The sequence below is a fragment of the Talpa occidentalis genome, unplaced genomic scaffold, assembly GCF_014898055.3.
Source record: "Talpa occidentalis isolate TD23 unplaced genomic scaffold, MPIMG_talOcc4v2.1 talOcc4.2, whole genome shotgun sequence".
NCBI lineage: Eukaryota > Metazoa > Chordata > Mammalia > Eulipotyphla > Talpidae > Talpa > Talpa occidentalis.
Genome location: NW_023602073.1, coordinates 44,513,805 through 44,584,471, shown reverse-complemented (window position 1 = coordinate 44,584,471; position 70,667 = coordinate 44,513,805). Strand labels below are relative to the sequence as shown.

Here is a 70,667-nt window from a genome sequence, read left to right as displayed (position 1 = left end):
ATGTTTTTCTCCAATAAACCTCATGGTCTCTAGCAGCACAGAGGCTCAGAAGTCCTGAGATGAGCCAGGTCTGTCCTGGGTCTCAGGGTCTAAGGGGTCACTAGGAAGGACCTGCTCTTGCTATCGGGGTGTTTCCTGCATCTTGCTCCCCTCCGGGGCCCAAAGCTCCTGGCTGTCCTGCTCCTCTGTGTGGGCCTGGCTGCCTTCTGCCTTGTCTCTCCCCAACACTGAGGAGATGGCATCTGCTCCTGCCCCAACTCTATGTTCTGCCTTCTCCCCTCCCTGCTGTTCCACCTCCAGCTGCACCCCAGGGGGACCCCAGGTGAGTGTGTCCCTCCCTGTCCTGTGTCTCCCCCGGGTGGGTAGGGCAGGCAGGGAGCAGGTAGGGCAGCAGGGGAGGGAGGGTTGTGGGGGTAGCTGTGTCCATGAAGGGGGTCAGTGTGATGGTGGGATGGGAGCAAAGCCCTGGGGAGGGGGTGTTGTGGCTGAAGGACCCATGGAGGGAACAGCCTGTGGGGGGCTGGCTGGTGCCAGGTGAGCAAGGACAGAGGGGGTGGCCCTGCTCTGTGCTTACCAGAAGGACATGAGAGGTGAGCCTTCAACAGGTGACTTAATGGTCGTAAGTTATATCTCAATAAAATTGCTTTAAAAACATTTAAAAATGGGTCTACGAGTTACCCTGTGTCTGTCCTCCCCTGTATCCACATGAAGGGCTTGTGGGGCAGGAAACTGCCTCAGCCCACGAGGAGCTGAGCACAGACGGCTTCACTGCACAGATGCTCTCAAGGAGGCTCCTCTGCGTGGTCCTGAGTCACGTGATGAGATGCTGACATCACGCTGCATCTGTGATGGAAGAGACTTTTAGGGGCCTTGGGTGGGAGGGAGTTTATTTTTCATGTGAACAGAATGGAAATAATTAGTGTCCAGATGGTGATTTGTGTTGATTTTCAATTATCTACAAATTCTGTGATACACAGGAGGGGAGACAGTTCCCCCGTGAGTGTGTCTGACTTGCTGGCTCTTCCTCGTGAGGAGAATGAAGCAGAAGGGACGCGCCACGTCACAGAGTCAGGCTCACAGGGGCTGAGACTTCCCTCCCGGGCTACCCCCTGGTCCCTCTCTGGGGTGACTCCCTGCACACGGTGGACAGTCAGCTAAGGGGACGCCCACAGGACAAGGACCTGAGGGTTTTCTCCAGGAGCCACATGCATGAGCTCTGAGGCAGGTCTTTGCACACTGATCATGGCTATTCAGATGTGATTTGGCACAAACCATTAAAAAATGAAGGTGATAAAGTGATCAGTGGCTGTTTTCTCAGAAGAAACAGGGGCACCAGAGTTCCTCACATGACAGTCAAGGACCTGATAGCAATGTGCTGTCAGACAAGGATTCCATGTCCCCTGAAGTGTCCTTTAAAATATGTGATTTTAAAAAATTATTTCTATTGTTTTTAGATTCCCATTTAATTTTGCTGGTTTTTTTTTTGTTTGTTTGTTTTCTTCACACTATCCCCAAAGCGGTGTCTGCAGGGTCACGGCACAGAGGGGCTATCCAGCAGCTTAGAGCTGTGAGTGGGGCTGACTCTGACCTGCCTGCAGGGAGTGGGGCCCTGGAGCCCCAGAATCAGCCCCCAGGGTGGTCCTCCAGGGCGGCCCAGGCCTTGCTCTGCCCTCCTCTTGGCTCCCTGAACCTGCCTGATACCTCAGCACTGGGGAGTCGGGGAGGATGTTCTGGAACAGGAGGGGGCCTCCTCCTAACCATCTATTGTCTCTTTGTCTCTCTCCATCAACCTGACTGCGTGTTTGAGTCACACCAGCCATGCTCTGACAGGAAAGGCCCAAAACTTAAGTAGCTCCCTAGTCAGCTACAGCGCCAACCCCTGAGCAATCCCACCAGGTGAGAACAGAGACTCTCCCAGCCCCCAGCCAGAGCTTGTGTCACCCACACAGACCTTCCCCCTCACAGTGTCCCCCATGCTGCCCCTTCCCGGCCCATCCTCTCTGGTGACCCCACCACTCCTTTTGGGCCCCATCCCCTAGTCCCATTTCCATCTTCTGCTCCATTTCCATGAGCCTCCCCATCTTCCTAGCCATGCCCTGAGTACGCTCCTCAGCCCCTACCCTCATTCAAGGATGGAGAATTTTTAAAAGATATATTCATTTGTTTTATTATACAGGTCATTTTTTTATTATGTGGTTCCTTTTATTTGCAGCCTTTCCACCAATGATCCACTCCCCTTCCCCACTGCTGCAAGAAGTGGATGCATGGTCGGTCCACGGGTCTTGGTGTTTTCCTGGTCTTGTCCTTTTCCTGGGTGAGGACCTGGACTCCTGGGTAGAATTTAATGTTAATTCCCAGGAGGAGGGGCTTTTATACCCTTGGAAGCATAAGCAGAAACAAATTACAGAGACTCTGGAGTCCAAGGATCCATTCCAAGACTGAAGGAACCTCTATATTTGGGGGATCTGCCCATAATCTGGGAATCAGCTGTTTTGACTGGAAACCTGCTTTTGTCCTTTGTCCACAGGACTAAGAAAAATTGAGGACTTCTGACCTGACACTGGACTTGGGCGCCCCCTTGTGTGCAGATCCCTGTCCTGCCGCTGGGGGCCCAGGGAGCCTGGGGAGGGCCTGGCTGAGCAGGAGAAAGGGCAGCTCTGGGCTCCTGTGCTCAGCCCTGTGGCCACACGGGGGCGCTGCCGCGCTGCTCCGGATTCTGGTGGCGCCACCAGGACGGGGCGGGGCTGAGGTGGGCAGAGTTGGGGGGCCTGGAGGGCGGCGTCCTGGGGTGAGATGCTCTGTGAGGAGTCAGAGAAGCAGGGCTCAGAGGAGAGGAGACTCCGGAGCCTGCCCTGGGTGTGAGGTTTCCCGCTTTTCTCCCAGAACCCCTCTCTCCAGTCCCCGGATGGTGATACCTGGGAAAATGGGAAAAGAAAATTTTTTCCTTTTATAACCTATTAAATATTGAGAGCTTTTTAAAAAATAACGTTTAAAGAATACTGTTTGATTTACAGAAAAGTTGCAAAGCCAGTACAGGTCTTGTTTATCCCACACCATTTCCATTTTGTGAACATCCTACATGAGTACAGTTTTTTTTTTTTTTTAAACAACTAATGAAGCAGTGTTGACATAATTACTAAACGCCATACTTTCATTTCAGTTTTTGCTAATGTCCATTTTATGCTCCATAATCCCACCCAGTTTGCCTGGATGGCAGTTTCTCTGATTTTCCTTTTATTTTTAATAACATTGACATTGGTGAGGAGTGATGTTTGGGCGAGGTCTTGGGTCACCTCTGAGAATAGCTTCACCAGAGTCTTTCTTTCAGTGGCCGGAGCACACACACACACGCACACACACACACACAAAAGGAAAGAAGAAGATGCTTGCACAGACACAATTGGCAGGAATTGTGGCATCTGAAGAGGGCAGGTGTGTTAGGAGAAGCCTGCAGGCCCCAGGCGGCAGCCTTGGGATCAGAGCAGCGTCTTCCCAGGGCAGAAAGGGCACTGATGTGGTGTTCTTGTTGGGAGGTCATCATACCTTTGTGCAATTGTTATCTTTCATTAAATTAATTACTTCTATGGTGTGACTAGGCTGATTTGTCAGGAGCAGCGATTCTCTGCAATGGCCTTATCCCCATATCCCAGCTCTGGTCTGCACCTCCTCATATTTCCTGTAGCATCTGATACTTGCTATAGGAGCTGGCAGGAAGCATTTTTCTTTGCTATAGTTGGTTTAATAACTGTTCATCACTTCTACCCCCACCTCCAGTTTCTGGTCATGTGACCCCTCCACCCTAAATTCTGTTCTGTTAGCCTCCATCAAGGAGTCCTGCTCAGGAATAGTGTCCCTCAATTTAGGTTGTTTTGTTTTTGTTTTTGTTTTTTTAGTGGGACTGTGTGTTTGGGGAAGCAGACCCCAGGAGTGCAGGGCCATTGTCCACTCAACACGGCAGTGCTCATCATGTCCACCTGACTCATCACTGATGGTGTTAACCTGCAACACCAGGCTAAGGCAGAATTTCCCAGATTTCTTCCTGAAAATCTTCTCTTTTTTCCATTTCTTCAGATGCTGTTGTCTTTGGAAGGAAGTCACTATGGGCAGCGCACACTTACAGGTGTTGTGCTATAAGCATTTACATACATGCAGGGTTTTAGTACAAATATAAGTTTCAATTAGTGGGTAACTAGGGGGCAGTGATCACTGGGCTGTGTAGTCAGGTTTTTGGGTTTTCAAAGAAACTGTCAAGTATCTTCCACAGTGACCAGCCATTTTGCATTCCTGCCAGCAGCGATGAGACTCCTGTTGTCCACATCCTGGCAGCACCTGTGCAGGGTTTGCACTTTTCAGCCCCTACTAGGTGTGATGGCATCACTGTTGTTCTTTTTGTCTTTCCCTAATGCCCCGTGATGCTGAACATCTGTTCATGTTCTTCCTTGTCTTCTGTATCTCTTGTTGGTGAAGTATCTGCTAGTCTTTAGACATTTTTTCAAATGAGGCACCATTTACAACACTGTTTTTGTCCTTTCTTGCCATGGACCAGCACAGCAGTAGAGGATGAGGCCACCTCAGGGTTGAGAGAAGCGTGCAGGGTGGTCAGGGCTTCGGTGAAAGAAATGACAAACAGACACACTTCAAGAGTGAAAATCTGAGTGTAATTTTCTTTGAGTTTGTGACCAGTATATATATGTTTTCCAAAAGCACAGGAATGAATATCAATGAAATTAGCTTGCTCATGGGCTCTGTCTATCACCATCAGGGAGGTGATCTACATAACAAACAATGACCATTATAGAAGAAAGAAGGAAGTTTAGAAAGACATATAAGGGATTAAAGTTTGTAGTTCTCCAAAGACCAGATAAGATTTTTAGCATTCTTGTAGTGGTTCTTGGTGGTCGTTATCTTTTGATAAGCTTCTGCCTTTTCAGGGAACTTCCCCTGCACTTCCTCTGCTTCAGGGTGTTATGCTATTCTCCCCCTGCGCGATGGTTGCCCAGCTGGATCTAGGGACCGTGGCGAAAGCCATTCCTAAAGATCACTGCGGGGGGGGGGGGGGGGGGGGGGGGGGAGGGGGGGGAGTGCAGCAGGTAAGTAGGGTTTTGCTGTTCTTCCCCTGCGCGCCGGTTAACCCTAAAGGTCACTGCAGGGGGAGGTACAGCACTTTCTTGCTTTGGAGTTCTTTGTAGATCTTGAATCGTAACTCCTTGTTGGATTGATGATGTCCAAATATTTTCTCTGACTCAATATTGTCTTTTCATTTTAATGATAGTTTCCTTCACTTTGTAGAAGCTTTTTAGTCCGATGTGATTCCATTGGTTTCTTTTTGCTTTTGTTTCCTTGGAGCACAGAAGATATTAAGGGCAGTGAAAATACTCTGCATGATATTCTCATGATGGACACAGGTCATTGTACATTTGTTCAGCACTTGCAGAACGTACAACACCAGAGTGAACCTTCAGAGAATGTTCTGGGTTATTTCTTTCTGATCATTGAGTTTTAAGTGTTATTTTGTAAATTCTAGATACATTCCTTTATAAGATTCATGATTTGCAAATTTTTCCCCTATTCTGTGCCCTGAACTCCTGTACTGACAGGAAAACAAGGACTATTGGCCAGACAAATTGATAAATTGCTAACTGGTTTTCAGCGGGTATCCTGGCTAACTGGGGTGTTGAGGTGTAACAGGGTGGTCCCCAGGAAAGGGGGAGGTTCCAGGTTCCCTGCCCCACCCAAGAGAGGGTGGAGCTGAGCAGGAAGAGGAGAAGCTGCAGAAGAGACTGAGGAAGGAGCAGGATGGAGCCAGGAGACCTGGAGGAGGCGCGTGGAGCCTAGAGACACGTGAAGAAACTGCACTTGTCTTTTGGTCGTGGACGGGGTGACACAGATGTGGGTGAGACCCGTGGGGAGGTGACTGTTGTGCCCACGTCGACCAGTGCAGCCCCCAAGGACACAGACAACCGATGCAAGGGCACAAAGGAGTTTAATACGGGCTCGAGACCGGGCCCTCGACACGCACCGATGCAACGGCAGAGGTCGAGAGCCCCGAACAGAGGAAGCTGGGACATCTTATAGGGTCGCGAGTGGCGGGAACTTTGAAAGAAGTTGGCAATTATTCATTGGCTACTACAAAGGCACTTTGGGCGCGCGCGGTTACAGTTTCAAACTGATTGGACGGTTAGAGATGCTGTCCCATTTATGGACAGGACTGCCCTCATTGGCGGCTGGGGTGGTCTGCTTTTTCGTCACCAAGTGGAGTGAGGGTTGTGACTGCTGAAACTATCTCCGGAATGCGGCTGGACAAGGACTAACATATCAAGGTGGAGGATATACAAAATGGCGAAACCTCAGCTAAGCTTGGTTCCACAGTGACCATGGCAGCTTTTATCTTGATGTTGATTTTGCTCTTTTCCTTCCGGGCTTGTCTGGTTGTTTGTGACCCTTTTCTGGGGGTCCCCACTGGAAGATGCTTTAGACTTGTGGCAGGCTTTGGGGCCTTGTTCTGGGCCGATCCCATTTGGATGGACTTTTACCCACGAGGGGACGGGTAACTTTGGGTGCTTGATTTAGAAACTAAACTCTTTGCCTTACCTGTATTGTTTCCTAATTTTATTAAAGTTCCTTTTCATTAAAGTCTCCTATGTTTTGTGTTGATGCGGCGGATGGCAGAACCCATTTAGAATAGGCAGGTTTGCGGGGGTTTGGGCTGCCCCTCTCCCTGTCCTATAACAGAGGGGTGGGGGGAATGACTTACATCTTTCTATCCTTGAGTGTTATTTAAATGTTCTTGTATGTACATGAAATATGCTTTCAAAAGTAAATTGATTATGTTCAAATCATTTGTTAAGACCAGACTGGCACATGTGTTACCAGTGATGAACCCACACGTCATAGTCGCTAAAGTCATGGTTTCTGTGAAGATTCACTCTGGTGTTGTGCGTTCTGCCGGTGTTGGACAAATGGACAATGACCCATGTCCATCATGAGAATATCATGTAGAGTATTTTCCCGGCCCATAGTGTCTTCTGTGCTCCAAGGAAACAAAAGCAAAAAGAAACCAACGAAATCACATCAGACTAAAAAGCTTCTGCAAAGTGAAGGAAACTATCATTAAAATGAAAAGACAATATTGAGTCAGAGAAAATATTTGGACATCATCAATCCAACAAGGAGCTACTATTCAAGATCTACAAAGAACTCCAAAGCAAGAAAACAACCCAATCAAGATAGGGGCGGAGGGGCCTCCTTGGAGGCACAGTGGGTTGAGTGCAGCACTGTGAAGCTGTGCGCAGCCTCTGCAGCACAGGTTCAATTTCCGGCCAGCCAGGGAGATACCACATGGTGCGGTGGACCTCTCCTGTCTCTTTTGCTGCTCCCCTCAGCAGTGCTTTCCTCAGTCTGCCTGTTCTGCTCCCCACTCTCTCTGGTGAAACCTCTCACCCTCTTGCACCTCTGGCCTGTACCCCAGTTCTTGTATAAATAAATAAATCTTAAAAAAAAAAACAAAACAAAAATAGGGGCAGAGGAGCTAAATAGCTATTTTTCTCAAGAAGACATACAGATGGCCAATAGGTACACGGATAAATGTTTATCATCATGTGCTATCAGGAAAATGCCAATTAAGATCACAATAAATTACCACCTTACACCTGTGACAATGACCCATTGAAGGGTGTGGAGGAAAAGGAACTCTGGTATATGGTGGGTGGGAATGGAGACTGGTCCTGTTAGCAGGCAGAATGAGGGGTTCCTGGACCCTCAAACCTGCACACTCTACATCGGATCTGTCATCAGCTGCATAAAGACAAAACATACTCTAATGCATAAGACCTTCAATAGAAAAGAACTGTAATACAATTAGTGTGCAATAGAGAATTAGTGTGCAATAGAGAGAAGAGAAAGAATATAGTTAGAATAGTTCCCAAGTGAAGCACCAAAAGCTACCTGTCCCCTCATGGGTAAATGCCCAGCCAAACAGGCTTGGCCCAAAGCAGGCCCACTGAGGCCTGAAATCCTGCCACAAGGCTAAGGCACCTACTGGTAGAGACCCATGGGACAGGGGCAGGAGGGGCCAGGCAAGTCTGGAAGGAAAAGAGCAAAGTCAAAATCCACATCAAGATAACAGCTGCCATTGTCAGCCTCCCCTGGGTCCCTCACCCAAGTCTTTGTCTCTTTCACATGTCTCTTTCCATGTCCCCCAATGCCCTGGCACAAATCCAAGCCTGAGGAGTAAGCCTGGCTTCTTCTTCACATGTCTCTCTGCTCCATGTGCCTCCTCCAGTCTTCTTTCCCCATCTTGCTCCTCTTCCTCCTCTTCCTTAGCTTCTCATCCCTGCTCAGCTCCACCTTTCCTTGGGCGGGGCAGGACACCTGGAACCTCCCTTTTCTATGGATACCACACAGGTACAGTCCTGCCCCTATGGAAAACAAATGAAGTTTCCTCAAAATATTCAAAATAGACCTGTCCCATGGTAAAACACCCCATTCCTTGGTATTTATCCAAAGAAGGTAAAACAGTAATTCTGAGGAATATGCACTTCCTGTGGTCATTGCAGCACTGTCTACCATAACCAAGTGATGGAGACAACCTAAGAGCCCAACGGCAGATGAGGGGATATAGAACACAAATTATATACACAGTGGAATACTACTCGGCTGAGAAAAAGATGAAATATTGAATTTGCAACAACGTGGATAGATATGGAGGGGATTATGCTAAGTGAAAAAAAATTGAAGGAGAATGTTAAATATTGGATGATTTCATTCATATGTGGAATATAAAGAAACAAAACAGGGATCGATGAAACTAAACCAAAACAAACTCTAGAACTATGAGTGCAGATGTGTAGCTATGGGGTGAGGGTAAGAGCAGGAAACTGGTAGGAAGAGGGCACAATGGACTGTGGTGGAGGACTATGGGGGCCCTTAGGTGGGTGTGATGTGGTAACAAACATCTGAAGAGGGTGACCTGGTGCCTCTGAACACAGTGTGTAAACCAATGTTACCTTCATTGAATAATGCGATGAGGGAACAAAGAAAATGTTATAAGCAAAAGAAAAACAGTGAACTGTCTCCTCCATCCATCACTGACTAGTGGGAGCCTGCTGCCCTAAAGGGAGCTGGAGTATTTGGAGAGCACCTGTTTTCTCTACACACAGTGTTCCTGGACATTAGAAGTGCTGCAAACAGAATGTCTCCCCAGAACTGACTCCTGTTCTCTGAGGATGTGCTGACTTGTGTGCATGTCCCCCACTAACCAGGAAAACTTGTTCCAGCAGTACTAATCTGTATAAGCAAAAACACAGTTGTGTGCTATTTTCTTGTTCTTTCGTCCATATCTTCAATAAAAGCTTGGGCTGGGAGAGTGAAAGGCAGAGCTGCTCTCGATGACTCCCCCAGCCTCCCCTGCTGCAAATTCATTTATACTCTGAGTCTTCCTTAATAGCAGAGAACTTCATCAACTGTCCTGTCCGCAGCAACCGACCTCAGGACTTTGCCTTCGCCTCCTCGCATCATGTAGGCTGAGGGGCTGGTTTCCCACAAAGTCAGAGGCAGGAGGTGCAGGGACTCCTGGGGCTGCTCAGACACCTCTGAGTAGAGACACTGCAGAGAGGGCGGCTCTGAGGGGACCAGAGACAGAGGGTCAGAGTAACCCCAGTGCTGAGTGAGGATCTGGTTCCCAAGGAGAGGGGAGTGTGTGTGTGTGTGTGTGTGTGTGTGTGTGTGTGTGTGTGTAACAGGAATGACAAGATACACAACATAAGATGATGGAAAGACAATTAACATCAAGACCCAGAATAAATGAATTCAAGTTGCACACAGAGTAAAGAGTGTCAGAACAACACCTCAATAAATACAGTTCAACGGAGAAGCAGTTTTTAAGCAAGACTAAAAAGGCATTGGACCTGAAGAAGAGGAGGAGGTTTAGAAATATCTCATGGTTGGTTTGTGGTGTAAGGAGCTGGGCAGGACCCCCCTCCAGACCCCTGCTAGAATGTGGTGGCACCTTCACCCCTGATAGCTGCCTCCCCCAGTACCCAACATTCCTCTCCTTTAGAGTCACCAAAGAAAACCTACAGGCCTCAGAGTCAGGGAGCTCCATGGGCTGCAGCTGCTTTCTTTCTAGACCAGAGCTGGAGGGAGTCCCACTGGGGGAGGGGGGAGTGTGTGCCCTGCTGGCCTGGCCCAGGGACAGGATTAGCCCAGGTCACCCCAGTTCCTGAGCTGAACCTTTGTCTACAGTCCAGGAAGGGAGGAAGAGATGGGGCAGGGTCAGCCTCAGCTCCTGGATGAAGGTGTAATGTTAGGATGGGTGAACTTGTGTTTCTTTCTCATTCTGGGGTTCTCCCACCTCCTTAGGGTCACCCTCATGTGCAGCAGGGCAAGGATCTCAGATAAACCCAGGCTGGTTCCTCCACCTCCCTCCCCACGACAGTGTTCATGATGAATCTCCGTGTTTTCATGGCCACACTGAGAAGAGCACAGAAAGGTAAGTGTTATTACTGTATTTGTTATCGGGATTGGAGATAAGATTTTTTACTATGAAAGTTTTTTTATTTTTGTTGTTGCTGTAACAATGCTGTACAATCAGGAAAAAAACCTGGGAGAGAGAGAGAAAGTGTTTAATTGACTTTTCATAATGCAAACAAAAAAAAAAAAAAGAAGAAAAGACAACAATGAAAATAAAACAAACATTTGCATGACACCCTGTGAGTTGTCAGATCCCATGATCCCAGTGTAACTAATGACTGTGGGAGTGAGACTCAGCAGCACAGCCCAGGTCACACACTGGGTGACCCACGGTTCTGACCACCCAGGGCCCCCTGTTGTGGCAGCTGCAGTAAGGAAGGGTCTCGAAGCTGAGGAGGCTGAGGCCTCAGTGTGGTCAAATCCACTGGAAACATCCAGAATGGGTCCTCTTAGTGACGGGCCCCTACTACTGCACAAGCTGTCTTACTATTGAGAAGTCGAATTTAAAAAATTCCTCCTGATGTTGCTCTGGTGGTGGAGGCAGGTGGGGTGGGAGAGAAAGTGGAGGTGATGACAGGCCCTGTGATTCCTCCCTGCCTGGTGTGGGGAGCAGAGAAGGCAGGTGAGGATCCATGTTGAGAAAGGCCTGGGGTGCCGTGGGGAGCAGAGACTGGAGAGGGGGAGAGTGTGCAGGGCAGAGAGGAGGCTCCCCCTGGCTTGACCAGGGCAGGTGTGGTCACCTCCTCCCTGACTGTCTCCTCTTCTCTCCATTTATTCACCTTCCTCACCCACCTTGCGGGATAGTCATGACCTCGGGGTCACTCCTGGACCCCCCTAGAAGAAGTGACCTAGAGTGTCTGCTTGGAGATGGGCTTCCTGGGAGCACGTCTTGAATCCCCAGCTCCAGCCAGGCTTGTCACAGCCTAGTCACTCTCAGAGACACCAAAGGGGCCACGTGCTGTCCACGCTGCCAGGAGCCACCCAAGAGGGGACAGCAGCTCCAGTGGGTTCTTGCCAGTTTGTCATGTGGGGGCAGAATTGGCCAGTGGTCATTTTCCAGTAGCTACATTAAATGATGATCCCTACAACGTGGTGCAATCAGTGGGGTGTGACGGGCTTTGCTGAGGTCGCTTCAGCAGCAAGGTTTGACACAAGCCACGGGAAGAGAGGCCCATGGTGTGCCAGGCCCCAAGCTCAGTGTGCAGCCTGTGGGCATCTCTGAGCTCTGGCAGCGTTGACCTGGGCTGTGCTGCAGCAGGTGGGAGACCAGCCTGGTGGGCTGTGGTAGAGGGGTGCCTGGGTGCTCAGGTGAGTGTCTGGCCCTGCTGAAGCCCACCCCTACTGTGATCCCTGATGCCATGGGGAGAGGGGACCTTACTGTGGGCAGCCTGTGGGCCTGTCTGATGGGCTCTGAGTGACAGAGGCCTGCACTCCAGGGTGAGACCACCTGACCACAGGCATCTGGACACACTAGCAAGTGTTTCATTTTTTAATACAGTGCCAGAATTGTAAGTGGACCAATTATATTTGAGCTCTCACAGGTGCCATTCAAGGTTTATGAGACCATTCAGGGTTCTACATGGACCCATCTGATTGGAGCTCAGCTGGCACCAAGCAAAGAGCTGGGATTATAAAGGGGCCAATCAGGCTTGAAAGGCGGCACCCTGAAGAGGATACAAGCCAGAGCTGCAGCCAGCTTGAGCCATGTGATAGATGGCTGCAGGTCAGATTTCTAAATATTCCTAGAAAGATCTTTGCAAAGACCTCCACAGACTTCAAGACCTTTCCAGAGACCTGATCATCACACCTGCCTCTGGCCCTGCCTCTAACATTACCTGCAGAGAGCATCGTCAGGCTGTCCCTGGTGTTTCTAATGGAGCTGTTTGCTGGTGGCTTATGCCCAGCCTCTCTAAGGCTGTTTGCTGATGGTACAGTGGCATCTCTACGAGCTGTAACATTGGCATCTCTGGCACTATTGTATGCTGACCAGTGCTGACCAGCACTGCTGACCTCTGTTTTTCTTCTTTTAGCTGATTCTCTACTTGTTGTTTCTGTGCCTTCAAATACCATCTACCAGGACTCTTTGCAGGTTTTATGCCTCATCTTTAGTGAACTGACTTCTTTTTCACATAACCTCATCCTCCCAATATAATAGCATCATAATTTTGACTAGCTCAGTACACAGTGTGTTATTTTTTCAAACATCTTATGATATAATTTTGACAAAAATGTCCCATTATTTGAACAAAACTGGGAGTATATTTCAGGAGCCAGAGAAGGAAAACACTTTCAGACCGGTCCATTATCAGCTCTTGTTAATAATGAGAAACAGCAAAGTGTTGACTGAAATTTTAGCAGGAAGTTTCTAAGTCTGCTGCTTGCTGGAGCAGAAAGTTCTGGAGGTATGCTGCTTGCCGAAAGTAGTAGCTATGGCTACCTTGACCCCCTTGCCAAACAATAAACAAAGTTTATGATAAATGGGGTGACAAGCTTCCACATATAAACTGTATAAAACCTTACCATTCCTGCAATTCAGGGCTCAGACTTTTGGGAGCTATCCCACTGAAACTGCCAGTGTGACAAATAAATCTCTGTTTCTCCACCTCTCTGAGAGCTGCCTGATTTCTCTGAGAAATTGCCGTAATATTTTGGTTCCCTGACTGGGAAACCAGCTTTGTTGATCGCTTTGGCCACTGGTCTGGTGTTGGGGCTCTGCTGGCCAATTCTCCCTTGAGTGAATGAGGTGGCACACCACCAGCCCCTTGTCAGGTCCTCCTTCCTGAGGTGAGCAGAGCTCGGACACCACCTTCATACCTTACCCGGACTCTCAGAGAGAGGTGGACAGCCAGACCCCATCAGGACTTCTGGATAAGGTAAGGCCCCATGGCCTTGGTTCAAGCCCATGCCAACAGATATAAGGAGGGCCTGATCACCTCTCACACACCCTCACAAGGCCAGGTAGAGTTTCCCGATGTGTGTGTGTGTGTGTGTGTGTGTGTATGTGTAACGGCCCCACGACTTCAGTTAGGGGATCCGACTGGTCTTGTTCTGTGGCTCTGTGGTGACATCATAAGGCCTAACGGTGACCTTCTTCCAAGGCTCTGGCCCAGGAGATATGTGGGCTCGCCACAAGCCAAGACGCATCTTAAAGTTCTAAGAGCGACGTGGCCAACGTGGCCAGACAAAAACATGATTGTCCCCCTCCCCTTTTGTTGAGGCTTCAAACACAATGGGTGGAGCTCAGAGTAAACATGACTTGGGGACCATCAGATTGGTTGTGAGTGTACCTGCTGAATTGCCTGGTTTCCCTCTTGAAACAGCCTCATCCTATCAGTCATGCTCCCTAGAGAGATAAAATGACAGCTTTAGTGCAGGACTAGACTAAACCTGGAGTGGCTAAAGCTGCAGTTCCCTGGTGTTTGGGTTGAAAAATCTCCACCCATGGCCCTTAGCCATGCTCCGTTCACATCAACCTTAAGCCTGGTACAGTCCCTGTTTGGCTGCAACAGTAGCCTATCTCTTGGGAAGCGAGGCCCAGCATCCAGGAATATGTCAAAAGAGTGCCAGTCACCCTGAAATACTCCACTTCTATCAGTCAAAAAGCCAGGAGAAGCTGGAAACTGTCCTGCACTCTCTACCTCGCCCCAAACCGGTATAGGCCTCCTGCACCCTCTCTCCAGACTGGATGGTTTAACACTTTCTTTTGTCTCTGAGTCCCACTATGAGTCAGCCTCTTTTTGCCTCCTCCCTCTCCCCCAGATCAAGAGACTCAGTTAAACTTGACAAGGCTGCCTCAAGGCAGCCTCCTCCGTTCAGGAAACCCTTGCTGAGGAACTCTGGGCCCTCATTTGCACCTTTCAACTAGGAAAGGATCTATCAGTTAACATCTGTATACATTTGCCACCATCCTCATGTGTGGGGCATTTTAAACGTAGGGAGGAAAGAGCTGAAATCCTCCAGTTGCCAGAAGCAGTCTGGTGTCTGGCCGAAGTGAGAGTCTTTCATTGCTGGGGATCTCAAAAAAGGAAATCCTTCAACTGCTAGAGAAAGTCTGGAGTCTGGTTAAAGTGGTGGTTATTCATTAGCTGGCTGGCAACCTGAAAGCCAGGTTGGCAGCAGACCAGCAGGTCAGGACCCTCCAAAGCCAGCGGCCCCTGAGCTGGGGTGGCGTCCACATCTACAGGGCCACCACAATCCTGGCACATGGGGAGCAATTCGGGCAGGTGTCAGTGCAAAAAATACTGTGTCCTCAGTCCAGGTCGTGGGGCAAGATGACCTTGGGTGATGGCCTGGTGCCAGAGCCTCCTCCCATACCCCGCCACACACACACATGCCTCCAGGACTGCTGCAGTGGCCCCACTCTCTCATGCAATGCCAGACAGAGCTCCCCCTCCTGGTTCCCTCCAGCTCAGCAGCTTCTGCCAACAACCACCAAGGTCCTTGTGCATGGCCCAGGAATCTTGGGTCCGAAGAGGTGCTCCTGGCAATGCACCTGCTACATGAGACAGCCTTGCTACACCAGAACCGCCAGGCATGCTGCCTCTCCAGCTGCAAGCACCACACCTCCTTGACAAGCACCTCCATCTCCTTGTCCATCAGCTCTTCCAGGCCGATCAGCTCAGCCCCCAAGGCGGTTCAGAACTCTGAAACATCGCCTGTCTGCTGCTGTGGCCAGGAGTCCCCAGTAGAGCCCCAGCGCTGCTCTGGGTCCTGTTCCTAGGGCTGCTGGCTGCAGCCAAGCTAGCATAGGAAATGGGAGATGGCTTGGATTAAAAATAAAGGAGAAACCAAGACACTGGAGGAGTGATGGCTCCTGCCAGACGTGCTTTTGTTCCTTCCAGGTGCCAGACATGTGTGCAACATAACACTGTTCAGCAGCCTCGGCCCCCAGGGATACAGCACATTGCTCCTTCTCCTTTAAAGACCTGTAGGTGGACTTCACAAAAATCAAGCCTTGCAGAGGCTACAAATATTTACTTGTTCTGAGCTGCACCTTCTCTGGGTGTTACTCCATGGATTAACCACTCCCGAGTTAAGCCAGCCTGCCTCAAGACGCCACAGAAGTGGATGGCCTGCCTGGACCCTACAAACCAACTCAGGCTGACCCTGCAGAGAGACCCTGACCAGACACCTTGACCCTTCCACAGCCCTGCTCCAACCACAACCCAGAAGCTGGTTGGTCAGCGCATGGTGGAAGCTTGAGGAACATCAGATGGATGTTCATAAACTGTTGGACTGACCCCACCCAGTGTTGGTTGTTTTTCCTGTTTCTGTTTTGGTTTGACCGTTCTCATTGTATTAGCTTATTGCCCACCCTGCCCTAAAATGTGGAGTCAGGCCTCCTGTGTTTCGGGTCTCGGCCAACACCCCAATGTCTCTGTGTCTTGCACATGTTTCCAAGTTCCAGGTTCTTCTCTATGTGCTCCCAACGGAAACTGTTTGCTCTACTGGCATCTATCTATAGATGTCTAATTCTGCCTGATGTGAGTCTTTGTGCCCTCACCTTGCTCATCCCTGACTTTAAACTTCTGTCAGGTGAGCAAGCCATCCAACTCTCACATACTGGCCCGGGCCATCATTCAAAATGCATCCCCCAGGCCATCCCACTGCTTGTGGCCCTTGGCATTTCTTCAATGATAGACATGGGGGCAGCAGGCCTCGGGGTAGCACAAAACAAGTTCATAGTCTGCTCCCAACAACCTGGCTGCGACCTAAATAATGTGGCGCAGTCTTTAAATGACCTCCAGGATCAAATGGACTCTTCAGCGGCTATTGTTCTCCAGTACCAGGAGAGCTCCTACCCCCTCCTGGATCCACTGGTTTCCATTCTTTTGTTGCATGCCTTTGGACCTTGCTTTCTTAATTCTACCGCCCAGTTTATCCAGTCCCATTTAGAGGCTATTAAACTTCAAGTGTTGGTTGGCCAGTATGAGTCCTTAAACTCTTTTCCTAATAACACCTCCTGTGTGTCCTTATATTGATACTCTCTAGCACTTTAGAGGGGTATCAAAAGGGGGGAAGTAAAGCAGGAAGTTGCTGACTCTGATGCTTGGAGTCTGCTTCTTGCTGGAGCCGAAAGTTCCTGCAGTGTCCTGCTCGCCCACAGTAGTAGCTATGGCTACCCCACCCCCTTCCCAAACAATAAAGTCTATGATAAATGCAGTGACAAGCTTCCACATACAAACCGTATAAAGCCTTACCATGACTACAATTTGGGGCACAGACTTTTTGGGAACATCCCACTAGCCTGCCCATGTGACAAATAAATCTCTCTCTCCGCCTCTCGGAGTGCTGTCTGATTTTATCTGGGAAATTGCTGCAACAAAATGAGGTAACAAATTTGGTGATAACATGTCCTTGTCAACCTTCCACAAACAGGGCCAGCACCTGAGCCAGGAGGAAAAGGGCTGCACAGAAGGGAGCAGGAGGGGAGGGAGCAGGGACATAGACAGAGAGCACCCTGTCCAGTATGAATGCCTGTGGGGTTGTTGTAGAGACTCCCCCTAGACACAGACCCAGATCTGAATCAGATTTAGAAAAAGCCTTTATTAGCCAGGCAGCAACTGTCCCCCTCATAGGGAGCAGCCCTGAGCAGAGGGTGATAATTGTTTTTATTTTTATTTATTATTATTATTTTTTACATGATTTTTCATTTTAAACAATATTTGCTTCTCCCCATCCCCCTCAGGTGTAGTCCCCATAGAATTTCCTTTAACAGTGCACCCGTGCACCATCACCACAGTCCCCTGTGCTCCTCCCTCCCTCCCTCTGATCCCTCTTCCTCCTCCTTCCCTGCAGGATGGCTCTCATTTGTAATTGTCCTTTTTTGCTTTGTTGTGTTTTGAACTGTTATTATTTTTTTACACTGATGTCTTATTTGGTTCCCTTATATTCCGGTTTTTAAAGCTGAAAACTTCACAGGGAGTTTGCAGTTGCCATAGCAAGCGGGACCACAAAAGCTAAAACAGGCTGTTACAAGCAGTGGAGCATTTCACTGCATCCCAGGTCCCAGGTACAAAGGGTACATACATCTCATTTTTTGATGGGAACCTGGCCTCTATTGTTTTGGACTGGAATTTTCCCACAGTCCTAAATTGTCCTCCTGAGATGACTCAAGCTTAGGCCTTGCAGGGTCTACCTCATTTCTCATTGCCCCTATTTCACATTCCCCACTGGTTTTATGTAACTGAGTCCAATCATGGACTCATCAGTGTCAATGGGCTGATAATGAGCATTAAGGACCATTAGCTTGGCCTCTGGCAGTCGAGCCCTCACATACTTAGTCAAGTAGTTGATTAGGCAAGGAGCAAGTAGCAGCCCTAGCAATAGAAGGACCAGGGGTCATGCGATGGAGGTCAGGAGGGTGGTTTAGCAGGGCGTCTATGCAAACATAGACTCATACCAGTTTGTTTGACCTCTTCTAAGGTCCTCTCTTTCCTGTAGCAGTTTTCTGACTAATGATAGGCTATCCCTTATGACTCCGGAATGGTTTTTGCAGAAGCAGCAGGCTTCGCCCAGGGTCTTGCATAATTTGCCTTGCTTGAGGAACAGGAGATCTAATGCCAGCGTTGGAGCGCTACCCGGGCTAGGGGGTCAGGTGATATTTCTAGTCTATTAACTGATCTTTCTAATTTCCCTAGATCTCGATCTATTTGGTGGCTTAGGACCTGGAAATTTTGGTCACCCTTAATAAAGGCTGCCGTTCAACAGCGGAAGATCCAGCGATATCCAGTCCTACTAATAGGGGGACTAGGATGGGCACTGCCCGTGGGGAGCAGCCCGTCCAGGTTCCTGAGATGCCAAGGTGTTCTCTTCCAGCCTCCCCATCATAGAAGTAGACTCGGGGAAAGAGGTGCACGAGGATGCAAAATTCGTCCCAGTTAGTCCCATTGAAGTACTAGCTGGACACACAAGGGGTGATGCCTGACAAACAAGCGGACCATGTGTTGTCAGGGGTTACAAAGTACTGGAGCTCTGATGCACTCTGACCAGTAGTTATGGAGTTAACATCGGTGATATAGGTACAGGAAGAGTGATAAGGGGATCTAGCTACATTATAGGCTGACGTTTTGAGGCACACTCCCTGTCCCTGGACATCCCCCAGGGTCAGTTTAGGGTGACGTCCCTAAGGGCAGAGAGACTTTTGATTGACTTGGGTTAACACATAATCCTGATATTTTGCGGTTGGGAGCCCATGGAGCAATGTGCTCCCACTCCCACATAGTACAGCGACTCAGGGTTTAAACAGAGCCAGCAGTCGTTAGTGAGGTTGGGAGTGGTATGGTTAACATAATCAAAACTGCATCAAGAGTTTCCAGCAGGGGGACCCGCGCGCCTGGGGGAAGCCCCGCGCTGGCCTCCCGATGCCCGCCTCAGTTCCTCCGCCTCCCCGAGGCCCGGAGCTGCCTCCTCAGGCCGCGCCAGGGCCGCCCGCACTGTGCATGAGCGGGAGCCCGGCGAGCCCATGAGAGGAGCCGCCACCATCCATTCGCTGGGGAGCGGGAGGAGGAGGGGAGAGGCCTGGAGGACACCAGCATGAGCAAGTTGAGATCATCGCAGAAGGATAAAGTTCGTCAGTTTATGATCTTCACACAATCTAGTGAAAAAACAGCAGTAAGTTGTCTGTCCCAAAATGACTGGAAGTTAGATGTTGCAACAGACAATTTTTTCCAAAATCCTGAACTTTATATACGAGAGAGTGTAAAAGAATCACTGGACAGGAAGAAGTTAGAACAACTATACAATAGATACAAAGATCCTCAAGATGAAAATAAAATTGGACTAGATGGTATACAGCAATTCTGTGATGACTTGGCACTCGATCCAGCCAGCATTAGTGTGTTAATTATTGCATGGAAGTTCAGAGCAGCAACACAGTGTGAGTTCTCTAAACAGGAGTTCATGGATGGCATGACAGAATTAGGATGTGACAGCATAGAAAAACTAAAGGCCCAGATACCCAAGATGGAACAAGAATTGAAAGAACGAGGACGATTTAAGGATTTTTACCAGTTTACTTTTAATTTTGCAAAGAATCCAGGACAAAAAGGATTATATCTAGAAATGGCCATTGCCTACTGGAATTTAGTGCTTAATGGAAGATTTAAATTCTTAGACTTATGGAATAAATTTTTGTTGGAGCATCATAAATGATCAATACCAGAAGATACTTGGAATCTTCTTTTAGACTTCAGTACAATGATTGCAGATGACATGTCTAATTATGATGAAGAAGGAGCATGGCCTGTTCTTATTGATGACTTTGTGGAATTTGCACACCCTCAAATTGCTGGGACAAAAAGTACAACAGTGTAGCACTAAAGGAACCTTCTAGTATGTACATAGTCTGTACAATAAATACAACGGAAAATTGCACAGTCAATTTCTGCTGGCTGGACTGAACTGAAGATCAATCCTCAAAATTCAGACTGAGGGTTGAGACAAAACTTTAAGGATACATCTTGGACCATATCATATTTCATCCTTCTAATGGTGGTTTGGGCTTGTCTTCTAGTCTGGGCTGCTCTAAACATTTATAATTCCAACATTGTGGATTTCATCTTATATCTTTGGATCATCCTAGTTTATTCTCCCATAAGTCTTAAAACTTTATGGTGATTATTTTGAGGTTTTTCATTCTTGCATAAAGCACAATGCTGTCTTCATCAGAAAATAGTTTGGCATAACAATTAAACATGAACATCACAAACAATTATAAAAACTTCTAAACTATATGCTTTGGGCTAGTTGCAAAGACTGTGCTGATAGCACTTCCAATGAGAGTGATATATTTAAGTGTACTGGATATGGAATGGTGTTTTGGTTTGGGGGGATTTTTTTTTTCTGGCAAATCACATGTATTGTTGATGTGAGTAGAGTATCCAATGAAAAAATGTCAAAATAACCAACGTGAAAAATTTTTAGGATGACTTGGTGTGCCTACCTGAAAAAAAAAAAAAAAAAAGAGTTTCCAGCAAAAACGGGAACAGTTTTAATCTCTTGACTAATTGCAAAGCCTCCAAACTTTTCTCTCTGAGGTTGGCTGCTAGAGGCCTCCATCTTCAGAGGCCCACAATAGCCTTCTGGGAGATCAGTGTAGTGGGGGCTGGAAACTGCTGACCCCAATGCTGAAGATTTAAGAACTTTGAATTCCGAAGACTGAATCCATCTGTGCCTCCTTCAGCAGTCTTTTATATTCTAATCAGTAGCTCCACCCCAAAATTCGATACTTTTTAGCATTTTCCCTGGGGCTATTTGTCCTCACATAACAGTCTATGACTTCAGCCACCAGTTACAGTTCCTCTCAATAATATACTCTACCACTCAAGCTTACTATTGCACAAGAATCTGAAATGCTCAGATTTCATTTTGTATCTTTTGAAAATGTTTAGTGAAATAAAAGAAAATGTAACTTTTCAGCTCTAAGACTCAAATCCCAGCTTTGAGTCTAATATCTGATTCACCTTGGGCCATCATCTTTAATTTTGCTGAACTCTTTTATTCAACTCTGATAATAATGCCGATTTTAGGATTATTGTAAAGATGAAGTGAAATAATGTATGCAAAATATCTAGCCGAGTTGGGGACACATACAAGAGCTAAATAATTGTTCATTTCCTTTATTTTCCATTACCAGAGGAAATATGTAACTTTAATTAGATCATCAGTATGTATAAGCTCAAATATAGATTTATTTATATTAACCACTTTTCATAATTGCCATTGTACTTTTCTAAAAGTAATGGTAAAGTGTCTCATATAAATTGATGTCAACAACCACTGTTTTAATTCCTCATATAAATCCACCATTATTTCTCAGTGTTAACGACTTAGCTCTGAAAAGCTTCTATAGATTGATATTTGCTAGTCAAATTCAAAAGAAAGTTTGTACAACTTTTCAGTTGCCATGATTGGGCCCAGAGTACCTAGTAATTTTACAATGGAAGAATGAGAGCTGTGGTTATGTAGTTGGGTTAAAAAATTTCCCAACCTCCTTCTACCTATCCTCTGGCAAACTTTTCTATTTCATACTTCTCATATAAACTTTCTCTTTTCTTATTGATTTAATAACATATAATTATTTTCTAACTCAATGTTAAAATTGCTATCACTATTAAAATTTTATATACCCACAGGCCTCCCCTGGTAGCGCAGTGGTTGAGTGCTGGACTGCGACGCTTCCGCAGCCTCTGCAGCGCTGCCGCCGTTTCGAGGTTCGATCCCGGGCCACTGGGCGAGGGTCCCACATGGCGCGCAGACCTCTCCTGCCGCCCGCTGCTCCCCTCAGCAGTGTAGTTCCGTCCTTCTACCTGTTCTGTTCCCCGCTCTGGTGAGTTCTCTCACCCTCCCGCACTTCTGACTGCACCAGTACTTGTATAAGTAAATAAATAAATCTTAAAAAAAATATTTATATACCCATAAAAAAAAAAGTTTCTAACAATGGCTGGCACAGTACGGGGCCACCGGGAGGGGGCAGAGTCAGAGGGAGTTTTTGAATTGTGAACTCATCCCACGGGTCTTGACCCCCGACAGAACATACCTGATGCCCCAGGAACGTTGGGATTCCCAGGTCCCCAACTAAATAGGGGCTCCACAACATGACTACAATCTGGATGGGATTACAGCGAGGGCAAGAATTGTTCAACGTCTTGCGCTCAAGGATGAGGTGAGCTGGGAACTCGTCCAAGCGGCTAAGGGCTCAGCCCGCAGTGATACTGGCCAGTTCCCTGACAGAACAGACCCCATTAGCCGGGCAAATACAACAGTCAGTGGTCTGAAGGTGCCCTCAAGGAAGGAAGATCCACAGCTCTACAGGGTGGCTTGGTTACCCCAGGTTGATTCCCCGGTAACCAGATAACCGCGTCAGTGAGACCACAGAGGTCAACCGGGATGACCGCCTGCCCCGGTGTCTCGAAGGACTGAATGACCTGCCCCGTGGTGGTTTTTCTAAGTTCCCACCATAGGATTTTGGTACATGAGGGTTAGCCCCTGTATTAGCTGAGGAAAAGCTAAGCAGTAAGTAAATTACAACTAATATTTTGAAAGAGTCATTCTTATCTTTAACGAATCCGGTCTGGGCTCCCTGGAGATAGTCTAATGTTTCAGCTTTGGCGGCAAAGCTGACGGCGTCAGTTTGCTTTTTGACTTGCGTGTGGGGGATCTGTTACAGGGCAACCCAGATATAAAACGGGTTGCCTGACTGTGGGTCCTCACCCGTCTGCGTTAAAGGTACTTATTAATACTCAACTGCAGGCACACACAAAAGATTAATAAAAGGTTTATTTACAAGGGAAGGAAAATGAGGAAATGTACAACTCAGGGAGAAAAGGGGGAGATAAAGTTTTAAATGCATCCCACCCAGTCCACTGACCTGGAATCCCAAAAGCTCGCTGAGAGCTGGCAGTGAGCCAAGAGCCGTGACTCCGACAGAGCTCCAAGATCCACAGGTCTGGTTTTATACCAAACCTGGCTGCTTAACTCCACCCTCAGGTCCCAGCAACCCTTTTGGTGATGATGGGATTTGTCTTTCCCAATGTTTTGATGGCTTTGGTCTGGAGTGGGGGTGGAGTCCATAAAGCCTGTATGGAGCTTGCTCAGGACATCTTTTCCCCCTAATAGATTCAGTGGCTTCTTCCAGCCACTTTTACAGCCATGGGTGTCATCGGAATCATTGGGTAGGGGCCGGTCCAGCAGGGCTCCAGGGATGCTGGATGATGTCTCTTGACCCACACCAAGTCTCTGGGTTTATAGGGCTGTGGAGTCAGGTCAGTGGATTTACCCATCTTGGGAGGGTGATGCGTCTCTCTGAAAACAGGATGTGTGTGTCGGAGTACCTGTTGGAAAGCCTGGAGGGACTACATTGGTGTCAGGGTCCCAAAGGGGTCGTCGGGTGCTCTGGAAAGCTTGTTCCATCCATACATAGGCAGTCCATAGGGACCCACAATGGTCTTTTGTGCCTCCCGCCGGATGTGGTGAAAAGCATCTGGAGTAATTGCTGGCAGTCATCCCAAGTGGGCTGGTGTGTGAAGAAAATTGTCTCCAAAAGAGAGATTAGACCCTGGGGCTTTTCAGAGAAAGGTGGGTTTTGATGTTTCCAATTGTAAAGATCGTTGGTGGAAAAGGGCACAGAAACCATACGTGGTCCCTGATCCGGGGCCGCCCAGGCCAGCAGTGGGGCCTGCCTCAAGGGGAGAATTGATGCCGGGAGGGGTGAGGGTGGTGGGACTACCTGCTTCTGGTATGAGAAGGGCTGAGGGGATCCCCCACCCAGGGGGAAGGAGAAAAGGGAGGGGAAGAGGAAAAGAAAGAGGTGGAAGAATCTGGAGGGGATGCGGTCTGGTGGGGCCGAGAGACGCCCACCAGGGCGTCGGGTAGGGAGGGGGGTGGTCTGTGTCCCTGGAGTCGGGGTCTTCCTGGAGGTCCAGTGAGGCTGTTGGTCAGCGTCATAGGCCAGTGAGCGTGGGAGGGGGCCGGAACTAAAAGGATGGCAGGAGATTTTTGTTTGAAACTAGTCTTGAACCAGGGAGATCTCTCAGTGAGACTCTCAATCCAGACCTGAATATAAACAATTTGGTCAGGATGTCCCGGCTTTCTGAAGATTAATTGACAGACCCTATAGGCTATGGAGAGGTCAAGTGAGCCCGCCGAGGACCATCCAACATTGAAACTGGGCCAGTCAAGCTCACAGAATTTTTGAAGATCACCCCAGTTAACAGAGGCTCCATAGTCACTGGCCTTGTCCTGAAAGAACCTAAAATGAGTCAATAAACAATTGCGGGAGTAGTGGGAGTGGAGGATGACTGTCCCATGGTTTCCACCTATAAAGGATAGGGAGTTAGACAACTAAGAACAAGAACAAGGTAAAGGGTAAGAGAGGAAAGACTGAGACAAGAGGCCACACTGACGCAGGTAATTACCAACTGGTCAGCCAACAGAGCTGTTGAACCACAGAAGGCCCAGGAGGGTCTTCCACCCCAGGAGATAATGATGTCTCATTACCATCCCTGGACTCTGGAAGTAATGCTGCATCCAGCCTTCCCTTAAATCCTCAATACAAGAGAGCTCTCGAACACAAACTCACCTCCAGAGGACACTGACACTCAAGAGAGTCAGATCTGCAGATCGAAAGGCGCAGTTTTGGTCTCATTTCCCCTCGGAGGGGTGTCTAAAACCCCTCTGGGGGAAAGCTGACTCCGCCGTGTGCTAGGAAGCAATCTCGCTGGGCCTCCAAAATATGTTGTAGAGTCTCTCCCTAGACACAGACCAGAGTCTGAATCAGATTTAGAAAAAGGCTTTATTAGCCAGCAAGCAACTATCCCTCTCATAGGGAGCAGCCCCGAGCAGGGGGTGATAAGGGTGTTTTTTTTTTTTTTTTTAAAGATTTACTTATTTATGCATACAAGAACTGGGGTACAGGCCAGATGCACGGGAGGGTGAGAGGATTCACCAGAGACAGAGTGGGGAACAGAACAGGCAGACTGACGAAATACACTGCTGAGGGGAGCAGTGGGTGAGACAGGAGAGGTCTGCCGCGCCATGTGGGACCGTCGCCCGCCAGCTGGGATCGAACCCGTGCTGCAGAGGCTGCAGACAGCTTCACAGCATGATGCTCAACTGCCTGTACCACCAGGGGAGGCCCTGATAAGAGTTTTTAAAGCTGAAAACTGCACCGGGAGTTTGCAGTTGCTAGAGCAAGTGGGAGTACAGAAGCAAAAACAGGCAGTTACAAGCAGTAGAGAGTTTCACCACATCCCAGGTCCCAGGTACAAAGGGTACATACATCTTATTTTTCTGAGGTGAACCCAGCCTCTATTTGTCCGGAGCCGCATGGAGCATGCGCTGTGTTGCGCATGCTCGCAAGTTAGGTTTCGGTTTCTGTTTCGCCTTCAGAGAAACCACTGCGCTTCCGGAAAATCACGTGGGACTGGGAGGTACGAGGAGAGGAGCGAGGGGGGATAAGAAGGGAACCACGGGAGAGACTAGAGAGACTGCGTAGAGGATGAGGCGAGGAGACCTCGAGAGGGAGACTGTGGAAAGGATGCTGTGTAGAGACTTGGAGAGAGGATACTGAGAAACGTACTGAGAGAGGAGCATAGAGAAAGCCAGGGAAGGTAGTAGGACAGGGAAAGGAAAAAACATGTAAAAGTAGGAAAAGGAAAAAGGAAAAATAAAGAAGCAAACGCTAGCTCAGTTTGTCAAGCCCCCTCATTTCAGTCCTCAGCCCTTCTCTTTCCGTGCCTCCGAATCCCGCGGGTCGGGACATCTATTGTTTTGGACTGGAATTTTCCCACAGTCCTAAATTATCCTCCTGAAATGGCTCAAGCTTAGGACTTGCATGGTCCGCTATATTTCACATTGCCCCCATTTCACAAACCTAGTTAGAGCAGGCAGGTTTGGGGGTTCTGGGGTGCTCCTCTCCCTGCCCTGTAACATTAGTTATAAAGGAATATTTAAAAATTGAATTAATAATTGTTCTTAATGTTATCACAAATATTGGTAAAATAACTACTTCTATATGTTGTGCAAATGGTCAAAATTCTAAATGGAAGAGATGTCTGTGTATGTATCTTCGCCATTGTGTCTTTTCTCTCTGGAGGGTTGCTGTGTTAAAATTATTATGAATGCTGCCTATATGAATTCTAATAGAGAAAAACCCAAATTTTGAGATCTTGATCTAGAATTTTTGGTTGGTAAATTTAGTGCTAGGATGGCACAGAGCAGGTTTTCCATGATTCGACAGACTGGGTAAAGGAGAGTCCTGGAGCCCTCAGTGGCTTCCTCAGGTTTTTATTGAGCTTGTACATGTAGTGCAGCAACAAGGTTAATGGCAGGCCCCCTGCAAGTCTTCACTCTGGGCTTCTTCTCTCTCTCTCTTCTCGCTCTCCTACCTCTTCTTCTCTTGGTGACTATCTCAATATTCCTCCCATGGCCCACATAAGTAAATAAGATAGTTTGCAATAATGAAACAACTGCAGGGGCCCCATCAGGCCGGGCAATCCTAATGGTAGGTGTCCCGACCCACGGGATTCGAAGGCACGGAAAGAGAAGGGCTGAGGATTGAAATGAGGGGCTTGAGACGACTTGCCGCTAGCGGTTGCATCTTTATTTTTCCTTTTCCTACTTTTACATGTTTTTTCCTTTCCCTGTCCTACTACCTTCCCTGGCCTTCTCTCTGCTACCCTCTCAGTACGTTTCTCAGTATCCTCTCTCCAAGTCTCTACGCAGTATCCTTTCCGCAGTCTCCTTCTCGAAGTCTCCTCGCCTCATCCTCTACGCAGTCTCCACAGTCTCTCTCTGCTCAATCCCGTGGTTCCCTTCTTATACCCTTGTAGCTCCTCCCATCGTACCTCCCAGTCCCACGTGATTTACTGGAATGCAGTGGTTTCTCAGAAGGCGAAACAGGAATCGAAACCTAACTTACGCGCATGCACAACACGGCGCATGCTCCAGGCGGCTCCGGACAGTAGGAGGGCAGAAAAGCCTGAAAACCATTTACCCTACAGTAAACAAAATCTATTTCAAAATGCAATGGTTTAATTAAAGCATTCATGCTTTAATTTATAATGTTGGGTGTTAATTCTTTTATCGGTGTGTTTCAATGTGTTTAATTTGAAAAGAAGCTCCTGGTAGTCGAAAATAATTGACCTGGTCTATGTTAACAGAGATAAATGTGGTTTTGTTTATACCTAAACTTCTCTTGATAAAATTATTTTCTAAAAAGACTAGTCTTCCTTTTGAAGAAGTATTTTTGTTCCCCAGATAATCACCTTAATTGACTTTTTCTCCCTAGTCCTAGCCAAAAAAATTCAAAGGGCATCTAAACTCTGGTGGAGGAGTTACTGAGACTTTCACCTGTATACAGGAAATGTATATGGCATTAAGTTTCTCTGATTTTTCTTGCTTTTATCAATCTATCTAGTGCATGCCTGAAAGGAACCCTGGTGTAAGGAATTGTTTCATTTGTAACTCTAATTTGAATTTCCAGTCCTGTGAAAAACTAAAGCTACAATTGGTATCTCTATCTTAAATCTGTTCTTTATATCACTATTTAAACAGTGGTGTATTTCTCCTATAAAAGTAAGGATCTACTGCAGGAGGAGACATTTTAGGATGAGGGGGCTGTGTTGTGTGCTCATTATGGGAGGAGTCCTGCCAGAGACCAGCCTCCGGCAAAATGTTGTGTCAGGGGTTCCTGAAAGGATGAGACGGCGTTGGTGACCTGTAAGGGGCTGAAACTTAAGGGCTGAGGGGAATGGGATGAGGTAGAATGAGGAGACACCGACACTTGGTGAGGTGTTAGTATCTTCTGCTGAGAGACTCAGCAGGTTCTTTATACATTTTTAGCAAGCAGTGAGATGACATTATCATGTGCATAGAAACAAAGCAGAAACAATCAGTGCATCCCTTTTCCCATAGACTTTTGGCCACTATGTGCTCTCAGTAAGCCTTACACTAGAACTCATTGTTTCAGCTAAACAATAACCTAAGACAGTTGATAGCTGCCAGTTCATCCCTATCAGCCAAAGCCTAAGCAAGAAAAGACTCCTCTTATTCGCATGGCCTTCAGCTGGGGACCGGCTGCTACTCAGCTATCAGAACTTTTTCTACCTAGAAACTCCTAACTGAAATAGCTTCATTCAAAAACTTTCCCAAGAAACTTCAAAAGAAGGCAAAAGAAAGACCCACTACAACTGTTGTGCTGGATTGCTTATCAGGCATGCACAACAAACCACCTCCCATTGTCAGGTGGGCCAAACTGCCCAACAACTAATTTCTAAACAGACAATTTTCCATGCCATTTACTTACAGTATGCTGATACATATAATTTATTGCCTAATATACTTTCTGATAAATTTTTCTCTCTCTATGACCAAGAACAAAAAGCAAAGGATGCCAGATCTTCAGCCTCAAAGTGTGAGGCCCTTCAGCTTCGGCTCCACGGTGTGAGGCCCCCTCTCTTAGCTGCTTGTCAGTATCCTGTCTGGCCGGGGCAGCAAGGCCCCCTGCAGCAGAGTCCCATGATCTTAAATAATTATTGCTATTCCTCTAACTGACCATCTAAAATTAGTGAATTTTATATCATATAAAGATCTTAATAAATAAAAGTGTGCAGAAATAAGACAAAGTATAGACATTTCATTTTTATTTATTTATTTATTTATTTTAAGATTTATTTTTTTGCAAGAACTGGGGTACAGGCCAGAGGCATGGGAGGGTAAGAGGATTCACCAGAGACAGAGCGGGGAACAGAACAGGCCGACTGAAGAAATACATTGCTGAGGGGAGCAGCAGGCAAGACAGGAGAGGTCTGCTGCGCCATGTGGGACCCTCTCCGACTGGCCGGGATCGAACCCGTGCTGCAGAGGCTGCGGACAGCTTCACAGTGTGGCGCTCAACCGCCTGTGCCACCAGGGAGACCCTGCCGAAGGCCAGCTCCGGCAAAAAGTTGTGTCAGGGGTTCCTGAAAGGATGAGATGGCATCGGCCAAACTTGAGGGCTGAGGGGAAGGGGAATGAGGCAGACACAGACACTCTATCTGGTGCAAGTGTCTCCTGCTGAGGGTCTCAGCAGGTCTTTATTTATACATTAAGGCTAGTGGGTGGGATTACAACATCATATGCATAGAAGCAAAACAGAAACAATCAGTACATTCCTTTCCCATAGACATTTGGCACATACGTGTTTTGAGAAAAGAGATGACCTTTAAAGGGATCATGCTTAGCAAAATAAGCCAGAAAGAAAAAGAAAAATACCGGATGGTCTCACTCATAGCAGGAATCTAGAAAACCTAAATAAGGGACCAGGAAAAAGAATAACTATAAGAAAGAAAAAATCAAAATCAACAAACAACTATGAACCAGAGACACACTATGGGGGCGGGGGAGGGCAGTGTAAGGAGGGTTTGGGGTCAAAATAAGGGGGTTGCAATTGTATGGGGAATATAAAAATAAAAAAAAAAATAAAATGAAATACAACATATTTAAAAAAAAAAAGATGACCTTTAAAGTTAACAAATAATAAAAACTTAAACTCATTATTTCAGCCTAAACAATTACCTAAGACAGCTAATAGTCCTTGGTACATCCCTATCCACCAAGGCTACAATATCAGGAGACTCCTCAATCTATAAAGTATGCAGCTAGAGACCAATTGCTTCCCAGTTATCAGTTATTAGAACTTTTTTCTACCTAGAAACTCCTATTGTAATCAACTTTATGAATCATTAGAAGGCTTCTTTACAGAACTTCCATATAAGGAAAATTGCAGCCAGCTCTGGGTTGCTTATCAGGCATGCCCTTGCATAATAATTTTTCCCATTGTCAAGTGGGCCAAATTATTCAGTGTTTAATTTTTAAGTAGGTAATTCTCCATGCCATGTACTTACAATATTCTTATACTTATACTTTAATGCCCAATGTATTACTGAGAAGTTCTTTCTTATTATGACCAAGAACAAAAAACAAGGGGATGCTTATAGGTTATACTCTTCAGCCCCATGGTGTGAGACTCTTTTCTTAATTACTTGCCAGTATCTTATCTGGCTGTGGCAGCAAGACCCCCTGCACACATTATTTATTTTTAAAGATTTATTTATCTGTGTATACAATAACTGGGGTAAAGGCCAGAGGTGGTGTGTGGGTAAGAGGATTCACCAGAGACAGAGTGGGGAGCAGAACAGTCAGATTGATTGAAATATACTGCTAAGGTGGGTTTCCCTGGTGGCTCAGCGGTTGAGCACTGGGTTGGGAAGCTGTCTGCAGCCTCTGCAGCACCGGTTCCATCCCAGCCCGCTGGGCGAAAGTCCCACATGGCGCACAGTCCTCTCCTGCCTCCTGCTGCTCCCCTCAGCAGTGCACTTCGTCAGTCTCCCTGTTCTGCTCCCCGCTCTGGCTCTAGTGAATTCTCTCACCCTCCCGCACTTCTGACTGTACCCAGTGCTTGTATAAATAAATAAATAAATCTTTAAAACAAGAAAAAGAAATACACTGCTAAGGGAAGCAATGGGCAAGACTGGAGAGCTCTGCTGAATCATGTGGGTCACCTCCCTGCCAGGGATCAAATTTGTGCTGCAGCACATATGAATAGTTTCATAGTGCGGAGAAATAACCCCTTGCACCAAATAAAAACAGAGACTTCATTGCTAGTAGTTCTGTCCTAAGGAATTGTATAGAAGTCTCCCGGGCTGAAGAGAATTGACACTAGATAATAAATCACACAACATGGGCCTCCCCGGTGGCGCAGCGGTTGAGCGCTGGGTTGCGAAGCTGCCCGCGGCCTCTGTGGCGCCGGTTCGATCCCCGGCTGCTCCCCGGCCACCGGAGGAGGGTCCCACATGGCGCTCAGACCTCTCTTGCTGCCCGCTGCTCCCCTCAGCAGTGTACTACGGTCTGCTCCCTGCTCTGGCCCTGGTGAATTCTCTCACCCTCCCGCGCTTCTGACTGTACCCAGTGCATGTATAAACAAAACAAACAAACAAATAAATAAAACATGCCTCTATATATAAAAAAAATTAAAAAAAATAAATAAATCACACAACAGAGATTCCCATAATACTCTGTTAATGTTGATTTGTCTTAATTTATTTAGAATATAAGATTGTTTAAAGTATATTATGCATTATACAGTTTTATTGGGCTTATAATGTATTTTGATGTAATATGTATGACAGTAATAGCATAAAGTTGGTTAAATGGAGCTATATTGCTGCAGGTTTCCTATATTTAACTGGATATAGTTCAATAAAATTGATTGTGAAAAATTGAAGATAAAGATTTAAATCTTTATCACAATAAAAGTATTAAAATAAATATATCTAAAAGTCACTTGAAGAATTAAATTACACATGAAAAAAACTTGCTTGAGTCAAATTAAGGTAGAAAAAGAGGAAATAGAACAAAGAGGATGTGAGACAATTCAAAAATAAATATCAAAATGATGAACTTAAATCTGGCCATATCAAAAATCATACTAAATATAAATTAACTGAAATTCCAATCAAAATTGGGAGGTTATAAGATTGGATACTATCAAGGCAGACTTGTATTCTATGTATGGTAGAAAGACTTTCAAAGCAAATAAAAATAGGTTGAAAGCTAAAGGGTGAAAGGATATGCCAAGGAAATAGAAAGGATCATGAAACTGGAAAGCTTTTATTATTATGAAGCAAAGTAGACTCTAGCACAAGAAGTGTTGCTGGAGACAAAAAGGCTTTTTAATAGAAATAAAGGTCAATATAAAAAAAAGACAAAAGAAAAAAATGTATAAGTGCCTAATTTCAGAGCTCCATAATAGATGAAGCATAAAGTGGCTAAAATTAAAAATATATACAAATTAACAATTACCTTGACAGATCAATACTTCCTCTCACTGACAGAACAGGGAAACATAAATAAATATGGAAAAAGAGGATTGAACTGGGCCTCCCTGGTGATGCAAGTCTGAGCAATATGAAGCTATCCCCAGTCAGTGCAGCAGGAGTTCAAGCCCAGGCCAGGGTGCTGAACCGCATAGCACAGCAGATGTCTCCTGTCTTGCCCACTGCTCCCCTCAGCAGGGTATTTCAGTCAATCCACCTGTTGCTGCTCCCTACTCTGTCTCTGGTGAATCCTCTCACCACTCTCCCACACCTCTGGCCTGTACCCTAGCTCTTGTATGCATAAATATATAAAATAAATGAAAAAGAAAGATTGAACCATATGATGTGCCAGCTTGACTTCATGGCCACGTAGTGAGTACCACATCCAACGTGAACAGAATAAGCAACTTTTTCAAGTATAAGCAGAATATTCACAATAATGGGCCATGAGCTGGTCCTAATACGTCTCAGTAAATTTAAAGGGATTTAAATTATAGAGAATATTCTCTACCACAATGACACCAAATCAGAAATCCAGAACATAAAGGTATGTGGAAAGTCTCCCAATATTAGGAAAGTAGTTAATGTACTTGTAACCCATGGATTATCACAACTTAAACACACAATTCAACAATAAAAAGGACAAATGCGCAATTAATAAATGGGCAGCAGATATGAATAGAATTCACCAAAAAGGTTATCAAGAAGGTCAATAGATGTTAAAAAAAAAAAAAAAGTGTTCATCATTGTTTCCAATAAGAGCGATGCAGGTAAAACTACAACGAGATGCCATCCCACACTCATGAATATGACACATTAAAAAGACCTCCAACACCCAGTGCTGAGAGGATGTGGGGCAAAAGGAGCCTATGACACTGCAGGTGGTAATTTAAACGAGGGCAGCTAGTACAGAAAACAGTCTGAATTTATCTTTAAAAACTGTAGATGCACAGTTTGCATGTAAATGGAATTATCTCAATGATTTGGCAATCATAGTTTGCATGGAAATAGTTGTTTTCAGGAACTAAATCCAAGGAAAATATGAAATTAAGAAAAACATTTGTGCCTGAGGGAGAAATATTTTTAAATGTGTGTATAGGGTGGGTGTAAAATGGATAATGTTGATGAGATCTTTTTCAAGATCTTTCCAATCAGATAAAATAGTTGGTTGCCCATTTAACCTAAGTCTGAAGTCATCCATGATTAGAAACCAAAAATCATCTGAAATAGTATGAGGTTCCCTAAAGTTGCAAAAATCAACATAGTCAATCATTAATTTGTATTTTTTTCTTGGTAAACATAATTGAAATGTGGCAAGTGAAGCAATTTAATATATTGAGTACTGGAAAAAATGAACATTAATTCTAAAAACATAGACTTGTATATATATATGTTTTTTAAAACTGCCTAATCCATTACATTATAAACACATGTAATATTAAGATGACAACTAAACACTTTTAGAGGTCATTAATTATGTGGGAGAATATCAAACTATGATCAAGACGTCTTTTGGAACACAAGAGGCAATCTGTAGATTTGTTAAGCGGAATTACATTGGAAAAAAAAATAAATAAATAAAAACTGTAGATGCAGGGCCTCCCCTGGTGGCACAGGCGATTAAGCGCAGTGCTGTGAAGCTGTTCGCAGCCTGTGCAGCGCTGATTCGATCCCAGCAGGCCGGCAAGGGTCCCACATGGCGCGGCAGACCTCTCTTGTTGCGCCTGCTGCTCCCCTCAGCAGTGTATTTCGTCAGTTTGCCTGTTCTGTTCCCTGTGAGAGGTGAATCCTCTCACCCTCCTGTGCATCTGGCCTGTACCCCAGTTCTTGTATAGGTTCTTGTATAAATAAATAAATAAATCTTTAAAAAAAAAAAGATGTTGCATTTAAAAAATAAATAAATAAATAAGAACTGTAGATGCAAATCTAGCAATCCCACCCTTGGGCATCTACTTAAAGATACAAAACCATCAATGTGAAAAATGAATGTTCTGCTCTGTTCACAGCAGCAGTAACAAAAGCTGGTACACTGAAGTCACCTAGATGCCAATGGAGGATAGATCAAGAACAAGTGTCATGTCTATACTACGGAATACTATTTAGCCATAAGGAAAGATGAAATACAGCATTTTCAGCAAAGTGGGAGTTTGAGAGAATTGTGTCTAGTAAAGGCAAGTTAGAATGATACAAATACTGGACATTAACATAGCAGATGATCTGATAAAGTAACACACTTATAAAAACTAGTGGACTTTTACAAACACCTTAAAGGCTCTGAGGCTGTGAGGGAGGGAGAGGAACAAGGGGACAGAAAGGATGGTGGTGAGAAAAAAATGATAAAGACAAAATCATAAGGAAAATGGATGTTTTCCACCTTTATGAAAATAAAAACAGAATTTGTGGGATGTAGGAGAAGTAGAGATACAGGGAAATTTAGCACATTAATGTCCATAGTCAGAGACTATGATGGACAAGAGCATGTAAATTTTCTAGCCAATGTGAATTGTACAATTCTTTTTTTTTAAAGATTTATTTTATTTATACAAGAGCTGGGGTACAGGCCAAAGTTGCGGGAGGGTGAGAGGATTCACAAGAGACAGAGAAGGATGCAGAACAGGTGAATTAACTGAAATACACTGCTGAGGAGAGCAGCAGGTGAGACAGGAGAGATCCGCTGCACCATGTGGGAATCTCCCTGGCCGGCAGGTAATTGAACCAGTCATTGAACAGGTAATCGAACTGGTGCTGCAGAAGCTGCCGACAGCTTCACAGCACTGAGCTCAACCTGCTGCTCCACCAGAGAGGCCCTGAAGTGTACAATTCTTAAAGACACAAATTACCAAAGTGAATTAAGAAGAAATAGGGACTCCAAATAATCTCATATGAACTAAAGAAATTATATACCTTTAAAATTATTGCCTGGTCCTCCCTGGTGGCTCAAGGGGTTAAGCAGAGCACTGTGAAACTATAGGCAGCCTCTGCTCTGCAGCAGTTTACTTTTTATTTATTTATTTATTTATTTTGGAGAAGGAACATTTTCGTGTTTTAATTTTGGTAAACATTTGACATTTGGTGTTACAATCACTGGGGAAATTTTGAGGAAACAGTTCTCAAGAAAGCATTTTATCACCCCAAAAGATTTGTTCTCTGTTATTATTACATCTAAATTAAAATAAAGCAGTAAACTATTCCTGGATAGAATGGTCTTTTCTTGTCATCTAACACAGAATGTTCAAACCTCCTGCAGCAGTTTAATCCCTGAGATCCCCACTGGCCAGGGAGCTACCCACATGGCTCAGCAGTCCTCTCCTGTCTTACTTCCCTCAGTAGTGTATTTCAGGAGTTCTGTCTGTTCTGCTCCCCAATTTGTCTTTGGTGAATCCTTTCACCCCTGTACCTCTGGCCTACACCCCAGCTCTTGTATGTATAAATAAAATAAATCTTTATGGGGGAATATAAAAATAAAATTTATTATTAAAAAAATATGAAAGTAATTAGTAAAAAAAAAAAAAAAAGACTTTATTTCCCTATTTTCTCCCTGAGTTGTACATTTTCCTTATTTCCTTTTCCCTTGTAAATAAACCTTTCATTAACCTTTAAAAAAATAAATAAATAAAATAAATCTTTAGAAAAAGAAAAAAAAGTATTTTGACTCTTCAAAGTCTTTTGCATTTGCATAACATTGTGCAAAAGGCTTGTCAATATCTTTTAAAAAAAACTGCCAACATTTTGACTAGAATTTAGGATTCAGGATTGAATTGCCTTTTTTTTTTAAATATCTATTTATTTATGCATACAAGAACTGGGGTACAGGCCAGAGACGTGGATGGTGAGAGGATTCACCAGAGACAGAGTGGGGAACAGAACAGGCAGATTGACTGAAATACACTGCTGAAGGGAGCAGCGGGCCAGTCAGGAAAGGTCTGCTGTGCCATGTGGGTTGCTTTTTGGCTGGCCGGGGATCAAACTCATGCTTCAGATGCTGCAGACAGCTTCATAGGTTGCTTCTTAACTCCTTGCGCCACCAGGTAGGGTCAGGAAGACCACTGAGCAGGTTTTCTGATCCAGCAGACAGGTAAAGGAGGAGTCAGAGTCCTCAGTGGCTTTGCAGGTTGTTTTGGGATTACCAGTTACCCAGCAGACAGGGGCACTGGGGGGCCGGGAGGCTGGCAGGCCTCCCAGTCCCCAGCAAATCTTCACTCTACCTGGGCTCTCCGGCGTTCTCTGCTTCTCTCTCGGCTTCTGCTGCTTCTTTCTTGGCTTCTCTTTCGGCTTCCGTTCATTCTTGGCTTCTACTGGCATCCCCGTGACGCTGCCCTTAAAAGCACAGCCTCATCCCAGGTAAATCCCATCTACCTATGCCACACCCAAGGATCCATCATCTATCCTGATGGCAGGAGGGCAGAAAAGCCTGACATTTTTCCTTACCGTACAGATGTCATTAGTTTATTTTTCTGTTCCAGGCTCCCTCATGATACCACACTAAGTACTAGTGATGTCTCCTAAGCCTCCTATGGCTGAGTTAGTATTTCAGACATTATTTGTTTTTGATGGTCTTCACATTTAGGGAAGCACTGCTCAGGTGTATTGTAGAAGGGCCCTCAATTTGAGTTTGGTTGTCTGGGCTGATGGGTTTGGGGACGATCACAGAGATGAAATACCACTCTCAACAACACAGTAAGGGGGAATAAAATGCACTTGTTCTTGAGAAACTGATCATGTTCACCTTTCCCAGCTGCGGTTAAATTTGTATCTCCTACTTTCTCCCTGTGAGGTTCTTTCTTTACTATGTCCCTTTCCAGTCTTTATACAATGTGCTGCCCACAGCTAAGGAGTGTTGTGCTATAAACATTTATGTGCAGGGCCTCCCCGCTGGTGCAGCGGTTGAGCGCTGGGTTGCGAAGCTGCCCTCAGCCTCTGCAGTGCCAGTTCGATCCCCGGCTGCTCCCCGGCTACCGGAGGAGGGTCCCACACAACGTGCAGACCTCTCCTGCCGCCCACTGCTTCCCTCAGCAGTGTATTTCGTTGGTCTGCCTGCTCTGCTCCCTGCTCTGGCTCTGGTGAATTCTCTCACTCTCCCACGCTTCTGACTGTACCCAGTGCTTGTATAAATAAATAAATAAATCTTTAAAAAAAAATTTTGTGCAGGATTTGTGTAAACAAAAGTTTTCAAGTGGGTTGGGTAAATACCCAGGAGCATGATCAGCTGGTTTAAGGAAAGTTGTGTTTAGCCTTATAAGAAACTGCCAAATCTCTTCCATAGTGGCCGTGCTATTTGTATCCCTGCCAGCAGTGACTGGGGGTCTGCAGTGCAAGCAGGAATAGGGCAGGTTCACTATGGTTTCGGGGAGACAGATAAAGAGAGTCTCAGAGACCTCAGTGGATTTTACAGGCTTTAATGCTCTTCCAGGGAACCAGGCAGGGAGGATGGCATGCAAGGAAGCAGGCAAGGGCCAGAGTACTGGCGGGGGTGTCCTGGGATGCTAGGAGGCAGGCAGGCAACCAAGCCTCTCAGACCCCCATGACTCTTTTTGCTCTTTCTCTGGCCTCCCTCTGGTACTCTCAGTCTCCTGTAGTCTTGTGGCCTTGCCTCTTCTCCAGTCACCTGGCTGCTTAGTGGGCCTCCTCCTATTGCTTGTATCCCAGCCTCTAGACTTAGGTGTGCACATTTACTCATGTGCATGCCCATGTTCATAGGAGCCAGGTGTCCACAGTCAGGCACAAGTGCCCCTTATCCACACTCCCAAGTGCCCCTTGTGTAGGCTGCAGGTCGTTGCCACAGAGGTTAGTGGCCTAAAAAACCCTGATTATCTCATTTACCCTAGAGGATCTCTGTTGTTCCTAATCCTGGTCCATACCTGGTGCACAGTGTCCTCCCTTTATCTGAGACCTCACTTTCCAAGGTTTCAGTTTCCCACAATCATCCTGCATCAAAACTTTTATGTATGATGAGATATTGAGAGAGATCACAATCATATAACTTTTATACAGTATATTACCATAATTGCCTTTTTTTTTCCTAAATAGATAAACATACATAATTTTAAAAGTCCAATACTTGTACAAAGCTTGTTGTGAAGACAGTGGTCCCCAATCTTCCACGTTCCCATTTCTTAAATCTCAGAGACAAGCTGTTTTACTTCTTTTAGCTCATTTTCTACTTGTTACTTTTCTGACTCCAAATAGCATCGACCAGGACTCTGCTGAGTTTTATGTCTCATCTTTAGTGAATTGACTCCTCTTTCACCCAAACTTGTTCTCCCAACATAGTAACATTATGTTGATTAGCTCAGTGCAGTGTTTGCATTATTTTTTTTAACATCTTGTAATTTAATTTCTACTACAAAAATGTCCAATCATTTGAACAAAACTGATAATTCCCATGGGTGAGGAGCACAGGACGGTGAAGAGACATCAGGGTCATGGGGATGAAAGAATTCATCAGAGACAGCACGGAAAGCCGAAAAGTTGCATTTATTGAATTACTGTGGGGGAGATGGTGAGAGAAGAAACTTTTCCTCAGGCCACTGAAAAGAAAAGTTTGGTTCTTTTTTATGCTCTGAGTTTGTAGGCTCCCTCTAAGATTCAAGACATGGGTCTGAGCTACCTGCTGTCTGCTAGAGTGTCACACCCTAATTAGCTCTTATTTGCTTTAGATTTGTCTTTAGTGGCCACACCTGGGCTTTATGGCCCTGTCTCAATAGCAATCAGGTGGTTCCATGTTGGCCAAGGTTTTTTACAGCCTGGTTCCCATGGTAACTCTTCAGCTCCCCAGTCTGTTTAAAAGTTCTTAGCCCTGTCTACCAGGTGCCAAAGAGACAGAGATTTTAACCCTATAAACTCCAACAATAATAGCTCTCAGGAGCCAGAGGAGGAAAGCATTTTCAGACCAGGAGAGAGTAAAAAACATTGTCAGCTGTTGTTAACAATGAGAAACAGCAAAGTGTTGACTAAAATGTGGCCACAAGTTTGGTGATGACCAGTCATTGTCAACCTCCTGCAGGACAGGAAGGGACGGAGCAGGTTATCTATGACCCGAGCACATGGGGTAAAGGAGAGAGTCCTGGAGCCCTTGGTAGCTTTTTCAGGGTTTTATTGAGTTTACCATGTACATGGCAGGCAGGGGTGCCTGGCAGGCCTCCCAGCCCCTGGTGAATCTTCACTCTTCCTGAGCTCTCTGGCATTCTCTAGTGGTCTCCTTCTCTTCTGCTCATTCTTTCCCTTCTGCTAGTTCCATTCTTGCTTGTTCTCTTCTGGTCCGCTCCGTTTGGCGCTGCTGCCCTTATAAACCCCATCTTAGCCCAGGTGAATCCCACCTAAGTATACCCACACCCTAATCCAGGTGCCCACCATCAGGCATGCATTCAGGACCTCAAGGATCCATTATCAATCCTAATGGTGGAAGCGCAGAAAAGCCTGATAATCATTTACCTCACACTTCCCCAGAGGAGCAGGGCTGTACAGGAGGGGTCGTGCGGGGAGGGAGCAGGGATGTGGACAGAGACCACCCTGTCCAGTATGAAGAACTGTGGGGCCCTGGACAGGGAGGCTCATGAAAGCAGGGAGCATCTCTGTAGGGTAAGGAAAAATGTCAGGCTTTTCTGCCCTCCTGCCATCAAGATAGATGATGGATCCTTGCAGTCCTGAATGCATGCCTGATGGCGGGCACCTGGAATAGGGTGTGGTCATAGGTAGACGGGATTCACCTGGGCTGAGACTGGGCTTTTAAGGGTGGCATCACGGGGACGCCAGCAGAAACCAAAAGAGAAGCTGAGAAAGAAGCCGAGCAGAAGCCGAGAGAAGGCCGGAGAGCCCAGATAGTGAGGATTTGCTGGGGGCTGGGAGGCCTGCCAGTCTCCCGGCCCCCCAGTAACCCTGCCTTCCATATGCCTGGTGAATCCCAGTAAAAGACCTGCAAAAAACGACTGAGGACACGGACTCCTCCTTTACCCGGTCTGCATGGGATCAGAAAACCTGCACTGTGTTCATTCCTGCCTTTACAATCTCCTCAACCCTGAGAGAAAGAATTTGCCTGAGAGAAACAAAGTAAGCTCAGTACATATAAATCACTTCTGCTACAATCTAAAGTACTATGTTCCAAGAAAAACAATTTGTATGAGGTTAAATAGACTCATTTTTCAGGCAATGCCATCTTTATTTGAAGGAGTGAATGACAAAACTATCATTATATAGATTTAGTTAACTTGTAGGCACTTTCTAGAAAGTGAATGTGAGTCTGTCCCCCACTGACAGCGGCCTCCCTGGTCGTGCAAGGGGTTAAGCATCAGCACTATGAAGCTGTCTGCAACTAGTGCAGCCAGAGTTTGATCCCCAGCCAGGGAGGTGACCCACATGGAGCAGCAGACCTCTCTTGTCTTGCCTGCTGCTCCCCTGAGCAGTGTACTTTGGTCAATCTGTCTGTTCTGCTCTCCACTCTGTCTCTTGTGAATCCTCTCACCCCTCCACCTCCTGCACCTCTGGCTTGTACCCCAGTACTTGTATGCATAAATAAATAAATCTTAAAAAAATAGAAAATCTACTGACAGTTGACAATTGATAGTAATTAATTGCCTTGATGAAATGCAACCCCAAGGGAAAACCAGGTATTAGAAAATTGTGTTCCATCACTATAAGCTTGGCCACTTCCTGTACCAGCTCATTTTTCCTTTGGGATCTTTGGAATATGAAATATATTTGATTTTTGAAATTTGATTCTAGAATAATAAACACAGTGATCATATAGTCTAGTGAAACAATTCATTACTTTTAAAAATCATATTAGTTAAGAGCCATTAATATGCAAGCAAGGTCTACAGAATTAATGTAATAGAATAGAAAATATTCAGTGGTAGTGTATCAGGTTTCTCTTTGCAAATAACGTGAAAAACTACCACTCGTACAGTTTCAGTTTATTATCAAAGTGGTAACAAAGTTGAATACTCACAATTATCCTAAAAGATTATAAAATGCTATTTCTACATATTTCTTTCAGGCTGTATATTTTTGTGTTGACTGACCAACAGACTAAATGCAAAAGAAAATATGACAATCCAGCTTCTGAGACAGAAATGACAGAAATGCAAAACTATAACTGTAAAAGATCCACTTCTCACTACCATGATGATTTTCAGAAAGTTATGTCTTTAAAACAGTAACATGTAATGGATTATTAATAATCTAAATGAAATAAAAACATGTTTAAATAATTTTATTCCTTGTATGATAAAGATTGACAGTTTTATCTGCATAAAATTAGACTGGGGGTCCCTGGGAACTTGTAAGTCTAAAAGGAAAATGTTTGAGAATGGGTGAGGCAGTCCCAGGGCCAGGACAAAGTTCTGGGTGCCGAGGGGAGGGTGCAGGGCAAAGTCCCAGGTCAGGGGTGTGACTCTCAGGTCCTGGGCCCCAGGGCGGTGTCCCTGGCATGAAGGTTACTGTTGAGGATTCCCCAACTCCCTGCAGTTTCACTCCTCCCTCTCACCTGAGTGGGGCCCTCAAGCCTGGACTCAAGACTCACCTCCAGTTCTCACTCCCCATTGCCTGGAGGGTTTGCAGAGCAGCCAATCAGCATCTCAGTGACTCCCGTTACACAGTCTGCACCCACCGCCTGGACTCCGGGCCTCTCAGACCCAGTAGGTGAGGATCATGGGATTCTCGCCCCTCCTGCTGCTGCTCTTGGGGGCCCTGGCCCCGAGGGAGACCTGGGCAGGTGAGTGCGGGATGAGAGGGAACCCGCTGCTGAGGAGGCGGGAGGGAGGGGAACCCCCGGTGGCTGCAGCGGCGGGCGCTGGACCCGGTAAAGGCTCGTTTCTGCCATTGCCGCCCCGGTGTTCCCTGTTCCCGCTCAACCCCGACCTGTCCTGACCCCTTTATGTCCTTCCCAGCCTCCGCCTCCTCTTGCCCCTGGAGTCTGGAGTCTGGGCCCTTCTCGTCCCGCCACCCCTTAACAATCTCGGGAGCCCCCTCGCCCTTCCCCCCCCCCCCCCCCCCCCCCCCGCCCCGTCTCCCCAGCCCGGGTCTCCCTCCCGCCCCCAGGCTCCCACTCCCTGAGGTATTTTTACACCACGATGTCCCGGCCCGGCCTCGGGGAGCCCCGGTACATGGAGGTGGGCTACGTGGACGACACGCAGTTCGCTCGGTTCGACCGCGACTCTCCGGATCCGAGGATGGAGCCACGGGCGCCCTGGGCGGAGCAGGAGGGGCAGGAGTACTGGGAGGGGGAGACGCGGACAGCGAAGGCCAACGCGCAGACGTTCGGAGAGAACCTGCGCATCCTGCGCGGCTACTACAACCAGAGCGCGGCCGGTGAGCGGGGCGGGCCGGGGCATGACCCTCATCCCCACTGACTGCGGGTAACCCCAGACTCCACCTCCGAGCAACACCCGAAGCTGGTGTCCCCCCCTTCCCCCAACCCTCGACCCCGAGATGAGCCCAGGGGACTTTGTTCCGTCAGTTTTAGTTTCAGTTTGAGTTTATTCCCGGCGGGGGGCACGGGCGGGGTGACCGCTGGGTGACGGTGGGTGATGCGGGCGGGGACAGGCTCCCACACCATCCAGTGGTTGCATGGCTGCGACATGGGGCCCGACGGGCGCCTCCTCCGCGGGTACCATCAGTTCGCCTACGATGGCGCCGATTACCTGGCCCTGAACTGGGACCTGCGCTCCTGGACCGCGGTGGACACGGCCGCTCAGATCACCCGGCGCAAGTGGGAGGTGGACGGAGCAGCAGATCAGCTGAGGAACTACCTGGAGGGGGAGTGCGTGGAGTGGCTGTGCAGATACCTGGAGAATGGGAGTGAGACGCTGCAGCGCATAGGTAGGAGGGGCCACACATGGCCTCCATGGTCTCAGATCTCCCTCAGGCTGACACCCCAGGGGAAATGGAGTAATGTTCAGAACACAGACCTCTCTCTGGTCAGAGAGGGAGGAGACCTCCAGGGTTTCCTGTTCTGTACTAGAGAGAGACTCGCCACAGGGCCCTACTGAAGGACAGTTAAGGAATCCAGCCTCTCCTGAGCTGGAGAGGATGGACCATCCCTGAAATCACCCTTCACTGGATCCTTTTGACCTGGCAGCCGTCTTGGGAAAATGAATCACCACTTGTTCTCCACTTGTTGCCCCATCAGTTTCTCACTTTGCCTTATTTTCGGTAAAATTAACATTTTCAGATCTGACTCCAGCTTTTCTGAGTCCCCAGATCAGGAGTATAAGTCTGTGCTCTCGTCCTTGGAGACCTGCAATCCTATCCTGAGCTCTTGCCCTGATTTACCTATTCTAAGAAAAAGATTATTCCAGACTCCACAGGTCAGGCTGGTTCATAGGTTTTGTGCTTCCTCTTCCAAATGAATTTCACTGTCCATTATGAGGATGGTCAGTGAGGCTACTTCAGTCTCCATGAAGGAAAAATCCAAAGTGTGAGTGTTCTGACCCTTCTCCTCAGATGCCCCAAAGACACAGGTAACCCATCACCCCACCTCTGAGCATGAGGTCACCCTGAGGTGCTGGGCCCTGGGCTTCTACCCTGCGGACATCACCCTGACCTGGCAGCGAGATGGGGAGGACCTGACCCAGGACTCAGAGCTGGTGGAGACCAGGCCGGGGGGAGATGGAAACTTCCAGAAGTGGGTGGCTGTGGAGGTACCTTCTGGAGAGGAGCAGAGATACACGTGCCATGTGCAGCATGAAGGGCTGCTGGAGCCCAGAGTCCTGAGATGGGGTAAGGAGGGCGCGTGGGCACAAAGGAATCAGGAGCCCTTCTGGAGAACCTCAGTTGGCTTAGGATGGAGGCCTGGGTGACAGGGTCTCACCTTCCCTTCCCTTCCAGTGCCCCCACCTCAGTCCTCCATCCCCACCGTGGGCATCATTGCTGGCCTGGTTCTCCTTGGAGCTGTGCTCACTGGAGCTGCGGTGGCTGCAGCTGTGATGTGGAGGAAGAAGCACTCAGGTAGGGAAGGGAGTTGGGGGATCTTGTCCACTGGGGGCTTTCATGTCCCAGGGAGAACTTGCCCTGCCTGGTAAATGGAAGTAACATCCACACACTGTGTTGCCCAGTCTGGAGCTGATTGCTACTCCTCACTCTTTGTAAACCACTTATGAAAATGAATCACCACTTGTTCACCTGCAGTGATAATTCTGGTGATGGGATCCTGACTCCCAGCAAATGTCAGAGGGGAAAGTCCCTGCTGAGGACAGACTTCAGGAGGTAGTTGCTCAGTCTCCCCTCATCTCCTTTCCTCATATTTCCTGGCCCTTCCCAGGGTCTTCAGTCACATTTCTGGAACATTCCTTGTGGCCCAGATTAGGGGATTCATTTAAGACTTGCTTGCCCAACTCCTTTGTGGTCTTACAGGATGTTTCTTACAGGATGTTTCTTCTTCTTCCACAGGTGGAAAAGGAAGAAGCTACAATCTGGCTGCAGGTAAGTGTGGATCAGGGGTTTATCCCTGATCCCCTGGGGACAGTGTAGATGCAACCCATGGGGAAGTCACCCCCATTGGTTCCTCCTGTGGTCTCATTTCTCATGGCCATGACCAGGTTCTGTTTTGTTCTCCCCCAGGCAGTGATAGTTCCCTGGATTATGATGATTCTCTGATAGCCCCTAATGGTAAGACCCTGGGACCTGTGGTAGAAGGGGCTGGGACAGAGAGGATGGGACCAGGTTATGGGGAAGCTGTGAGGGGGACATTCTGAGGATGCAGTGGACTATTGAGAATGTTGACACTTCCCTAACATTGTTCATGATCATTTTCCCTCACAGTGTGAGACAGCAGTGGGGAGCAAGTGATGCAGGATTTCTTCACATCTTCACCTTCAGCATCCATTGGTTTTCTTGTTGCAAAAGGCCTGTGAATGATTCTGTCTTTTAACTGATAATGTGAAGAGGTGGGGAGACTGGGCTGCTCATGCCCACCACGACCCTCCCCACACTGATCTGTGTTTTGTCTCTGATGGTTTTCGTGCTCCAGAGGCAGGGCTGACTCCCATGTGCCTGTACTTTGTGTTTTCCTGAGGAATAATGTCCACTTCCCAATTGAAAATACTATTACAGCTTTGAAGTTATTTTTCTTACCTTGTGGGATTGACGTGTTCAGTAGTGGGGTTACTAAAATTTGTGATTACATAAATCAGAAGCATGAGGACCAGCCAGAACTGCAGGTTTGCTGTGCTGAGCTTGTGCAGGTGGGGGCAGGAGAGGCTGTGAGGAGCCGAGGGGGACAGGGCCTGTGTCCAGTCGGTGCTTAGTGCATCGTGGGCTTTGACGTGATCACTCCTCAGGGGTCATCTCTCTGCTCCTTTGTTCTTGTCCTTCAGTAGTGCCTATCCCAGCAGGGCCTGTAATCACAGGGACTCAGACACCACCTGGGCCTATCCTGTCTCCAGGATGTGGGTGGAGTCTCATGCGGCCGACCAGGTCACTCCAGACTCAGGGCACAGTTAGGGCCTTGGTCCTCATACTCTTTGTGTATATATTTGAAATCAAGACTCATGTCCTCTCATGTCCTCTCTCTAACAGCAACTGGAGGCATCTGTCATTGTCCCCACAAGACACAGGTGGCCCCTCAACACAGGAGTATCTGGTGGTAGAGATGATTTTACACTCATTTAGCCTGGGGTCTCCTTTTAGGGCTGTTTTCTTGGGGCGGGGGCAGGAGAGAGCAGCGCTTGGGAAAGAAGCAGAGGGGGCACTGATGTCAATATGGGTGGAGGTGTGTGTGGCATGTGGCATGAGCCTGGGAACCTGCTGTTATGACATGGAGACCGGGCTCCTCCCTGAGGCCTGTGTCCATAGTCACTCGTTAGGGAGGAAGTTTGAGGACCCCTAACGTGACAGTAGACCTTGTCCTGCCTCTGGGAGCCCAGGGAGCCTGGGGAGGGCCTGGCTGAGAAGGAGAAAGGGCAGCTCTGGGCTCCTGTGCTCAGCCCTGTGGCCACACGGGGGTGCTGCCGCGCTGTTCTGGATTCTGGGGAAGCCGCCAGGACGGGGCGGGGTCTGAGATGGGCAGAGTTGGGGGTGCTGGAGGGTGGCGTCATGGGGTGATAGGCTCTGTGAGGAGTGAGAGAAGCAGGGCTCAGAGGAGTAGAGACTCTGGAGCCTGCCCTGGGTGTGAGGTTTCCAGCTTTTCCCCAGGACCCCTCTCTCCAGTCCCTTCATAGCAAAATCTGGGAAAACTGGAAAGTAGATCACTTTTTCCTTCTATAACATATAACTTCGTTAACAGCGTTTTAAAAATGCTGCTAAATTTACAGGAAAGTTGCAAAGGTAGTAGAGTTGCTATATAACCCATATCATTTCCAAACTGTTAACATCTCACATGACTACTAAGTGATTTGTGAAGTTAAGGAAACAATATTGATGTCGTTTCAATGAACTCCACACTTTGGGTGTCTTTAATGTTCCCTATTATCCTTTTTATGCTCCAATATCCCATCCTAGACACCACATGAAGTCCCTACCTGGTGTCCTTAACATGTTTCTGGCTCACAGTTTCTCAGACTTTCCTGCTTTTGAGGACACTGTGAGGAGCTGCTTGGGAGAGATGTCTCAGTTTAAGGTCTTTGCCCGGGCCAGTGGGTTTGGGGGAAGAGACCATAGAGGTGGCCAGCTGTTCAATGCATCAAGTGTACAAATATGCAATTCTTTCCCATTTATTTAGTAGTTAATGTTGTTGTCTTTGGAAGGTGCCAGGGACCAGCCTCCAGCAAAATGTCATGTCAGGGGTTCCTGAAAGGATGAGACGGCCTCGGCGAAAACAAAAGGACTGAAACTTAAGGGCTGAGGGGAAGGGAATGAGGAGACACTGACACTTGGTAAGGTGTTAGTATCTTCTGCCAAGAGGCTCAGCAGGTTCTTTATTTATACATTTTTAGCAAGCAGTGAGATGACATTATCATGTGCATAGAAACAAAGCAGAAACAATCAGTGCATTTCTTTTTCCGTGGGCTTTTGGCCACTACGTGCTCTCAGTAAGAAGGCAACCTTCAAGGATAATAAAAAACGAAGCCTTACACTAAAACTCATTGTTTCAGCTAAACAATAACCTAAGACAGTAGATAGCCGCCAGTACATCCCTATCAGCCAAAGCCTAAGCGAGAAAGGACTCCTCTTATTCGCATGGCCTTCAGCTGGGGACCGGCTGCTACTCAGTTATCAGAACTTTTTCTATTTAGAAACTCCTAACTCAAATAGCTTCATTTAAAAACTTTCCCAAGGATCTTCAAAAGAAGGCAAAAGAAAGACCCACTACAACTGTTGTGCTGGATTGCTTGTCAGGCATGCACAACAAACTGCCTCCCATTGTCAAGTGGGCCAAACTGCCAACAACTAATTTCTAAACAGACAATTCTTCTTGCCATTTACTGACAGTATGCTGATACATATAATTTATTGCCTAATATACTTTCTGATAAATTTTTCTCTCTCTATGTCTAAGAACAAAAAGCAAAGGGATGCCAGATCTTTAGCCCCACGGTGTGAGGCCCCTTTCTCTTTGCTGCTTGTCAGTTTCCTATCTGGCTGGGGCAGCAAGGCCCTCTGCAGCAGGAAGGAGGTCACCATGGGCAACTCACACTTAGTGGGTGTTTTGCTGTAAACATTTACTTCCATACAGGTTTTTTTTTCCCTAATACAAGTTTTCAAATAAGTTAGGTAAATAGCTGGAGTGTATGGCCTGTCTATGATTGTCTTTAAAAGAAACTTCCAAAAATCTTCCCTGGTATCTGGTTTTGGATAGGCCACCTGGCTCACTGCAGGTTTATGGTGAGTGTGTGTGTGTTTATATTCTTGAATGTAAAATTTTCTTTTGTGTGCACGTTGTCTTTGGAAGGACAACTTGTGAAACATTTCACACAGCACGTCTGTCACATGATGAACCTTCACATCACCATCTCTCACGGCCCTTGGTTTCCCTTATGGTTCACTCCTGGCGGTGTCCACGCTGTGGGTTTCAGACAAATGTACAATGGTGTGGACACCATATTGTAGCCTACAGAGTAGATTCACTGCCCTCGATATCTTCTGTGCTCTAAGGAAACAAAAGCAAAAATAGGCCAGTGGAACCATATCAAACTAACAAGTTCTTACTCAGTGAAGGAAACTGTCATTAAATGTAAACACATCATTCTGATTGGAAGAAAATATTTGCATATCATACATCCATATTATACATAAATAACACACATAACAACCAGAACAATTAACCCAATCAAAACATGGGGAGAGGAGCTAAGTAGAAACTTCTTAATGAAGATGCATATGGTCACAGGCACATGGAAAATGCACATCACACATCATCAGGGGATGCAGATCAGAACCACAGTAAGACACCACCTGACACCTGTGAGATGGCTCATATTAAAAGACAAAAACCAACAAATGTTGGCAAGGGAGTATGGAAAAGAACCCTCATACATTGGTGGGAATTGGTCTAGCCCTACCAGCCCTGTGGAGAAAAGTTTGGAGTTTCCTGAAAATATTAACAAATACATCTGCCAGATGACCCAGCTTTCCACTCCTTTGTATTTATCCAAAGAACGTAAAAACTAATTTGAAGGGATATATGAGCTCTGTCTTCAGCTCCTGTGAACAATGTTCACAATAGCTAAATTATGGAAACAACCAATGTGCTTAACAATAGATGAGTGTGTAAGAGGGTGGTCCCCTGGAGAAGGGGAGGTTCCAGATTCCCTGCCCCACCCAAGGGAGGGTGGAGCTGAGCAGGGAGGAGAAGAAGCTGGAAAGAATATGTGGTATAATATACACAATGGAATACTACTCAGCTGTGATAAAAGATGAAATCTTGAATTTACAACAACATGGATGGAACCTGAAGAAATCATACTAAGTGAAATCAGGAGAGCAACAAATACCAGATGATATTCATATGTGTGATATAAAGAAACAATGCAAAGGGGGAGATAATACCAAGCCAAACCCTTGGAATCTGGCTGCACAACTGAGGCTACATGAGTAGGGTGAGAGTGGGCAGTAGAAGGAGTAAGAAGGTCCAGAGGACTAGGGCTGGAGACTTGGGTACCTTGAAGGTGGGAGTGAGGTAACACCTGAAGAGGTGTGAACCTGTCCCTCTGAGTTATGCACAGTGTGTAAATGGATCTTGCCTCAAAAAATACAATAATAAAATGAAACTCTTAAAACAAGAGAGAAAGTAAATTGTCTCGTCCATCCATCACTGACCTCAGGACTTTGCCTTGACCTCCTCACTGTCATGAGGATGAGGGACTGGTTTCCCACAAGGTCAGAGGCAGGAGGTGCAGGGACTCCTGGGGCTGCTCAGACCTGGCTGAGTAGAGATACTGCAGAGAGGGTGGCTCTGAGGGGAACCAGAAACGGGGTCAGAAAAACTCCAGTGTTGAGGATCTGGTTCCCTGTGTGAGAGGAATGAGTGTGTGTGAATGACAGGAGAGACGGGGCACACCACGTAAGACAGTGGGAGGACAATTACACATCAAGCAGTTTTGGAGCAAGACTTGAGGCAATAGAGGATCTGGAGACAGGAGGGGGTTGGGACTATTTCCATGGGTAGATGTAAGGAGGCTGGGTGGGGCCCTGCTGGGCTTTGGGGGCTGTGCCCCACCCCAGCTCCCTCTCTCCTCGAATGCTCACTCCAAGCTCATCCTCTTTGGGGTCAGGGAGCTCCAGCCTGGCAGCCTCTCTCTTTCCAGGGGGTCACTTCCTCCATGGGCTGCAGCTACTCTCTCTCTAGACCAGAGCTGGAGGGAGTCCCACAGGGGGAGGGGGGAGTGTGTGCCCTACTGGCCTGACCCAGGGGCAGGATTAGCCCAGGTCACCCCAGTTACTGAGCTGAACCTCTTTCAGTCCAGGAAGGGAGGGAGAGATGGAGCAGGGTCTACCTCGGCTCCTGGAGGAAGGTGTAATGTTAGCTTGGATGAAATTATTGTTTCTCCTTTCCGGGGTTTTCCCTTCTCTCCAGGGTCACCCTCCAAGTACATCAGGGAGAAAATCTCAGATAAACCCAGACTAGTGCCCCCACCTCTCTCCCTTCTTTCGTCAGGAAGGATGTGTTCAGGAGGAAGATCCTAGAATGCTACAGGGGGCCTTGTTGCCCCAGCCAGATAGAATACTGACAAGCAGCAAAGAGAAAGGGCCTCACACCGTGGGGCTGAAGATCTGGCATCCCTTTGCTTTTTGTTCTTGGTCATAGAAAGAGAAAAATTTATTAGAGAGTATATTGGGCAGTGGATTGTACGTGTCAGCAGACTGTGGATGGATGGCACGGAAAATTATCTGTTTAGAAATTAGTATTAAATAATTTGGCCCACCTGACAATGGGAGACAATTTATTGAACATGCCTGACAAGCATTACAACACAATAGTTATAGTAGGTCCTTCTTTTGCCTTCTCTTAAAGTTTCTTGGGAAAGTTTTTAAATGAAGTTAACTGTGTTAAGAAGTTTCTAGGTAGAAAAAGTTCTGATAGCTGAGTAGCAGCTTGTCTCCGGCTGAAGGCCATATGAATAGAAGAGTCTTTTGATGCTTAGGCTTTAGCTGATAGGGATGCACTGGTGGCTATCCACTGTCTTAGGTAATTGTCTAGCTGAAATAATAAATTTTAGTGTTAGGTTTGGTTTTTTATCTATTAACTTTGAAGGCTACCGTCTAGCTGAGACCTGTAGGAGCCAGTAGTCCATGGGAATAAAATGCTCTGATAGTCTCTGCTTTACACATGATAATGCATTTTTTTTCTGCTTACTAAAAATGAATAAAGACCTGCTGAGTCTCTCAGCAGAAGATACTTGCACCTCATCCAGTGTCAGTGTCTCCTCACTACCTCATCCCCTTCCCATTAGCCCTTCGTTTTCGCTGATGCCGTCTCATCCTTTCAGGAACCCCTGACATGACATTTTGCCAGAGGCTGGTCCCAGGCACTAGAACTGATGGTCCACACTGGAATGATGTATGGAAAAAGACATTGGATTATGGTATTAGTTTCTGGGATTTGAGGTAAGATTTTTTTTTTTTACTGTAAAATTTATTTTGTTTTTGTTGTCGCTATAATGATGTGCAAACTGAAAAATACTGGGAGCAGGAGAAAGTGTTGAATTGAGTTTTCAGAGTGCAGATGAAAAAGGGAACAAGAAGCCAACAATGAAAATGAGACAGACATTTGCATGGAGTGTCCAGTTTAACCCATGTATGATCCCCTTATCCCAAGACTATGATCAATTTTGATCTCTGTTCAAACAGAATAAGGATACTTTTCCACATGACGGCCCTTGAAATATCTGAAATCCCTGTGTGCATAAACAGGGCAAATCCCAACAAAACACATGGTTGTTTGCAGTATGTTGGTTGGTGTGAAAGTCCTAACGGGCCATTACCAGAGTCCTCCTGAGCTGCTTTTTATGTCACTTTATTGATTACTTAATTTCAAATGACATATATTTAGGGTACCATCCACCAGACATTGGGGTTGCAGAGTAAGCAGTCCCTGGACTCTGTGTTTTTATAACTAAGAGTCCAGCTAAGGAGGTGCAGGTGACCTGAGCCCAAGGAAGAGCAGGAGGTGACAGGGAGGTGAGTAATCCCGAGGAGACAGGGTGAGGGCCCTGGGTGTTGGGTGCGGGGTGGGTTCAGGGCTGGGCACAGGCAGGAGCTGGAGCCGCTGCAGCAGGTGCTGAGGGGTGTGGGCCTCGCCTCCAGCCTGTCCTCCTACAGCACATGGGTGAGGCCAGCACAAGGACCCCCCCCCCACCCCCAGAGCCTCAGTTTCCTCACCTGTGTGTGGTGAGGTTAGGGACGTGGTGAGGACGGGGAGCTGATGCCTGTGAGTCTCAGCTCGGGGCCTGGCACATCGTGGACACTCAACCCCTGTCTGCTCTCCTGGCTGCAGGGAAAGGTGGGAGAGAAAGTGGAGGTGATGCCAGGCCCTGTGAGCCCTCCCTGCCGGGTGTGGGGAGCAGAGAAGGCAGGTGAGGGTCCATGTTGAGAAAGGCCTGGGGCACAGTGGGGAGCAGAGACTGGAGAGGCATGAAGGTTACTGTTGAGGATTCCCCAACTCCCTGCAGTTTCACTCCTCCCTCTCACGTGAGTGGGGCCCTCAGGTGTGGACTCATGATTCACCCCCAGTTCTCACTCCCCATTGCCTGGAGGGTTTGCAGAGCAGCCAGTCAGCATCTCAGCGACTTCAAGTATAAACCTGCACCCACCCCCTGTGGAGTCCTAGTGTGTCAGGCCCGGTAGGTGAGGGCCATGGGGCCCTTGACCCTCCTGCTGCTGCTCTTGGGGGCCTTGGCCCTGACAGAGGCCTGGGCGGGTGAGTGCCGGTCAGGAGGGAAACCGCCGCTGAGGAGGGGGGAGGGAGGGGACCCCGGGTGGCAAGAGGGGCGGCGCTCGTTTCCGCCATTGCCAGCCCCTGTGTCCACCCTGGACCCAGACCTGTCCCGGACCCTTTCTGCCCCTCCCCGCCCCCGCCTCCTCTTGCCCCCTGATTCCCGGCCCTCTGGTCCTGCCGCCCCTTAACTCTCTGGGGAGCCCCCTCGCCCCCTCCCCTCCCGCCCCGTCTCCCCAGCCCGGGTCTCCCTCCCGCCCCCAGGCTCCCACTCCCTGAGGTTTTTCTCCACCGCGATGTCCTGGCCCAGCCTCGGGTTGTCCCACTACATCGCCGTGGGCTCCGTGGACGACACGCAGTTCGCGCGGTTCGACAGCGACTCCCCGGGTCAGATCGCGGAGCCGCGGGCGCCCTGGGCGGGGCGGGATGGGCCGGAACACTGGGCGCGGGAGACGCGGAGAGTGAAAGCAACGCACAGACTTTACGAGCGAAATTGCGCGCTGCGATCCGCTACCACAACCAGAGCGAGGCGGGTGAGCGAGCCTGAGCCCCGGGCGTGACCCCATCCCCACTGACGGCGGGTAACCCCAGACTCCTTGTCCGAGCATCACCCGAAGCTGGTGGGCACCCCCGACCCTCGACTCGGGAGGAGCCGAGGACTTTGTTCCAGCGGTTTTAGTTTAGGTTTATTACTGCTGGGAGGGGGCGCGGGCGGGAGGATGGCAAGGCTGACGCGGGGGGCGGGGGGGGGGGCAGGCTCTCACACCCTCCAGTGGATGCATGGCTGCGACGTGGGGCCCGACGGGCGCCTCCTCCGCGGGTACCATCAGTTCGCCTACGACGGCGCCGATTACCTGGCCCTGAGCGGGGACCTGCGCTCCTGGACCGCGGTGGACACGGCCGCTCAGATCACCCGGCGCAAGTGGGAGGCGGCGGGAGAAGCAGAGCGCCTCAGGAAATACCTGGAGGTGAAGTGCTTGGAGTGGCTGTTCGGATACCTGGAGAAGAGTAGGAAGAAGCTGCAGTGCTCAAGTAAGTTGCTGCAAATCGGCGATGCCTTCAGATCTTCCTCGGGCTGACACCCCAGGGGAAATGGAGTAATGGTCAGAACACAGACCTCTTTCTGGTCAGAGAGGGAGGAGACCTCCTGGGTTTCCTGTTCTGTACTAGAGAGAGACTCGCCACAGAGCCCTGCTTTTTCTGAAGGACAGTTAAGGAGGAATCCAGTCTCCTGAGCTGGAGGGGAGGCCATTCCTGAAACCAACCTTCATTGGATCCTTTGGACCTGCAGCCATCTGGAGGACCATCAGTTTCTCCCTTTGTCTTGTTTTTGGTGAAATTAACAATTTTCAGATCTGACTCCAGCTTTTCTGAGTCCCCAGGTCAGGAGCATAAGTCTGTGTTCTCCTCCTTAGAGACCTGCATCTTCCTATCCTGATTGTGTACCCCAATTTACCCATTCTAAGAAACAGATTATTCCACATGCCCCAGATCAGGCTGATTTATAGGTTTTGTGCTTCCTCTTCCAAACCCATTTCCCTGTCCATTCTGAGGATGGTGATATGAGGCTGTTTCAGTCTCCATGAAGGAAAAACCCAAAGTATGAATGTTCTGACCTTCTTCTCAGATACCCCAAAGACACAGGTGACCCACCACCGCACCTCTGACCATGAGGTCACCCTGAGGTGCTGGGCCCTGGGCTTCTACCCTGTGGAGATTACCCTGACCTGGCAGCAAGATGGGGAGGACCTGACCCAGGACACGCAGCTGGTGGACACCAGGCCTGATGGAAATGGAACCTTCCAGAAGTGGGCAGCTGTGGTGGTGCCTTCTGGAGAGGAGCAGAGATACATGTGCTATGTGCAGCATGAGGGGCTGCTGAGATTGGGTAAGGAGGGGGACGTAGGCACCGAGCTACAAAAGCTCAGAGGAATCAGGACCCCTTCTGGAAAACCTTAACTGACTCAGAATGGAGGTCTGAGTGACAGGGTCTCCCCTTCCCTTCCCTTCCAGTGCCCCCTCCTCAGTCCTCCATCCCCACTGTGGGCATCATTGCTGGCCTGGTTCTCCTTGAAGCTGTGCTCACTGGAGCTGCGGTGGCTGCAGCTTTGATGTGGAGGAAGAAGCACTCAGGTAGGGAAGGGAGTGGGGGATCTTGTCTTTCACTTCCCAGGGAGAATTTGCCCTACCTGGTTAATGGGAAGTACCACTCACACACTGTGTTGCCTAGTCTAGAGCTGATTGCTACTCCTTGCTCTTTGTAAACCACTTATGAAAATGAATCACCACTTGTTCACCTTGATAATTCTGGTGATGGGGCCCTGATTCCCAGCAAATGTCAGAGGGGAAGGTCCCTGCTGAGAACAGATTCCAGGAGGTGGTTGCTCCAGTCTCCCTGCATCTCCATTCTTCATATTTCCTTGTCCTGCCCTGGGTCTTCAGGCACAGTTCTGGAACATTCCTTGTGGCCCAGATTAGGGGATTCATTTAAGATGTCATGGCTTGACTCCTCCCTGGTCTCACATGATGTTTCTTCCCACAGGAGGACAAGGGGGAAGCTACACTCATGCTGCAGGTAAGTTTGGATCAGGGGTTGGATCCCTGAGCCCCTGGGGACAGTATAGATGGATTCCATGGGGCAGTCACCCCTATCAGTCCCTCCTGTGGTCTCATGTCTCCTGGCTCTGACCAGGTTCTGTTTTGTTCTCCCCCAGGCAGCGACAGTGCCCAGGGCCGTGATTGTCTCTCAGCCCCTAAAGGTAAGACCCTGAAGGCTTGCGGTGGGAGGGGCTGGGCAGAGAGGATGGGACCAGGTTATAGGGAAGCTGTGAGGGGAACATTCTGAGGATGCAGTGGGCTATGGAGAATGTCAAAACCTTCCTAACTTTGTTCATGATCATTTTCCTTCACAGCGTGAGTCAGCTGCCCATGGGGACTGAGTGATGCAGGATTTCTTCTTATCTTCACTTTGTGGCTTCAACATCCACTGGTTTTTCTTGTTGCAAAAGGCATATGAATGATTCTGTCTTCTAATTGATAATGTGAGGAGGTGGGGAGACTGGACCGCCCCTGCCCTGTAGGACCCTCCCCACACTGACCTGTGTTGTCTCTGATGACTGTCCTGCTCCAGCAGAGGTGGGGTTGGCTCCATCCCTGCCTGTATTTTGTGTTTTCCTGAGGAATAATATCTACTTCCCAATTGAAAATACTATTACAGCTATGAAGTTACTTTTCTTACCTTGTCAGGTGGGATTGATGGGTACATTAGTGGGATTACTAAAATTTGTGATTACATAAATCGGAGACCTGAGGACCAGTCAGAACTGCAGGTTTGCTGTGCTGAGCCTGTGCAGGTGTGGCGAGAGAGGCTGTGAGGAGCCGAGGGGGACAGAGCCTTTGTCCAGTCGGTGCTCAGTGCATCGTGGGCTTTGACGTGGTCACTCCTCAGGGGTCATCTCTCTGCTCCTTTGTTCTTGCCCTTCAGTAGCACTTGTCCCAGCAGGGCCTGTGATCACAGGGACTCAGACACCACCTGGGCCTATCCTGTCTCCAGGATGTGGGTGGAGGCTCTTGCGGCCAGGTCACTCCACACTCAGGGCACCATTAGGTCCTCATACTTTATGTGTTTATATTTCATTTTGGTTTTTGCTTTTTTATGTCTGTTCATATTTAGAGACCAGGCCTCATGTCCTCTGGGTACCCCGTCTCTGACAGCAGCAGGAGACATCTGTCATGCCCACAAGGCCCAGGATTGTTGCTGCACACAGGAGTACATGGTGTTAGAGATTGATTTCCAGACTCATCCTGTTTTTGGCCTCATTTTAGGACTATAGTCTGGATTATTCTTTCCATCTTTTCACATCTTTTTAAAACAACTAATACTACTGGTATTAGTAGAGAGAAGGATTAGGTAATTTTTCATTTTAATATCCTGTTGGATTTCTATTTCCTTTACAGCTTCTCCCTCTAACACTACCCTTAAGTAACCCTGCCCAGAGTGTTGGGAACAGGGAGGATGGTTGCTCCCTAGCATGGTCGGTGTGGGCCTCACTTAGGTGACCTTTGAGAAAAAGCTTTATGGACACATTGCCCACAGCTATGTCCAGGGAAGTTCAGTCCAGGCAGGACAACTTCCAGTGCAGATGCCCAAGGCAGGAATTCGTGTGGCTGAGATAAAGGCTGCTGGACCAGAGGGCAACTGAGATCAGATCTGTGTGTACCCAGATCATTCAGGCCTGGAGGATTTTGGGTTTGACTTTCTGAGTAAGATGTGGGGTGACAAGAGTTTCTGAACAGAGACCAACCTGTGCGGCTTCTCTCTAGTACCCTCAGTCTGGCTGCTGTGCAGCATTGAAGGGTGTGAGGTGGGAAGATAAATGGAGGAAATCACTGCAGGTTCCAGGACAGAGAGGTTGGTGGCTTCATTGAGGGAAGAGGGGAGGTGAACAGGAAAATAATAGGAAGTGATAGGATCTGTGTGTATTTGGAGATGGACTTTACAGCATTTCCTACTGTTGGGTTGTGAGAAATGGGTCAAGGATGACACCCAGTATTTGAGACTGTGCAGGGTGTGGTGGAACCTGCAGTGATATGGGGAGAGCCCAGAAGAACCATGTGTGGGCATCCTAGGTAGTCAATTTAGGAAGGTTGAAGCTGAGATCTATTAGAAATGAAAGTGATGTTGGCAGTTGGACAGACAAGTCTGGAGTAGAGATGAAATATATGAGCTAAGAAATAGACTTGGGAGGTGATAGGATGTGAATGATGTTTGCAGTCTTGAGCTCAGAAGGGCACCCCGGAGAGTGATGGCTAAGGAAAAGAAAGGAGCAGGTTAAACCCCAGACTCCCCAGTGATGAGCAATCTGAGCAGACACCCCCTAGAGCCTGCTTCACTGTCTGACACCATGTGGAGACTGCAGAGAGACCAGGGAGCTTCCGCTTCAGTGAGCACAGAAATCACCTGGATACTAGAACATCTGGAACAGAGTCTGAGATTCTATTATTGAACTCCTTTCCTTGCCCTAGGGATAGAGAATGTAGGGTTGAGTCCCAGGAGGAGATGCTTTCATCCCTGGAAGCAGGAACAAATAAAAGGGACTCTGGAGTCCAGGGGGTTCATCCAGAGACTGAGGGAAACTGTATACTTGGGGGACTCACCAGAACCTGGGAACCCACTATTATGACATGGAGATCTGGCTCTTCCCTGAGGCCTGTGTCCATAGTCATTCGCTAGGAAGGAAGCTTGAGGACTCCTAACCTGACAGTGGGCCTGTCCTGCTGCTGGGAGCCCAGGGAGCCTGGGGAGGGCCTGGCTGAGCAGGAGAAAGGGCGGCTCTGGGCTCTTGTGCTCAGCCCTGTGGCCACACGGGGGCGCTGCCGCGCTGTTCCGGATTCTGGTGGAGCCGCCAGGACGGGGCGGGGGCTGAGGTGGGCAGAATTGGGGGTCCTGGAGGGCGGCGTCCTGGGGTGAGATGCTCTGTGAGGAGTCAGAGAAGCAGGGCTCAGAGGAGAGGGGACTCCGGAGCCTGCCCTGGGTGTGAGGTTTCCAGCTTTTCTCCGCAGTACCCCCTACCTCCAGTCTTTTATAGCAATACCTGGGAAAACTGGAAAGTAGACATTTTTTCTCTTCTACAACCTATTTATTGAAGACTATTTTTTAAAGTTACATTAAAAATACTATTTTCAGATAATTTGCAAAGGTATTATACAGTTCCTTTATATTCCACACTCTTTTCCCACATAGTTAAATCTTACATAGCTACACTGCATCTGTGCAGCCAGTGAAGTGACACTGACTCACGTTTACCAAACTGCATGCTGTATTTAGAGTTCATTACTGTTATTTTTTATGTCCCAGGATCTCATCCAGGATCTCAGTAAGTTCCAGCCATGTCTCCTTTATGCGCCTGCAGTTCAGGCAGTTTCTTGGACTTTACATTTTTTGGTAACTGACGCTGGGGAGACTGCTCAGAAACAATGTTGCTGAATTTGAGTTTTTTCACTGGGGCTGTGACTTTGAGAAAGAAGGCAACAGAGGTGAAGTGCTCTTCTCCATTCAACATGACACATGCTATGCACTTTTTCTTCCATTTCTTTTTTTTTTCCCCCATGTCTTTGGAAGGAAGTCAAACCTGCGCTGCAGAGGCTGACAGGCAGCTTCGCAACCCAGCACTCAACCTCTGCACCACCGGGGAGGCCTGGCAGTGCCACTTTGTATCTTGCTGCAAGGATGAGGGTGCCCGTTGCTCTTGGTCAGGACTTGTTTCTATGAGTTTTTTTTGATATTTGCCTTCTAGTAAATGTGAGATGACATATCATTGTTTTTATTTGTCTTGCCCTAAACTCTTGACTCCTGTCACCTAGACGTGGACACCTCCTTGGGCCTGGGGATGTGAAGCCCTGCCCCTCCCTCACATTCCTTCACCTCCTATAAATCCCAGCAGTCCCCCATCCAGGGAGTGAGTTGTTTGGGGTGCTGGTCCCACTGACTCCCTTGAGCCTTCTAGAATAAACTCTTCTGTGCAAAGACATTGCTCGTGGCTTCGAGTTTGGCTTTGTCCACTCCAGGAAAAGGCCTGGTTGTGTCCTTTACAATGTGATGACTTTGCTCCAGATCTAGGGACTCTGGGATTTGTGACCATGTCAGATCCCTGACCCCTCACACTGGGTGCAGGAGAGGGTGAGCAGAAGTATGGCTGGGGTGGACCCCTCAGCTCCCCCTCTTCTCCCTACTCCTCTCCACTCACTGTCCCTTCGTCTCCCCCAGAGTCTGGATTTCATGAAGTCTCAGATCAACTGGGAGCAGGTCAGGAGACACCCCTGATCCCACAGCTCCTTAGCAGGAGGTGCTTCCAGATCTTTCCCCCACCCTGTCCCCTCTTGCTGCAGCTTTAGGACTTCTCCAGCAAAGCCAGAGCTGTGTACAGGGTGATTCTAGAACACTCTTCCTTGCAATGACACAGGACTCACTGCTGTAAATCCAGCATTCACCTCCTTCAGGTCTGAGCTCTAATGTCATCTACAGGAAAGTCTTCCCTGAAGATAGCATTTCATATCACACCTGGCTTCCTCATCTCCCCTACTTTGTTGGTTCTCTAAATCATTCTTTACTCTTTGACCCTGATCACTGCAGTTGCTTTCTTGTTTATTGTCAGGTGTTCAATCAGTATGTAAACTGGAAAGGGAGGGATTTTACTTCCTTTGTTGAAATATCCCAAATTGCCTGGACAGTGCCTGGCACGCAGTAGGTGTGGAATAAGTGTGCTACTGAATGGGTAAGTGTCTGGAGCAGAACCCCTTAAAGCTGAGTGTGGCTGGGGCAGGAAGAGAGGCAGTTCTCTGGTATGGGTTGGGGCTGGGGGTGCCTTGGTGCTTGGAGGGGAGGGAGCAACTCACTAGCTCACTCCAGTGAGGAGCCAAGCAGAAAGCCCCCAGGAGCCTTTAGCATGGGTGGTGCAGCCAAAAGTGCTTGGGGTCAGAGCACCCGCTGCCTCTGCATCTGCACTGGAGGGCACCAGGCCAGGTGGCAGGATTGCAGGCACTGAAGTCCTCTGGCTCCAGACTTATGTCCAGAATCCACTGATTCTGCCCAAGTAAAGGTATGACTCAGTCATAGTACATGGAGTCCTGTGACCCTTGGACCCTATGGTCAAGCTCCTATGACTGTCCAGGGGGCTGAGGGCTATGAGCTGAGATGGACTCAGACCTGGCTGTGAGTTTCCAACACAGGGAGTGGGCTCTGGAATCTGGGGTGAGAGCACAGGCTGCCCCCTCCAGGTGGCGCAGGCCTTGTGGTCCCCCTCTCTATGCAGCTTGACTCACCCTCTCTGGGCAACTTGATTCAGCATTAGGGGGGTTTGCTCTGGAAGAGGGGAATTCTCTAACCCCTCTTTTTCCCTTTTCCATGTGTATTTGAATTATACCACAGCTCTAACATTAGAGAAATCCTTAATCCTAAGTATAGAGCTAAACCCTGTGCAATTGTCACTCAAGGTAAAGTAGATACTCTCCCAGCCCCAACCAGAAACTCCTGGGTGCCGGGGACCAGCCTCCGGCAAAATGTCGTGTCAGGGGTTCCTGAAAGGATGAGACGGCCTCGGCGAAAACGAAAGAACTGAAACTTAGGGGCTGAGGGGAAGGGAATGAGTAGACACCGACACTTGGTGAGGTGCTAGTATCTTCTGCCGAAAGGCTCAGCAGGTTCTTTATTTATACATTTTTTGCAAGCAATGAGATTACATTATCAAGTGCATAGAAACAAAGCAGAAACAATTAGTGCATCTCTTTTTCTATGGGCTTTTGACCACTACGTGCTTTCAGTGAGAAGGCAACTTTCAAGGATAATAAAAAACGAAGCCTTACACTAGAATTCATTGTTTCAGCTAAACAATAACCTAAGACAGTGGATAGCCGCCAGTACATCCCTATCAGCTAAAGCCTAAGCAAGAAAAGACTCCTCTTATTCGCATGGCCTTCAGCTGGGGACCGGCTGCTACTCAGCTATCAGAACTTTTTCTATTTAGAAACTCCTAACTCAAATAGCTTCATTTAAAAACTTTCCCAAGAAACTTCAAGGGAAGGCAAAAGAAGGACCCACTGTAATTATTGAATTGTAATGCTTGTCAGGCATGTTCAACAAACCATCTCCCATTGTCAAGTGGGCCAAACTGCCCAACAACTAATTTCTAAACAAACAATTTTTCGTGCTATTTATTTACAGTATGCTGATACATATAATTTATTGCCTAATATACTTTTTGATAAATTTTTCTCTCTCTATGACCAAGAACAAAAAGCAAAGGGATGCCAGATCTTCAGCCCCACGGTGTGAGGCCCTTTCTCTTTGCTGCTTGTCAGTATCCTATCTGGCTGGAGCAAAAAGGCCTCCTGCAGCACCTGGGCTCTCCTAACACAGACCATCCTTCCCACCCAGGTGTCCACTTAGCTGACCCTTCCCTGCCCCACCCCTCTGGTTCCTCCATTTTCACTCCTGTTGGCCTCCATCCCTTCCATCCCTACATCCTCCTGTCCTTACTCCTCCAGGAGCCTCCCCTCTCCCTAGCCCATGACCCTGGGGCAGGAGGAGATCCTGGCCCTCTTCCTACCAATCCTAAGGGTGGAGGGTTTATGTAATCACTGATTGAAGCCAAAGACTGTTACAGGTGGAGCCCCCTAGAAGGAGGCGCTGGTAAGTACGGATAGCCTCAGTATGGGCTGGGGTGGAAACTGATAAGAAATATAAGGAGTTGAGATGTATGTCTTGTAGTGTTTTACCTATATTTTCTTCTATATATTTTATGGTTTCAGGTCTTATATCCAGATCTTATATCCGTTTTGAATTTATTTTTGTCACGGTGAGAGGTAGTGGTCTGGATTAATTCTCTTGCTTATGTTGGCCCAGTTTTCCAGCACCATTTATTGAACAAACTGTCCTTGTTCCATTGCATGTCCTTTGCTCCTTTGTCAAAGATGAGTAGTCCATATATCTGTGGCTTTATTTCTGGAGACTCATTACCCAAAGCAAAGAAAGTGAAGGAAAAGATGAACACGTGGATTACATCAAACTGAAAAGCTTCTGCACAGCAAAAGAGTCATTAACCAAAACAAAGAGACACCCCACTGATTGGGAAAAACTCTTTGCACACCATACAACTGATGAGGGACTGATCACAAAGATATACAAAGAACCCACACAACTCAACAAAAACAAAGTAAACAATCCAGTCAAGAAATGGGCAGAAGAACTTAAAAGACACTTCTCCAAAAAGAAAATACAAATGGCCAACGGGCATATGAAAAAATGTTCAACATTCCTTATAATCAGGGAAATGCAAATCGAAACCACAATGAGATACCACCTTACACCAGTGAGAAGGGCACATATCAAAAAAACTAGCAACACCAAATGTTGGTGAGAATGTGGAGAAAAAGGAACTCTCCTTCATTGCTGGTTCGAGTGCAAACTGGGCCAACCACTATGGAGAGCTGTGTGGAGGTTCCTCAGTCTACTAAAAATGGAGCTACTAAAAATGGACCCAGCAATTCCACTCCTAAGGATCTACCCAAAGGACACAAAAACTTTCATTCAAAAGAATACATGCCCACCTATGTTTATTGCAGCACTTGTTACAATAGGTAAGCTATGGAAACAACCCAAATGCCCCAAAATAGATGACTGGCTCAAGAAGATGTGGAACATATACACAATGGAATATTGCTCAGCAATCAAAAAGGATAAACTAATGCCATTTGAAACAACGTGGATGGAGCTAAAGGAATTATGCTCAGTGAAATAAGTCAGAAGGAAAAAGAAAAATATTGGATGGTTTTGCTTATAGGAGGATTATAGGGGAACCAAATAAGACATGGGGGGAATAATAACAAAACAAAAACAAACAGATAGTTATAAACCAGAGACATCAAGTATGGGGGTAAGAGGTGGGGAGGGAGAGGGGTTAAAGGGAGGGAAGGAGGAGCGCTGGGGACTGTGGTGATGGCCCATGGGTGAATAGGTGGAGGAAATTCTATGGGGACTACACCTGAGGGAAACAAACAAACAAATAAACATTGTTTAAAAATGAACAATGATATAAAACATAAATGAATTAATTAATTTTAAAAAAGTCAAAACTAGCAAGCTGACCATAGAAATGAGGCATCCAGCAAGGGAGGAGGGTTAAGGGGAGGAATATGGTGATGGTTCACAGGTGACATGTGGTGGGAGAACTATGGGGACTACAACAATGTAAGAAAAAAATTTAATAAAAAAATCAAATTAATTAATTAATTAAATTTAAAAAGAAAGAAATATAAAGAACTGCAGAAGCAGCCCCCAGGTTCAGAGTTTGGGATTTCAGCATTTCTGGATCTTCAGTGATTCCAGGGTCAGCAATTTCTGCCCCCACCACGCAGATCTTCCAGAAGGCTGTTGTGGACTTCTGAAGGATGTAGAGAAACCTCCAGCAGCCAACCTCAGAGAGGAAAAGCTCAGAGGCTTTGCAAGTAATTGAGCTACTGAAACTGTTTCCGGTTTTGCTGCTCTTACAGCCTGGCAGGGAAGACAAAGGCCCAGAGCTGGGCACCTCACTAAACTGTGAGTGTGGCCATTTGTCTGGTCATTTGTCCACTGCAGCTGCTGCTTTGAGTGTTGCTTGTCTGGTGCTGCCTGGAGCATCTCGGAAGCTCTGGGAGCATTTCCTGTTGTGTCTTCTGTTGTCTTTGTGTGTTAGACTAAGACTTATAGTCTGGCTGCCACGTGCTCCAGGCCCTCAGTGGTGGAAGAGGCCATCTTGGGAGCTTTTGTGTTTAGGATTTTAATTACTGGACTTTGGGCCTCCCCTGGTGACGCAGCGGTTGAGCGCTGGGCTGTGAGGCTGCCCTCAACCTCTCCAGGGCCGGTTCATTCCCCCGGGCACCGGTGAGGGTCCCACAAAAAATAAAAAAAATAAAAAATAAAACACTGGACCTTGGTTCAGGCGAGGTAAATGTTCGTTTTTTGCCATGGTAACTCTTGTTTTTCCCTCGTTTGTTAAATAAATCCCATTATTGTTGTTCTTTGAAACTGAATAGTGTCGCAATTGTGCCACTGGTGAAGAACTCTAACAGTGACCAGTAAACTATTGGGGCAGTGTCCTTGGGCAGTTTTAGTGCCCCTTGCTGCCCTGTATCATTCAGAGTTGATTCCCTGGAGGAGGAGCCTTCATCCCTGAAATCAGCAACAGGAACAAGTGACAGGGACTCTGGGGTCAAGGTCTCATCCCAGAGACTGAGGGCATCTGCCTCGCTTATGGGGCTCACCCTGATCCTGGGAAGCAGCTGTTATGTCTGGGATGTGCTCCTGCCTGAACCATAGAGTATGGTTATTGATGGACAGGAGCCATCTCTGTCTGTGTGTAATTTAGGAAACAATTTGGACATAGAGTGTGAGACTGGATAAGGGATAACGTTTACGCACAATTCATTCCTGCTGGGAACCCAGGGAGATCCTGGGGAGACCTAAGGGCTCTGGGCCTCTGTCCTAACCCCATGGCCACACAGGGAGGCTGTGGCACTTTTCTAGTCTGCCCAGCCAGGGGAGAGGCTGGGTGTGAGTGACTCAGGCTGAGAGGGTGAGCTGGGGCTGAGCATCCCTGGGGGAGGGGGTGACGATGCCCTGTGAGCAGCCCTGGCACCAGGCTGGGGTGGGGGGAGTGGAGGAGAGGAGGCTCTGGAGCTGCCCCATGTCTGAGGTGCCATCTTCTCTCCCCACAGCCTCTCTCTGCAGCCCCTTGATGACCACACCCTGGAGACTGCAAAGCACTTTCCCTTCCACTCCCTGTGCTTTTCCTGAGGGCTATTTTTAATTTTTTTAACTGAAGTAACACTGCATTACAGTACTTTAGGGGAATGACTACACATCTCTTTGGATCTGTGTGACCACACCACCACTTCCACCACAGCACCCAGAGTCCTTCACCAGATCCATTGTGTCCCCCCACACTCTGCTCTCCCACTCTCTCCTCCTCTAACCCCATTTCTTCAGTCAAGTGTCCAGGTTTGTTTTTTTTTTTGGTTTGTTTTTGGTTTGTTTTTTTTTTTTCTGATTTTTTTTTTGGTTTCTTGACATTTTGCATATGAGTTAAATCATCTGATATATGATTTTTTCCTTCTGACTTATTTCAGTTAGCCTAATCCCCTCCAGTTCTATCCATGGTGTTGCAAATGGAAAGATTTTATCTCTTTTTATAGCTGAGTAATACTCCACTGAGTACATATGCCACATCTTCTTAACCCCTCCTCTGCTGGTGGGCACTTAGGTTGTTCCCATAATAGGGCTACTGTTCAGGGTGCTGCAGTGAGCACAGGATGGGTGCATCTTTTCAGGTTGGTGTTTTTGCATCTTTGGCTAAGTAGCAAAGAGTGGAATTGCTGGATAATATGCTCTATCATTTTTAATGTTTTGAGAAACCTGAACATTATTTTGCACAGGGAGTGGATCAGTCTACATTCTGGAGGGCAATTCTTCAAAATAAACATTGTTGTTTTAGGGTAATTTATAATGCACAGAAAACCTGTAAAATGAGCAGAGTTCCTGTAAATCCCACACTCATGTCCCCTGTTTTTAACAATTTATATCACTTTCATGATGAATAGGGCCTGGGGGCCTGGTGACTACTGTGGGGGCCTTCAGTTATTTTGTAGTTAGACAGGAAACCAAGAAGTTCGCTGACAGATAAGAAGGACAGGAAAGCTCTCTGAGCAGAAAGGGATCCCCAGGGGGTTACTACTGACTGCCTGAAAGCAGGAGTTCATAAGGGTATAGTGGACAAGGAGTGGGGGTATTTGGCCACTGGTTGTCTCCATGTTGTGTCTCTTGCTGATTGATTGGGGTCAGTGAGTCTCCTAGGTCCCTGAGGTCCACTGAATTGTCCATGTTCCCTGGCCTGTCTCCCCAGAACCAGCTTTGGTCTGTGGCTTCAGCGTCCTGTCCTTGTCAGTGTCCTGCACATTCCATTGTTAACTGGGTTGGTGGCCCCTGTCGCCCATCGACTGTTTCCCACTCAGTTTGATAAATGAGTTTGAGACATCTGGGCTTGGGGGGCCCCTCTGGGTTCCCACTGATTGTTCAGTTTGAGAAATGGGCTTGAGGCTTGGGGTCCCCTGCTTGTTCCCATTTCCTAACTTCCTCCTTCAATGTTTGCACAACTGATGACATGATACTGATGTTAGTACTAAACTGCACTTATTTGGATGTCATTATTTTTTTTTTTTTCCTTTTTCTGCTCCAGGCTCCCATCCTGATACCGCATTAAGCAAAGTCCCAGCTGTGTCTCCCGAGGCTCCTCTGGCTGAGTCAGTGTCTCAGACAATCCCTGGTTTTGATGGTCTCGACATTTAGGGCAGCACAGCTCAGGTGATGTGTAGAATGTACTGCTTGACAGGGGTGATGGGCTCGAAGAAGAGACCACACCCATGAACTTTCATTTTCAACAGCACAGTAAGGGGGAATAAAATGCACTTGATCCTCACTGATGATGTCACCTTCCCCCGGCTGAGGTTGGTCTCCCACTTCCTCCCTGGAAGTTCTTTCTTTCCTATGTCCCTTTCTACACTGTGGTCTTTGGAAGGCATCACTATGTGGAGCCCACACTTCAGGGGTGCTCTGCTATGAATGTTCATGTGCAGGTTTTGTGCAAATACAACTGTTCGGATGAGTTGAATAAACACCTAGGAGGGTGATCAGCAGGTTCTAGGGTAAGTCTGTACTTAACTTTATGAGAAGCTGTCAGATAGCTTCCACAGAGACCGTGCTATTTGGTATTCCTGCCAGCAGTGAGTGGGGGTCCCTGTTGCTCCACATCATGGTCACCCCTATGCAGGTGGTGCAGTTTCACTTTCCAAGGTGTCAGTTTCCCACAATCAACTGGGGTCAAAACTTTTATGTATAATGAGATACTGAAAGGGAGATCACATTCCCAGAACTTCTATGCACTATATTGTTATAATTGTCTTATTTTATTTTTTTAAATAGATGGATGTACTTAATAATACAAGTCCAGTACTTGTACCGAGTTTGCTAAGAAGATAGATGTCCCCATCTTCCATGCTCCCTATTTCTTGAATCTCAGAGACAACCTGTTTCACTTCCTTTACTTACTCTGTAATTGTTATTCTCTGCCTCCAAATACCACCCTGCCAGGACTCTTTGTTGAGTTTTACGTTTCACTGAGTGAACTGACTCCCTTTTCACACAACTTCATCCTCCCAATATAATACATTATAATTTTGATAAGCCCAGTGAAAGTGGTTTCATTATTTTTTCCAGAACGTCTTATGATTTAATTTCATCAAAAACATGTTCCATCATTTAAACTATACTGATACTACATCTTAGGGCCAGAGGAGGAAAACATTTTCAGACTAGACCGTTGTCAGCTGTTGTTAACCATGATAAACAGCAAATATTGACTGGAGATTTAAAAAAAAAAAAGATTTATTTTTATTTATTTATGCATACAAGATCTAGGGTATGGGCTAGAGGTGCGGGAGTAGTGGTTGTGGTGGTGAAAGGATACAACAGAGACAGAGTGGGGAGCAGAACAGGCAGATCTACTGAAACATGCTGCTGAGGGGAGCAGCAGATGAGACAGGAGAGGTCTGCTGTGCCATGTGGGTCACCTCCCTGGCCTGGGATCAAACTCAGGCCACAGAGGCTGGGAGTAGCTTGATAGCCCTGAGACTTAACCTCTGTGCCACCAGGGAGGCCCCTGAAAGTATTGACTGGAATGAGGCCACAAGTTTGGTGATAAAGCATCATTGCCAACAAGCAGGCCCAGCACCTGAGCCCGCAGGAGAAGGGCTGCACAGGAGGGAGCAGGTGGGAGGGAGCAGGGATGTGGATAGTAGGAAGAGCTGTGGGATTCTGGGCAGGGAGTCTCAGGAAAGCAAGGAGCATCTCCTCAAGCCTGAGAAAAGTAAACTAAGTTTCTGATGACAGAGTGCATATAAATCACTTCAATATTGATACAATCCAAAGTATTATATCCCAAGAAAAATAATTTGTATGAGGTGCACTAGACTCCTCTGATTTTTTTTTTCTGTCCTTCTTTTTCTTTTTTTGACAACACCATATTTACTTGAAGGAATAAATGACAAAAATTCATCGATTTGGTGAGGCCTCCCTTGTGACAGAGGGGTCAAAGTCTGTCAAACTATTGCCAGCCACGGGGGCATAAATTCAATCCCTAGCCAGGGAGCTAACCCATAGTGGGCATCAGACCTCTCCTGTCTTGCCCACTGTTCCCCTCAGCAGTGTATTTCATAGATCTGCTTGTTCTGCTCCCCACTGTCTCTGGTGAATCCTCTCATCCCACCCATCCCACACATACAAGAAATGGGGCCTCCCTGGTGGTGCAAGGGGTTAAGCACCGCGCTATGAAGCAACCCACAGCCTTTGCAGCTTGATTCAATCCTGGCAGGCCAGGGAGCATCCCACATGCCACAGCAGACCTCTTCTGTTTTGCCCGCTGCTCCCCTCAGCAGTGTACTTGAGTTGGTTTGCCTGTTCTGTTCTACTCTCTGCCTCTGGTAAATCCTCTCACACCATGTATCTCTGGCTGGTACTGCAGCTCTTGTGTGCATAAATAAATAAATCTTTAATATATATATAATGTAAAAGATCCATTCTTCTTTTTTTTTAAATTACCAAAATTGTCTTTTATTTATTTTTTTAAATAATAAATTTTATTTTTTTATTCCCCATACAATTGAAACCTCCTCATTCTGACCCTAATCCCTCCCTTCCTGCCCCCCACCCCCCAAAAAGTGTCTCTGGTTCATAGTTTTTGTTGATTTTGATTTTCACTTTCTTATAGTTATTCCATTTTCCTGGTCCCTTATTTAAGTTTTCTAGATTCCTGCTATGAGTGAGACCATCCGGTATTTTTCTTTTTCTTTCTGGCTTATTTCGCTGAGCATGATCCCTTCCAGCGCCATCCAAAAAGATCCATTCTTCTTGCCTGATTTTCTTTCTTTCTTTTTTTTTTTTTTTAAGATTTATTTATTTATTTATTTATACATGCACTGGGTACAGTCAGAAGCGCGGGAGGGTGAGAGAATTCACCAGAGCCAGAGCGGGGAGCAGAGCAGGCAGAAGGACCAAAGTACACTGCTGAGGGGAGCAGCGGGCGCCAGGAGAGGTCTGCGCGCCATGTGGGACCCTCACCAGTGGCCAGGGATCCAGCCGGTGCTCAACCGCTGAGCCACCACGGGAGGCCCTTGCCTGATTATTTTCATACTAGTTATTTTTCTTAAGAACACTTCCTGTTAACATGCATTGGCTTATTAATGTTATTCTAAATGAAATAGTAACATCTTTAAAAGTGGTTTATTCTCAGTTGTGATAATACTGATAGCTATAACCTCATAAACCTCTGGCTAGTTTGTAAGACTGTACACGGATCCTGAAAGGAAAATGTTTGAGAAATGCTGACCCATTCCCCGGGCCTGGACTGGGGAGACGGTGATGAAGATGTTTGTGCAGGAGAGGCGGGGGCAGGGCAAAGTCCCAAGTCCCAGGGTGTGGCCTAAGTGTCCTCAGTGGTGTCTGGGGCAAAGGATTCTCCTTTCCCCTCAGTTTCACATCTCCCTCTCAACTGTTCCTGTACTCCAGCCTGGATATTCCTTACTCCTCCCCTGTTCTCACTCCCCAGTGCCTGGGGGGTTTCCAGAGAAGCTGATCAGCACCATGGCGGTCCCGTTACAGTCTCCACCTTAGCGCCAGGACTCAGATTCTCCGGAGATCCGAAAGATGGGAGTAGGGAAGCCCCTTTCCCTTCCTGCTGCTGCTTTCAGGGACCCTGACCCTGGCGGTGAACTGGACGGTTGAGTGCGGTGCCTGCGGGGAAACGAGCACTCGAGTGGAGCCAGGGGACCCCGGGCAAGGGCGCAGGACCCCGGGAAAGGCGCGATATGCCGCAGTTGGCCCTACGGACCTTCCTCTCCCCAAACCAGTGCTGGCTCCCAGCCTCCCGCCATCCTCCAATTCCCCCAGACACACACCCCGCCCCACCCCCGCCCCTCCAGTCCCTGTCCTTCTCCCGCCGCCCCCTGTCAATCTCTCTAGACCTCCCGCCTCCTTGTACGTTGTCAGACGAGGACTCAGGCACCGCTGCGGGAAGGGTGGTCAGCCCGGGTCTCCCCTCCCGCCCCCAGGGCCCCACTCCATGAGTTTTTTCCACACCGCGATGTCCCGGCCCGGCCCCGGGGAGCCCCGCGTCATCGCCGTGGGGTACGTGGACGACACACGCAGTTCAACCGCTTCGACAGCGACTCCCCGGGGCAGAGTGCGGAGCCGCGGGCGCCCTGGGCGGGGCAGCTGGGGCCGGAGGATCGGGACGAGGAGACGCAGAACCAAAGGAAAAACATACTGAGGTTCAAAGCGCACCTGAATGACCTGCGCGGCCTCTACAACCAAAGCGAGGACGGTGAGCTACCAGGGCCCAGGACCAGGTCATCGCCCCATGCCCACTGGGGGCCGCCCCGAGTCTTCAGGCCCAGGAGACACCCCAAGGCTGTGGGGCGCACCTAGACCCTCAACCCGGGAAGGTCCCCAGGACTGTCTTCTTCGCGGTTTCATTTTCAGTTTAGGTTTATTTAGGGTGTGAGATCCCGGTAAGCCTGATGCTAACGCAGGGTCGGGGCTCAGGGTCTCACACCCTCCAGAGGATGTCTGGCTGCGACGAGGGGCCCGACAGGCCCCTCCTCCGCGGGTACAGACAGTACGGCTACGATGGCGCTGATTTCATCTCCCTGAAGGGGGACCTGCGCTCCTGGACCGCGGCGGACACGCATGCTCAGATCACCCGGCACAAGTGGGAGGCCAGAGGTGAGGTCGAGCACCTCAGGAACTTCCTGGAGGGCAGGTGCCCCATGTGGCTCAGCAGATTCCTGGAGATGGGGAAGGAGGTGCTGCAGTGCACAGGTGAGAGGGGCCTAGAGGACTCCTGACCTCCCCTCTCCTGGCCCCCACAGGAAAAATGGGATAATGGGCAGAAGAG

At 47.6% G+C, this 70,667-nt stretch overlaps 2 protein-coding genes and 2 pseudogenes across 3 annotated transcripts; all 4 read left to right on the top strand.

Annotated features, from left to right (window-relative positions):
- The first annotated feature begins 18,996 nt into the window (after nt 1-18,996).
- On the top strand, nt 18,997-20,007 carry LOC119253211 (DCN1-like protein 1; annotated as a pseudogene).
- A 21,240-nt stretch (nt 20,008-41,247) lies between these two features.
- Nucleotides 41,248-49,286, top strand: LOC119252159 (class I histocompatibility antigen, Gogo-B*0103 alpha chain-like). Of its 2 annotated transcripts, XM_037519373.2 has the most exons (8): nt 41,255-41,535; nt 41,862-42,131; nt 42,366-42,641; nt 43,266-43,541; nt 43,650-43,769; nt 44,211-44,243; nt 44,382-44,429; nt 44,583-49,286. In XM_037519373.2, the coding sequence occupies exons 1-8, from the start codon at nt 41,472-41,474 to the stop codon at nt 44,585-44,587; spliced, it is 1,092 nt and encodes a 363-aa protein (XP_037375270.1). In that variant the 5' UTR covers nt 41,255-41,471; the 3' UTR covers nt 44,588-49,286. The 2 variants fall into 2 exon arrangements, with proteins under 2 accessions (XP_054554569.1, XP_037375270.1); XM_054698594.1 differs by lacking the exons at nt 44,211-44,243; nt 44,382-44,429; nt 44,583-49,286 and adding an exon at nt 43,950-44,007 and having other exon boundaries at nt 41,248-41,535.
- Nucleotides 49,287-50,766: 1,480 nt separating this feature from the next.
- Nucleotides 50,767-59,466, top strand: LOC119252158 (class I histocompatibility antigen, Gogo-B*0103 alpha chain-like). The gene is given in 10 exon segments (XM_054698595.1): nt 50,767-50,804; nt 51,250-52,116; nt 52,396-52,587; nt 52,590-52,664; nt 52,888-53,163; nt 53,759-54,019; nt 54,145-54,264; nt 54,674-54,706; nt 54,846-54,890; nt 55,044-59,466. Coding segments are annotated over 9 exon segments (1,071 nt in total). The 5' UTR covers nt 50,767-50,804; nt 51,250-52,052; the 3' UTR covers nt 55,049-59,466.
- A 10,113-nt stretch (nt 59,467-69,579) lies between these two features.
- Nucleotides 69,580-70,667, top strand: part of LOC119251304 (patr class I histocompatibility antigen, A-108 alpha chain-like) — a 2,862-nt pseudogene continuing 1,774 nt past the window's right edge.

Coding starts and splice junctions, on each gene's coding strand:
- LOC119252159 (XM_037519373.2), top strand. CDS start 41,472: ATGGGATTCTCGCCCCTCCTGCTGCTGCTCTTGGGGGCCCTGGCCCCG. Junction 42,642..43,265: donor TGAGACGCTGCAGCGCATAG/GTAGGAGGGGCC, acceptor CCTTCTCCTCAG/ATGCCCCAAAGACACAGGTA. Junction 43,770..44,210: donor GTGGAGGAAGAAGCACTCAG/GTAGGGAAGGGA, acceptor CTTCTTCCACAG/GTGGAAAAGGAAGAAGCTAC.